Below are 70947 nucleotides of genomic sequence, written 5' to 3'. Positions count from 1 at the left end.
GAAGTTCCCTGACATACCCGTCTCCACTTGAGAGGAAGCACGAGCGTCCCGCACACATCCAGGGGAGCCCCGTTTCCGCCTCCTAGCTCGAGATGAGGGATCCTTTCACTGTTTCATGGGGAAAAAATTCCCGGCGTTCCCGTAGCATCTCAAGAGGAGGCGCTCTCCACAGGAAACGAGAGAGGAACTCCAGGGTCGTGCCACCATTCCAAGAGTCCCCCAGATGTGTCAGTCCATTCCAGAGGAACCTGTTTTTGCCTACACTGCCTTGACGTTCAAGCCGAGGATAGACTCCCACCACGTGTGCACGTGGCACAGCCCTGTAGGAAAGCCTCGTGGGAAAGCCTCGTGGGAAAGACTCGAGGGAAAACCATAGATCATTTGCTCCACGCGGCGGACTGCGTGACACTGCTGCTACCGCTCTGGAGGAAAGCACAAGTGCATGCCCGCATTCGAGACGAGGACTGACTCCCCTGGGGAGACTCCAGAAGTACCCCAAGATCCATGTCTGCACTGGAGAGGAATCCTCAGGTTCCGGCCCCGACTCCACACAAGGTCTTAGGCCCCGGCATCGACGGGAGAGGAATCCCGAGAGGCCCCCGAGGAACTCGCATGGGGACTGGTCTTTCCTGAGGCCACCAGAGCGGGTCCCTGAGGGCCCCGTCTTAAGTCGAGAGCACCTGCCGCAACTCGAGAAAATCCAGGAGGTTTTGCCCTCCAGGCGAGATGAGGCCCATTTCCGCTGAGGCTTCTCGAGGCTCATCACATCTAACCACTGGAACTTCCAAAGGGTCCTTCACACCCTTGCCGCAACTCAAGAAGTTCCCCGACATACCCGTCTCCACTCGAGAGGAAGCACGAGGGTCCCGCACACATCCTGGGGAGCCCCGTTTCCGCCTGCTAGCTCGAGATGAGGGATCCTTTCCCTGTTTCGTTTGGAAAGAATTCCCGGCGTTCCCGTCGCATCTCAAGAGGAGGCGCTCTCCACAGGAAAGTCGAGAGGAACTCCAGGGTCCTGACACCATTCCAATAGTCCCCCAGATGTGTCAGTCCATTCCAGAGGACCCTGTTTTCCCTGCACTGCCTTGACGTTCAAGCTGAGGATCGACTCCCACCACGTGTGGACGTGGCACAGCCCTGTGGGAAAGCCTCGTGGGAAAGCCTCGTGGGAAAGACTCGAGGGAAAACCATAGATCCTTTGCTCCACGCGGCGGACTGCGTGACACTGCTGCTACCGCTCTGGAGGAAAGCGCAAGTGCATGCCCACATTCGAGACGAGGACTGACTCCCCTGGGCAGACTCCAGAAGTACCCCAAGATCCATGTCAGCACAGGAGATGAATCCTGAGGTTCCGGCCCCGACTTCACACAAGGTCTTAGGCCCCGGCATCTACGGGAGAGGAATCCCGAGAGGCCCCCGAGGAACTCGCATGGGGAATGGCCTTTCCTGAGGTCACCAGAGCGGGTCCCTGAGGGCCCCGTCGAAAGTCGAGAGCACCTGCCGCAACTCGAGAAAATCCAGGAGGTTTTGCCCTCCAGGCGAGATGAGGCACATTTCCGCTGAGGCTTCTCGAGGCTAATCACATCTAACCACTGGAACTTCCAAAGGGTCCTTCAGACCCTTGCTGCAACTCAAGAAGTTCCCCGACATACCCGTCTCCACTCGAGAGGAAGCACGAGGGTCCCGCACACATCCAGGGGAGCCCCGTTTCCTCCTCCTAGCTCGAGATGAGGGATCCTTTCCCTGTTTCGTAGGGAAAGAATTCCCGGGGTTCCCGTCGCATCTCAAGGGAGGCGCTCTCCACAGGAAAGGCGAGAGGAACTCCAGGGTCGTGCCACCATTCCAAGAGGCCCCCAGATGAGTCAGTCCATTCCAGAGGAACCTGTTTTCCCTGCACTGCCTTGACGTTCAAGCCGAGGATCGACTCCCACCACGTGTGCACGTGGGACAGCCCTGTGGGAAAGCCTCATGGGAAAGACTCGAGGGAAAACCATAGATCCTTTGCTCCACGCGGCGGACTGCGTGACACTGCTGCTACCGCTTTGGAGGAAAGCGCAAGTGCATTCCCGCATTCCAGACAATGACTGACTCCCATGGGGAGACTCCAAGGTACCCCAAGATCCATGTCAGCACTGGAGAGGAATCCTAGGTTCCGAACCCGACTCCACACAAGGTCTTAGGCCCCGGCATCGACGGGAGAGGAATCCCGAGAGGCCCCCGAGGAATTCGCATGGGGACTGGCCTTTCCTGAGGCCACCAGAGCGGGTCCCTGAGGTCCCCGTCGTAAGTCGAGAGCACCTGCCGCAACTCGAGAAAATCCAGGAGGTTTTGCCCTCCAGGCTAGATGAGGCCCATTTCCGCAGAGGATTCTCGAGGCTAATCACATCTAACCACTGGAATTTCCAAAGGGTCCTTCACACCCTTGCTGCAACTCAAGAAGTTCCCCGACATACCCGTCTCCACTCGAGAGGAAGCACGAGGGTCCCGCACACATCCAGGGGAGCCCCGTTTCCGCCTCCAAGCTCGAGATGTGGGATCCTTTCCCTGTTTCATAGGGAAAGAATTCCCGGCGTTCCCGTCGCCTCTCAAGAGGAGGCGCTCTCAACAGGATAGGCGAGAGGAACTCCAGGGTCGTGCCACCATTCCAAGAGTCCCCCTGATGTGTCAGTCCATTCCAGAGGAACCTGTTTTCCCTGCACTGCCTTGACGTTGAAGCCGAGGATCGACTCCCACCACGTGTGCACGTGGGACAGTCCTGTGGGAAAGCCTGGTGGGAAAGCCTCGTGGGAAAGACTCGAGGGAAAACCATAGATCCTTTGCTCCACGCGGCGGACTGCGTGACACTGCTGCTACCGCTCTGGAGGAAAGCGCAAGTGCATGCCCTCATTCGAGATGAGGACTGACTCCCCTGGGGAGACTCCAGAAGTACCCCAAGATCCATGTCAGCACAGGAGAGGAATCCTCAGGTCCCGGCCCCGACTCCACACAAGGTCTTAGGCCCCGACATCAACGGGAGAGCAATCCCTAGAGGCCCCCGAGGAACTCGCCTGCGGACTGGACTTTCCTGAGGCCAGCAGAGTAGGTCCCTGAGGACCCGTCGTAAGTCGAGAGCACCTGCCGCAACTCGAGAAAATCCAGGAGGTTTTGCCCTCCAGGCGAGATGAGGCCCATTTCCGCTGAGGCTTCTCGAGGCTAATCACATCTAACCACTTGAACTTCCAAAGGGTCCTTCACAACCTTGCTGGAAATCAAGAAGTTCCCCGACTTACCCGTCTCCACTCGAGAGGAAGCACGAGGGTCCCGCACACATCCAGGGGAGCCCCGTTTCCGCCTCCTAGCTCGAGATGAGGGATCCTTTCCGTGTTTCCTAGGGAAACAATTCCCGGCGTTCCCGTGGCATCTCAAGAGGAGGCACTCTCAACAGGAAAGGTGAGAGGAACTCCAGGGTCGTGCCACCATTCCAAGAGACCCCCAGATGTGTCAGTCCATTTCAGAGGAATCTGTTTTCCCTGCACTGCCTGACGTTGAAGCCGAGGATCGACTCCCACCACGTGTGCACGTGGGACAGCCCTGTGGGAAAGCCTCGTGGGAAAGCCTCGTGGGAAGACTCGAGGGAAAACCATAGATCCTTTGCTCCACGCGGCGGACTGAGTGACACTGCTGCTACCGCTTTGGAGGAAAGCGCAAGTGCATGCCCGCATTCCAGACAAGGACTGACTCCCATGGGGAGACTCCAAGGTACCCCAAGATCCATGTCAGCACTGGAGAGGAATCCTAGGTTCCGAACCCGACTCCACACAAGGTCTTAGGCCCCGGCATCGACGGGAGAGGAATCCCGAGAGGCCCCCGAGGAACTCGCATGGGGACTGGCCTTTCCTGAGGCCACCAGAGCGGGTCCTTGTGGTCCCCGTCATAAGTCGAGAGCACCTGCCGCAACTCGAGAAAATCCAGGAGGTTTTGCCCTCCAGGCTAGATGAGGCCCATTTCCGCAGAGGATTCTCGAGGCTAATCACATCTAACCACTGGAATTTCCAAAGGGTCCTTCACACCCTTGCTGCAACTCAAGAAGTTCTCCGACATACCCGTCTCCACTCGAGAGGAAGCACGAGGGTCCCGCACACATCCAGGGGAGCCCCGTTTCTGCCTCCAAGCTCGAGATGTGGGATCCTTTCCCTGTTTCATAGGGAAAGAATTCCCGGCGTTCCCGTCGCCTCTCAAGAGGAGGCGCTCTCCACAGGATAGGCGAGAGGAACTCCAGGGTCGTGCCACCATTCCAAGAGTCCCCCTGATGTTTTAGTCCATTCCAGAGAAACCTGTTTTCCCTTCACTGCCTTGACGTTCAAGCCGAGGATCGACTCCCACCACGTGTGCACGTGGGACAGCCCTGTGGGAAAGCCTCGTGGGAAAGACTCGAGGGAAACCATAGATCCTTTGCTCCACGCGGCGGACTGCGTGACACTGCTGCTACCGCTCTGGAGGAAAGCACAAGTGCATGCCCGCATTCGAGACGAGGACTGACTCCCCTGGGGAGACTCCAGAAGTACCCCAAGATCCATGTCAGCACTTGAGAGGAATCCTCAGGTTCCGGCCCCAACTCCACACAAGGTCTTAGGCCCCGGCATCGAAGGGAGAGGAATCCCGAGAGGCCCCCGAGGAACTCACATGGGGACTGGCCTTTCCTGAGGCCACCAAAGCGGGTCCCTGAGGGCCCCGTCGTAAGTCGAGAGCACCTGCCGCAACTCGAGAAAATCCAGGAGGTTTTCCCTCCAGGCGAGATGAGGCCCATTTCCGCTGAGGCTTCTCGAGGCTAATCACATCTAACCACTTTAACTTCCAAAGGGTCCTTCACAACCTTGCTGCAACTCAAGAAGTTCCCCGACATACCCGTCTCCACTCAGAAGCACGAGGGTCCCACACACATCCAGGGGAGCCCCGTTTCCGCCTCCTAGCTCGAGATGAGGGATCCTTTCCCTGTTTCGTAGGGAAAGAATTCCCGGCGTTCCCGTCGCATCTCAAGAGGAGGCGCTCTCCACAGGAAAGGCGAGAGGAACTCCAGGGTCGTGCCACCATTCCAAGAGACCCCCAGATGTGTCAGTCCACTTCAGAGGAATCTGTTTTCCCAGTACTGCCTTGACGTTGAAGCCGAGGATCGACTCCCACCACGTGTGCACGTGGGACAGCCCTGTGGGAAAGCCTCGTGGTAAAGCCTCGTGGGAAGACTCGAGGGAAAACCATAGATCCTTTGCTCCACGCGGCGGACTGCGTGACACTGCTGCTACCGCTCTGGAGGAAAGCGCTAGTGCATGCCCGCATTCGAGACGAGGACTGACTCCCCTGGGGAGACTCCAGAAGTACCCCAAGATCCAAGTCAGCACAGGAGAGGAATACTCAGGTCCCGGCCCCTACTCCACACAAGGACTTAGGCCCCGGCATCGACGGGAGAGGAATCCCGAGAGGCCCCCGATGAACTCGCATGGTTACTGGCCTTGCCTGAGGCCACCAGAGCGGGTCCCTGAGTGCCCCGTCGTAATTCGAAAGCACCTGGCGCAACTCGAGAAAATCCAGGAGGTTTTACCCTCCAGGCGAGATGAGGCCCATTTACGCTGAGGCTTCTCGAGGCTAATCACATCTAAACACTGGAACTTCCAAAGGGTCCTTCACACCCTTGCTGCAACTCAAGAAGTTCCCCGACATACCCGTCTCCACTCAAGAGGAAGCACGAGGGTCCCGCACACATCCAGGGAGCCCCGTTTCCGCCTCCTCGCTCGAGATGAGGGATCTTTTCCCTGTTTCATAGGGAAAGAATTCCCGGCATTCCCGTCGCATCTCAAGAGGAGGCGATCTCCACAGGAAAGGCGAGAGGAACTCCAGGGTCGTGCCATCATACCAAGAGTCCACCAGATGTGTCAGTCCATTCCAGAGGAACCTGATATTGCCTGCACTGCCTTGACGTTCAAGCCGAGGATCAACTCCCACCACGTGTGCACGTGGGACAGCCCTGTGGGAAAGCCTCGTGGGAAAGCCTCGTGGGAAAGACTCGAGGGAAAAGCATAGATCCTTTGCTCCACGCGGCGGACTGCGTGACACTGCTGCTACCGCTCTGGAGGAAAGCGCAAGTGCATGCCCGCATTCGAGACGAGCACTGACTCCCCTGGGGAGTCTCCAGAAGTACCCCAAGATCCATGTCCGCACTGGAGAGGAATCCTCAGGTTCCGGCCCCGACTCCACACAAGGTCTTAGGCCCCGGCATCGACGGGAGAGGAATCCCGAGAGGCCCCCGAGGAACTCACATGGGGACTGGCCTTTCCTGAGGCCACCAAAGCGGGTCCCTGAGGGCCCCGTCTTAAGTCGAGAGCACCTGCCGCAACTCGAGAAAATCAAGGAGGTTTTGCCCTCCAGGCGAGATGAGGCCCATTTCCGCTGAGGCTTCTCGAGGCTAATCACATCTAACCACTTGAACTTCCAAAGGGTCCTTCACACCCTTGCTGCAACTCAAGAAGTTCCCAGACATACCCGTCTGCACTCGAGAGGAAGCACGAGGGTCCCGCACACATCCAGGGGAGCCCCGTTTCCTCCTCCTAGCTCGAGATGAGGGATCCTTTCCCTGTTTCGTAGGGAAAGAATTCCCGGCGTTCCCGTCGCATCTCAAGAGGAGGCGCTCTCCACAGGAAAGGCGAGAGGAACTCCAGGGTCGTGCCACCATTCCAAGAGGCCCCCAGATGTGTCAGTCCATTCCAGAGGAACCTGTTTTCCCTGCACTGCCTTGACGTTCAAGCCGAGGATCGACTCCCACCAAGTGTGCACGTGGGACAGCCCTGTGGGAAAGCCTCGTGGGAAAGACTCGAGGGAAAACCATAGATCCTTTGCTCCACGCGGCGGACTGCGTGACACTGCTGCTACCGCTCTGGAGGAAAGCGCAAGTGCATGCCCGCATTCCAGACAAGGACTGACTCCCATGGGGAGACTCCAAGGTACCCCAAGATCCATGTCAGCACTGGAGAGGAATCCTAGGTTCCGATTCCGACTCCACACAAGGTCTTAGGCCCCGGCATCGACGGGAGAGGAATCCCGAGAGGCCCCCGAGGAACTCGCATGGGGACTGGCCTTTCCTGAGGCCACCAGAGCGGGTCCCTGAGGTCCCCGTCATAAGTCGAGAGCACCTGCCGCAACTCCAGAAAATCCAGGAGGTTTTGCCCTTCAGGCGGGATGAGGCCCATTTCCACTCAGGCTTCTCGGGGCTAATCACATCTAACCACTGGAACTTCCAAAGGGTCCTTCACACCCTTGCTGCAACTCAAGAAGTTCCCCGACATACCCGTCTCCACTCTAGAGGAAGCACGAGAGTCCCGCACACATCCAGGGGAGCCCCGTTTCCGCCTCCTAGCTCGAGATGAGGGATCCTTTCACTGTTTCTTAGGGAAAGAACTCCCGGCGTTCCCGTCGCATCTCAAGAGGAGGCGCTCTCCACAGGAAAGGCGAGAGGAACTCCAGGGTCGTGCCACCATTCCAAGAGTCCACCAGATGTGTCAGTCCATTCCAGAGGAACCTGTTTTCCCTGCACTGCTTTGACGTTCAAACCGAGGATCGACTCCCACCACGTGTGCACGTGGGACAGCCCTGTGGGAAAGCCTCGTGGGAAAGACTCGAGGGAAAAGCATAGATCCTTTGCTCCACGCGGCGGACTGCGTGACACTGCTGCTACCGCTCTGGAGGAAAGCGCAAGTGCATGCCCGCATTCGAGACGAGGACTGATTCCCCTGGGGAGACTCCAGAAGTACCCCAAGATCCATGTCAGCTCTGGAGAGGAATCCTCAGTTTCCGGCCCCGACTCCACAAAAGGTCTTAGGCCCCCGGCATCGATGGGAGCGGAATCCCGAGAGGCCCCAAAGGAACTCGCATGGGGACTGGGCTTTCCTGAGGCCACCAGAGCGGGTCCCTGAGGTCCCCGTCGTAAGTCGAGAGCACCTGCCGCAACTCGAGAAAATCCAGGAGGTTTTGCCCTCCAGGCGAGATGATGCCCATTTCCGCTGAGGCTCTCGAGGCTAATCACATCTAACCACTGGAACTTCCAAAGGGTCCTTCACACCCTTGCTGCAAGTCAAGAAGTTCCCCGACATACCCGTCTCCACTCGAGAGGAAGCACGAGTCACCCTCACACATCCAGGGAAGCCCCGTTTCCGCCTCCTAGTTCGAGATGTGGGATCCTTTCCCTGTTTTGTATGGAAAGAATTCCCGGCGTCCCCGTCGCATCTCAAGAGGAGGCGCTCTCCACAGGAAAGGCGAGAGGAACTCCAGGGTCGTGCCACCATTCCAAGAGACCCCCAGATGTGTCAGTCCATTCCAGAGGAATCTGTTTTCCCTGCACTGCCTTGACGTTGAAGCCGAGGATGGACTCCCACCACGTGTGCACGTGGGACAGCCCTGTGGGAAAGCCTCGTGGGAAAGCCTCGTGGGAAGACTCGAGGGAAAACCATAGATCCTTTGATCCACCCGCGGACTGCGTGACACTGCTGCTACCGCTCTGGAGGAAAGCACAAGTGCATGCCCGCATTCGAGACGAGGACTGACTCCCCTGGGGAGACTCCAGAATTACCCCAAGGTCCATGTCAGCACAGGAGAGGAATCCTCAGGTCCCGGCCCCTACTCCACACAAGGTCTTAGGCACCGGCATCGACGGGAGAGCAATCCCGAGAGGCCCCCGAGGAACTCGCATGGGCACTGGGCTTTCCTGAGGCCACCAGAGCGGGTCCCTGAGGGCCCCGTCGTAATAAGAGAGCACCTGCCGCAACTCGAGAAATCCAGGAGGTTTTGCCATCCAGGCGAGATGAGGCCCATTTCCGCTGAGGCTTCTCGAGGCAAATCACATCTAACCACTGGAACTTCCAAAGGGTCTTTCACACCCTTGCTGCAACTCAAGAAGTTCCCCGACATACACGTCTCCACTCGAGAGGAAGCACGAGGGTCCCGCACACATCCTGGGGAGCCCCGTTTCCGCCTCCTAGCTCGAGATGAGGGATCCTTTCCCTGTTTCGTAGGGAAAGAATTCCCGGCGTTCCCGTCGCATCTCAAGAGGAGGCGCTCTCCACAGGAAAGGCGAGAGGAACTCCAGGGTCGTGCCACCATTCCAAGAGTCCCCCAGATGGGTCAGTCCATTCCAGAGGAACCTGTTTTCCCTGCACTGCCTTGACGTTCAAGCCGAGGATCGACTCCCACCACGTGTGCACGTGGGACAGCCCTGTGGGAAAGCCTCGTGGGAAAGCCTCCTGGGAAAGACTGGAGGGAAAACCATCGATCCTTTGCTCCACGCGTCGGACTGCGTGACACTGCTGCTACCAGTCTGGAGGAATGCGCAAGTGCATGTCCGCATTCGAGACGACGACTGACTCCCCTGGGGAGACTCCAGAAGTACCCCAAGATCCATGTCAGCTCTGGAGAGGAATCCTCAGGTTCCGGCCCCGACTCCACACAAGGACTTAGGCCCCGGCATCGACGGGAGAGGAATCCCGACAGGCCCCCGAGGAACTCGCATGGGGACTGGGCTTTCCTGAGGCCACCAGAGCGGGTCCCTGAGGTCCCCGTCGTAAGTCGAGAGCACCTGCCGCAACTCGAGAAAATCCAGGAGGTTTTGCCCTCCAGCGAGATGAGGCCCATTTCCGCTGAGGCTTCTCGAGACTAATCACATCTAACCTCTGGAACTTCCAAAGGGTCCTTCACACCCTTGCTGCAACTCAAGAAGTTCCCCGACATACCCGTCTCCACTCGAGAGGAAGCACGAGGGTCCCGCACACATCCAGGGGAGCCCCGTTTCCGCCTCCTAGCTCGAGATGAGGGATCTCTTCCCTGTTTCGTTAGGAAAGAATTCCCGGCGTTCCCGTCGCATCTCAAGAGGAGGAGCTCTCCACAGGAAAGGCGAGAGGAACTCCAGGGTCGTGCCACCATTCCAAGAGTCCCCCAGATGTGTCAGTCCATTCCAGAGGAACCTGTTTTCCCTGCACTGCCTTGACGTTCAAGCCGAGGATCGACTCCCACCACGTGTGCACGTGGCACACCCCTGTGGGAAAGCCTCGTGGGAAAGCCTTGTGGGAAAGACTCGAGGGAAAAACATAGATCCTTTGCTCCACGCGGCGGACTGCATGACACTGCTGCTACCGCTCTGGAGGAAAGCGCAAGTGCATGCCCGCATTCGAGACGAGGACTGACTCCCCGGGGGAGACTCCAGAATTACCTCAAGATCCATGTCAGCACTGGAGAGGAATCCTCAGGTTCCGACCCGACTCCACACAAGGTCTTAGGCCCCGGCATAGACGGGATAGGAGTCCCGAGAGGCCCCCGAGGAACTCGCATGGGGACTGGCCTTTCCTGAGGCCACCAGAGCGGATCCCTGAGGTCCACGTCGTAAATCGAGAGCACCTGCCGCAACTCCAGAAAATCCAGGAGGTTTTGCCCTCCAGGCGACATGAGGCCCATTTCCGCTGAGGCTTCTCGAGGCTCATCACATCTAACCACTGGAACTTCCAAAGGGTCCTTCACACCCTTGCTGCAACTCAAGAAGTTACCCGACATACCCTTCTCCACTCGAGAGGAAGCACGTGGGGTCCCGCACACATCCAGGGGAGCCCCGTTTCCGCCTCCTAGCTCGAGATGAGGGATCCTTTCCTGTTTCGTAGGGAAAGAGTTCCTGGGGTTCCTGTCGCATCTCAAGAGGAGGCGCTCTCCACAGGAAAGGCTAGAGGAACTCCAGGGTCGTGCCACCATTCCAAGAGTCCCCCAGATGTGTCAGTCCATTCCACAGGAACCTGTTTTCCCTGCACTGCCTTGACGTTCAAGCCGAGGATCGACTCCCACCACGTGTGCACGTGGGACAGCCCTGTGGGAAAGCCTCGTGGGAAAGCCTGGTGGGAAAGACTCGAGGGAAAAGCATAGATCCTTTGCTCCACGCGGCGGACTGCGTGACACTGCTGCTACCGCTCTGGAGGAAAGCGCAAGTGCATGCCCGCATTCGAGACGAGGACTGACTCCCCTGGGGAGACTCCAGAAGTACCCCAAGATCCATGTCAGCTCTGGAGAGGAATCCTCAGTTTCCGGCCCCGACTCCACAAAAGGTCTTAGGCCCCCGGCATCGATGGGAGCGGAATCCCGAGAGGCCCCAGAGGAACTCGCATGGGGACTGGGCATTCCTGAGGCCACCAGAGCGGGTCCCTGAGGTCCCCGTCGTAAGTCGAGAGCACCTGCCGCAACTCGAGAAAATCCAGGAGGTTTTGCCCTCCAGGCGACATGAGGCCCATTTCCGCTGAGGCTTCTCGAGGCTAATCACATCTAACCACTGGAACTTCCAAAGGGTCCTTCACACCCTTGCTGCAAGTCAAGAAGTTCCCTGACATACCCGTCTACACTCGAGAGGAAGCACGAGTCACCCGCACACATCCAGGGGAGCCCCGTTTCCGCCTCCGGATTCGAGATGAGGGATCCTTTCCCTGTTTCGTAGGGAAAGAATTCCCGGGGTTCCCGTCGCATCTCAAGAGGAGGCGCTCTCCACAGGAAAGGCGAGAGGAACTCCAGGGTCGTGCCACCATTCCAAGAGACCCCCAGATGTGTCAGTCCATTCCAGAGGAATCTGTTTTCCCTGCACTGCCTTGACGTTGAAGCCGAGGATGGACTCCCACCACGTGTGCACGTGGGACAGCCCTGTGGGAAAGCCTCGTGGGAAAGCCTCGTGGGAAGACTCGAGGGAAAACCATAGATCCTTTGATCCACCCGCGGACTGCGTGACACTGCTGCTACCGCTCTGGAGGAAAGCGCAAGTGCATGCCCGCATTCGAGACGAGGACTGACTCCCCTAGGGAGACTCCAGAAGTACCCCAAGGCCCATGTCAGCACAGGAGAGGAATCCTCAGGTCCCGGCCCCTACTCCACACAAGGTCTTAAAAACCGGCATCGACGGGAGAGCAATCCCGAGAGGCCCCCGAGGAACTCGCATGGGGACTGGCCTTTCCTGAGGCCACCAGAGCGGGTCCTGTGTTCCCCGTCGTAAGTCGAGAGCACCTGCCGCAACTCCAGAAAATCCAGGAGGTTTTGCCCTCCAGGCGAGATGAGGCCCATTTCCGCTGAGGCTTCTCGAGGCTAATCACATCTAACCACTGGAACTTCCAAAGGGTCCTTAACACCCTTGCTGGAACTCAAGAAGTTCCCCGACATACCCGTCGCCACTCGATAAGAAGCACACGGGTCACGCACATATCCAGGGGAGCCCCGATTCCGCCTCCTAGCTCGAGATGAGGGATCCTTTCCCTGTTTCTTAGGGAAAGAATTACCGGTGTTCCCGTCGCATCTCAAGAGGAGGCGCTCTCCCCAGGAAAGGCGAGAGGAACTCCAGGGTCTTGCCACCATTCCAAGAGTCCCCCAGATGTGTCAGTCCATTCCAGAGGAACCTGTTTTCCCTGCACTGCCTTGACGTTCAAGCCGAGGATCGACTCCCACCACGTGTGCACGTGGGACAGCCCTGTGGGAAAGCCTCGTGGGAAAGCCTCCTGGGAAAGACTCGAGGGAAAACCATAGATCCTTTGCTCCACGCGTCGGACTGCGTGACACTGCTGCTACAGGTCTGAAGGAATGCGCAAGTGCATGTCCGCATTCGAGACGAGGACTGACTCCCCTGGGGAGACTCCAGAAGTACCCCAAGATCCATGTCAGCTCTGGAGAGTAATCCTCAGGTTCCGGCCCCGACACCACACAAGGTCTTAGGCCCCGGCATCGACGGGAGAGGAATCCCGACAGGCCCCCGAGGAACTCGCATGGGGACTGGGCTTTCCTGAGGCCACCAGAGCGGGTCCCTGAGGTCCCCGTCGTAAGTCGAGAGCACCTGCCGCAACTCGAGAAAATCCAGGAGGTTTTGCCCTCCAGGCGAGATGAGGCCCATTTCCGCTGAGGCTTCTCGAGGCTAATCACATCTAACCTCTGGAACTTCCAAAGGGTCCTTCACACCCTTGCTGCAACTCAAGAAGTTCCCCTACAAACCCGTCTCCACTCGAGAGGAAGCACGAGGGTCCCGCACACATCCAGGGGAGCCCCGTTTCCGCCTCCAAGCTCGAGATGAGGGATCTCTTCCCTGTTTCGTTAGGAAAGAATTCCCGGCGTTCCCGTCGCATCTCAAGAGGAGGAGCTCTCCACAGGAAAGGCGAGAGGAACTCCAGGGTCGTGCCACCATTCCAAGAGTCCCCCAGATGGGTCAGTCCATTCCAGAGGAACCTGTTTTCCCTGCACTGCCTTGACGTTCAAGCCGAGGATCGACTCCCACCACGTGTGCACGTGGGACAGCCCTGTGGGAAAGCCTCGTGGGAAAGCCTCGTGGGAAACACTCGAGGGAAAACCATAGATCCTTTGATCCACGCGGCGGACTGCGTGACACTGCTGCTACCGCTCTGGAGGAAAGCGCAAGTGCATGCCCGCATTCGAGACGAGGACTGACTCCCCTGGGGAGACTCCAGAAGTACCCCAAGATCCATGTCAGCACAGGAGAGGAATCCTCAGGTTCCGACCCGACTCCACACAAGGTCTTAGGCCCCGGCATCGACGGGAGCGGAATCCCGAGAGGCCCCAGAGGAACTCGCATGGGGACTGGGCTTTCCTGAGGCCACCAGAGCGGGTCCCTGAGGTCCCCGTCGTAAGTCGAGAGCACCTGCCGCAACTCGAGAAAATCCAGGAGGTTTTGCCCTCCAGCGAGATGAGGCCCATTTCCGCTGAGGCTTCTCGAGACTAATCACATCTAACCTCTGGAACTTCCAAAGGGTCCTTCACACCCTTGCTGCAACTCAAGAAGTTCCCCGACATACCCGTCTCCACTCGAGAGGAAGCACGAGGGTCCCGCACACATCCAGGGGAGCCCCGTTTCCGCCTCCTAGCTCGAGATGAGGGATCTCTTCCCTGTTTCGTTAGGAAAGAATTCCCGGCGTTCCCGTCGCATCTCAAGAGGAGGAGCTCTCCACAGGAAAGGCGAGAGGAACTCCAGGGTCGTGCCACCATTCCAAGAGTCCCCCAGATGTGTCAGTCCATTCCAGAGGAACCTGTTTTCCCTGCACTGCCTTGACGTTCAAGCCGAGGATCGACTCCCACCACGTGTGCACGTGGCACACCCCTGTGGGAAAGCCTCGTGGGAAAGCCTTGTGGGAAAGACTCGAGGGAAAAACATAGATCCTTTGCTCCACGCGGCGGACTGCATGACACTGCTGCTACCGCTCTGGAGGAAAGCGCAAGTGCATGCCCGCATTCGAGACGAGGACTGACTCCCCGGGGGAGACTCCAGAATTACCTCAAGATCCATGTCAGCACTGGAGAGGAATCCTCAGGTTCCGACCCGACTCCACACAAGGTCTTAGGCCCCGGCATAGACGGGATAGGAGTCCCGAGAGGCCCCCGAGGAACTCGCATGGGGACTGGCCTTTCCTGAGGCCACCAGAGCGGATCCCTGAGGTCCACGTCGTAAATCGAGAGCACCTGCCGCAACTCCAGAAAATCCAGGAGGTTTTGCCCTCCAGGCGACATGAGGCCCATTTCCGCTGAGGCTTCTCGAGGCTCATCACATCTAACCACTGGAACTTCCAAAGGGTCCTTCACACCCTTGCTGCAACTCAAGAAGTTCCCCGACATACCCTTCTCCACTCGAGAGGAAGCACGTGGGGTCCCGCACACATCCAGGGGAGCCCCGTTTCCGCCTCCTAGCTCGAGATGAGGGATCCTTTCCTGTTTCGTAGGGAAAGAGTTCCTGGGGTTCCTGTCGCATCTCAAGAGGAGGCGCTCTCCACAGGAAAGGCTAGAGGAACTCCAGGGTCGTGCCACCATTCCAAGAGTCCCCCAGATGTGTCAGTCCATTCCACAGGAACCTGTTTTCCCTGCACTGCCTTGACGTTCAAGCCGAGGATCGACTCCCACCACGTGTGCACGTGGGACAGCCCTGTGGGAAAGCCTCGTGGGAAAGCCTGGTGGGAAAGACTCGAGGGAAAAGCATAGATCCTTTGCTCCACGCGGCGGACTGCGTGACACTGCTGCTACCGCTCTGGAGGAAAGCGCAAGTGCATGCCCGCATTCGAGACGAGGACTGACTCCCCTGGGGAGACTCCAGAAGTACCCCAAGATCCATGTCAGCTCTGGAGAGGAATCCTCAGTTTCCGGCCCCGACTCCACAAAAGGTCTTAGGCCCCCGGCATCGATGGGAGCGGAATCCCGAGAGGCCCCAGAGGAACTCGCATGGGGACTGGGCATTCCTGAGGCCACCAGAGCGGGTCCCTGAGGTCCCCGTCGTAAGTCGAGAGCACCTGCCGCAACTCGAGAAAATCCAGGAGGTTTTGCCCTCCAGGCGACATGAGGCCCATTTCCGCTGAGGCTTCTCGAGGCTAATCACATCTAACCACTGGAACTTCCAAAGGGTCCTTCACACCCTTGCTGCAAGTCAAGAAGTTCCCTGACATACCCGTCTACACTCGAGAGGAAGCACGAGTCACCCGCACACATCCAGGGGAGCCCCGTTTCCGCCTCCGGATTCGAGATGAGGGATCCTTTCCCTGTTTCGTAGGGAAAGAATTCCCGGGGTTCCCGTCGCATCTCAAGAGGAGGCGCTCTCCACAGGAAAGGCGAGAGGAACTCCAGGGTCGTGCCACCATTCCAAGAGACCCCCAGATGTGTCAGTCCATTCCAGAGGAATCTGTTTTCCCTGCACTGCCTTGACGTTGAAGCCGAGGATGGACTCCCACCACGTGTGCACGTGGGACAGCCCTGTGGGAAAGCCTCGTGGGAAAGCCTCGTGGGAAGACTCGAGGGAAAACCATAGATCCTTTGATCCACCCGCGGACTGCGTGACACTGCTGCTACCGCTCTGGAGGAAAGCGCAAGTGCATGCCCGCATTCGAGACGAGGACTGACTCCCCTAGGGAGACTCCAGAAGTACCCCAAGGCCCATGTCAGCACAGGAGAGGAATCCTCAGGTCCCGGCCCCTACTCCACACAAGGTCTTAAAAACCGGCATCGACGGGAGAGCAATCCCGAGAGGCCCCCGAGGAACTCGCATGGGGACTGGCCTTTCCTGAGGCCACCAGAGCGGGTCCTGTGTTCCCCGTCGTAAGTCGAGAGCACCTGCCGCAACTCCAGAAAATCCAGGAGGTTTTGCCCTCCAGGCGAGATGAGGCCCATTTCCGCTGAGGCTTCTCGAGGCTAATCACATCTAACCACTGGAACTTCCAAAGGGTCCTTAACACCCTTGCTGGAACTCAAGAATTGCCCGACATACCCGTCGCCACTCGATAAGAAGCACACGGGTCACGCACATATCCAGGGGAGCCCCGATTCCGCCTCCTAGCTCGAGATGAGGGATCCTTTCCCTGTTTCTTAGGGAAAGAATTACCGGTGTTCCCGTCGCATCTCAAGAGGAGGCGCTCTCCCCAGGAAAGGCGAGAGGAACTCCAGGGTCTTGCCACCATTCCAAGAGTCCCCCAGATGTGTCAGTCCATTCCAGAGGAACCTGTTTTCCCTGCACTGCCTTGACGTTCAAGCCGAGGATCGACTCCCACCACGTGTGCACGTGGGACAGCCCTGTGGGAAAGCCTCGTGGGAAAGCCTCCTGGGAAAGACTCGAGGGAAAACCATAGATCCTTTGCTCCACGCGTCGGACTGCGTGACACTGCTGCTACAGGTCTGAAGGAATGCGCAAGTGCATGTCCGCATTCGAGACGAGGACTGACTCCCCTGGGGAGACTCCAGAAGTACCCCAAGATCCATGTCAGCTCTGGAGAGTAATCCTCAGGTTCCGGCCCCGACACCACACAAGGTCTTAGGCCCCGGCATCGACGGGAGAGGAATCCCGACAGGCCCCCGAGGAACTCGCATGGGGACTGGGCTTTCCTGAGGCCACCAGAGCGGGTCCCTGAGGTCCCCGTCGTAAGTCGAGAGCACCTGCCGCAACTCGAGAAAATCCAGGAGGTTTTGCCCTCCAGGCGAGATGAGGCCCATTTCCGCTGAGGCTTCTCGAGGCTAATCACATCTAACCTCTGGAACTTCCAAAGGGTCCTTCACACCCTTGCTGCAACTCAAGAAGTTCCCCTACAAACCCGTCTCCACTCGAGAGGAAGCACGAGGGTCCCGCACACATCCAGGGGAGCCCCGTTTCCGCCTCCAAGCTCGAGATGAGGGATCTCTTCCCTGTTTCGTTAGGAAAGAATTCCCGGCGTTCCCGTCGCATCTCAAGAGGAGGAGCTCTCCACAGGAAAGGCGAGAGGAACTCCAGGGTCGTGCCACCATTCCAAGAGTCCCCCAGATGGGTCAGTCCATTCCAGAGGAACCTGTTTTCCCTGCACTGCCTTGACGTTCAAGCCGAGGATCGACTCCCACCACGTGTGCACGTGGGACAGCCCTGTGGGAAAGCCTCGTGGGAAAGCCTCGTGGGAAACACTCGAGGGAAAACCATAGATCCTTTGATCCACGCGGCGGACTGCGTGACACTGCTGCTACCGCTCTGGAGGAAAGCGCAAGTGCATGCCCGCATTCGAGACGAGGACTGACTCCCCTGGGGAGACTCCAGAAGTACCCCAAGATCCATGTCAGCACAGGAGAGGAATCCTCAGGTTCCGACCCGACTCCACACAAGGTCTTAGGCCCCGGCATCGACGGGAGAGGAATCCCGAGAGGCCCCCGAGGAACTCGCATGGGGACTGGCCTTTCCTGAGGCCACCAGAGCGGGTCCCTGAGGTCCCAGTCGTAAGTCGAGAGCACCTGCCGCACTCGAGAAAATCCAGGAGGTTTTGCCCTCCAGGCGACATGAGGCCCATTTCCGCTGAGGCTTCTCGAGGCTAATCACATCTAACCACTGGAACTTCCAAAGGGTCCTTCACACCCTTGCTGCAACTCAAGAAGTTCCCCGACATACCCGTCTCCACTCGAGAGGAAGCACGAGGGTCCCGCACACATCCAGGGGAGACCCGTTTCCGCCTCCTAGCTCGAGATGAGGGATCTTTTCCCTGTTTCGTTAGGAAAGAATTCCCGGCGTTCCCGTCGCATCTCAAGAGAAGGCGCTCTCCACAGGAAATGCGACAGGAACTCCAGGGTCGTGCCACCATTCAAAGAGACCCCCAGATATGTCACTCCATTCCAGAGGAACCTGTTTTCCCTGCACTGCCTTGACGTTCAAGCCGAGGATCGACTCCCAACACGTGTGCACGTGGGACAGCCCTGTGGGAAAGCCTCGTGGGATAGCCTCGTGGGAAAGACTCGAGGGAAAAGCATAGATCCTTTGATCCACGCGGCGGACTCCGTGACACTGCTGCTACCGCTCTGGAGGAAAGCGCAACTGCATGCCCGCATTCGAGACGAGGACTCGCTCTCCTGGGGAGACTCCAGAAGTACCCCAAGATCCATGTCAGCACAGGAGAGGAATCCTCAGGTTCCGGCCCCTACGCCACACAAGGTCTTAGGCCCCGGCATCGACGGGAGAGGAATCCCGAGAGGCCCCCGAGGAACTCGCATGGGGACTGGCCTTTCCTGAGGCCACCAGAGCGGGTCCCTGAGGTCCCCGTCAAAGTCGAGAGCACCTGCCGCACTCGAGAAAATCCAGGAGGTTTTGCCCTCCAGGCGACATGAGGCCCATTTCCGCTGAGGCTTCTCGAGGCTAATCACATCTAACCACTGGAACTTCCAAAGGGTCCTTCACACCCTTGCTGCAACTCAAGAAGTTCCCAGACATACCCGTCTCCACTCGAGAGGAAGCACGAGGCTCCCGCACACATCCAGGGGAGCCCCGTTTCCGCCTCCTAGCTCGAGATGAGGGATCCTTTCGCTGTTTCATAGGGAAAGAATTCCCGGCATTCCCGTCGCATCTCAAGAGGAAGCGATCTCCACAGGAAAGGCGAGAGGAACTCCATGGTCGTGCCACCATTCCAAGAGTCCCCCAGATGGGTCAGTCCATTCCAGAGGAACCTGTTTTCCCTGCACTGCCTTGACGTTCAAGCCGAGGATGGACTCCCACCACGTGTGCACGTGGGACAGCCCTGTGGGAAAGCCTCGTGGGAAAACCTCGTGGGAAAGACTCGAGGGAAAACCATAGATCCTTTGCTCCACGCGGCGGACTGTGTGACACTGCTGCTACCGCTCTGGAGGAAAGTGCAAGTGCATGCCCGCATTCGAGACGAGGACTGACTCCCCTGGGGAGACTCCAGAAGTACCCCAAGATCCATGTCAACAGTGGAGAGGAATCCTCAGGTTCCGGCCCCGACTCCACACAAGGTCTTAGGCCCTGGCATCGACGGGAGAGGAATCCCGAGAGGCCCCCGAGGAACTCGCATGGGGACTGGCCTTTCCTGAGGCCAACAGAGCGGGTCCCTGAGGGCCCCGTCGCAAGTCGAGAGCACCTGCCGCAACTCGAGAAAATCCAGGAGGTTTTGCCCTCCAGGCGACATGAGGCCCATTTCCGCTGAGGCTTCTCGAGGCTAATTACATCTAACCACTGGAACTTCCAAAGGGTCCTTCACACCCTTGCTGCAACTCAAGAAGTTCCCAGACATACCCGTCTCCACTCGAGAGGAAGCACGAGGGTCCCGCACACATCCAGGGGAGCCCCGTTTCCGCCTCCTAGCTCGAGATGAGGGATCCTTTCCCTGTTTCGTAGGGAAAGAATTCCCGGCGTTCCCGTCGCATCTCAAGAGGAGGCGCTCTCCACAGGAAAGGCGAGAGGAACTCCAGGGTCGTGCCACCATTCCAAGAGTCCCCCAGATGTGTCAGTCCATTCCAGAGGAACCTGTTTTCCCTGAACTGCCTTGACGTTCAAGACGAGGATCAACTCCCACCAGGTGTGCACGTGGGAAAGCCCTGTGGGAAAGCCTGGAGGGAAAGACTCGAGGGAAAACCATAGATCCTTTACTCCACGCGGCGGACTGCGTGACACTGCTGCTACCGCTGTGGAGGAAAGCGCAAGTGCATGCCCGCATTCGAGACCAGCACTGACTCCCATGGGGAGACTCCAAGGTACCACAAGATCCATGTCAGCACTGGAGAGGAATCCTAGGTTCCGAACCCGACTCCACACAAGGTCTTAGGCACCGGCATCGACGGGAGAGAAATCCCGAGAGGCCCCCGAGGAATTCGCATGGGGACTGGGCTTTCCTGAGGCCACCAGAGCGGGTCCCTGAGGGCCCCGTCGTAAGTCGAGAGCACCTGCCGCAACTCGAGAAAATCCTGGAGGTTTTGCCCTCTAGGCGAGATGAGGCCCGTTTCCGCTGAGGCTTCTCGAGGCTAATCACATCTAACCACTGGAACTCACAAAGGGTCCTTCACACCCTTGCTGTAACTCAAGAAGTTCCACAACATACCCGTCTCCACTGGAGAGGAAGAACGTGGGGTCCCGCACACATCCAGGGGAGCCCCGTTTCTGCCCCCTATCTCGAGATGAGGGATCCTTTCCCTGTTTCTTAGGGAAAGAATTCCCGGCGTTCCCGTCGCATCTCAAGAGGAGGCGCTCTCCACAGGAAACTCGAGAGGAACTCAAAGGTCGTGCCACCGTTCCAAGAGACCCCCAGATGTGTCAGTCCATTCCAGAGGAATCTGTGTTCCCTGCACTGCCTTGACGTTCAAGCCGAGGATCGACTCCCACCACGTGTGCACGTGGGACAGCCCTGTGGGAAAGCCTCTTGGGAAAGCGTCGTGGGAAGACTCGAGGAAAACCATAGATCCTTTGCTCCACGCGGAGGACTGGGTGACACTGCTGCTACCGCTCTGGAGGAAAGCGCAAGTGCATGCCCGCATTCGAGACGAGGACTGACTCCCCTGGGGAGCCTCCAGAAGTAACCCAAGATCCATGTCAGCACAGGAGAGGAATCCTCAGGTCCCGGCCCCTACTCCACACAAGATCTTAGGCACTGGCATCGACGGGAGAGCAATCCCGAGAGGCCCCCGAGGAACTCGCATGGGGACTGGCCTTTCCTGAGGCCACCAGAGCGGGTCCCTGAGGTCCCCGTCGTAAGTCGAGAGCACCTGCCGCAACTTGAGAAAATCCAGGAGGTTTTGCCCTCCAGGAGAGATGAGGCCCATTTCCGCTGAGGTTTCTCGAGGCTAATCACATCTAACCACTGGAACTTCCAAAGGGTTCTTCACACCCTTGCTGCAACTCAAGACGTTCCCCGACATACCCGTCTCCACTCGAGAGGAAGCACGAGGGTCCCGCACACATCCAGGGGAGCCCCGATTCCGCCTTCTAGCTCGAGATGAGGGATCCTTTCCCTGTTTCGTAGGGAAAGAATTCCCGGCGTTCCCGTCGCATCTCAAGAGGAGGCGCTCTCCACAGGAAACGCGAGAGGAACTCCAGGGTCGTGCCACCATTCCAAGAGTCCCCCAGATGTGTCAGTCCATTCCAGAGGAACCTGTTTTCCCTGCACTGTCTTGACGTTCAAGCCGAGGATCGACTCCCACCACGTGTGCACGTGGCACAGCCCTGTGGGAAAGCCTCGTGGGAAAGCCTTGTGGGAAAGACTCGAGGGAAAACCATAGATCCTTTGCTCCACGCGGCGGACTGCATGACACTGCTGCTACCGCTCTGGAGGAAAGCGCAAGTGCATGCCCGCATTCGAGACGAGGACTGACTCCCCTGGGGAGACTCCAGAATTACCTCAAGATCCATGTCAGCACTGGAGAGGAATCCTCAGGTTCCGGCCCCGACTCCACACAAGGTCTTAGGCCCCGGCATCGACGGGATAGGAGTCCCGAGAGGCGCCTGAGGAACTCGCATGGGGACTGGCCTTTCCTGAGGAAACCAGAGCGGGTCCCTGAGGTCCCCGTCGTAAGTCGAGAGCACCTGCCGCAACTCGAGAAAATCCAGGAGGTTTTGCCCTCCAGGCGAGATGAGGCCCATTTCCGCTGAGGCTTCTCGAGGCTCAACACATCTAACCACTGGAACTTCCAAAGGGTCCTTCACACCCTTGCTGCAACTCAAGAAGTTCCCCGACATACCCTCTCCACTCGAGAGGAAGCACGTGGGGTCCCGCACACATCCAGGGGAGCCCCGTTTCTGCCTCCTAGCTCGAGATGAGGGATCCTTTCTTGTTTCGTAGGGAAAGAGTTCCGACGTTCTCGTCGCATCTCAAGAGGAGGCGCTCTCCACAGGAAAGGCGAGAGGAACTCCAGGGTCGTGCCACCATTCCAAGAGTCCCCCAGATGTGTCAGTCCATTCCAGAGGAACCTGTTTTCCCTGCACTGCCTTGACGTTCAAGCCGAGGATCGACTCCCACCACGTGTGCACGTGGGACAGCCCTGTGGGAAGCCTCGTGGGAAAGCCTTGTGGGAAAGACTCGAGGGAAAACCATAGATCCTTTGATCCACGCGGCGGACTCCGTGACACTGCTGCTACCGCTCTGGAGGAAAGCGCAAGTGCATGCCCGCATTCGAGACGAGGACTGACTCCCCTGGGGAGACTCCAGAAGTACCCCAAGATCCATGTCAGCACTGGAGAGGAATCCTCAGGCTCCGGCCTCGACTCCACCCAAGGTCTTAGGCCCTGGCATCGACGGGAGAGGAATCCGGAGAGGCCACCGAGGAACTCGCATGGGGACTGGCCTTTCCTGAGGCCACCAGAGCGGGTCCCTGAGGTCCCCGTCGTAAGTTGAGAGCACCTGCCGCAACTCGAGAAAATCCAGGAGGTTTTGCCCTCCAGGCGAGATGAGGCCCATTTCCGCTGAGGCTTCTCGAGGCTAATCACATCTAACCACTGGAACTTCCAAAGGGTCCTTCACACCCTTGCTGCAACTCAAGAAGTTCCCCGACATACCCGTCTCCACTCGAGAGGAAGCACGAGTCTCCCGCACACATCCAGGGGAGCCCCGTTTCCGCCTCCTAGCTCGAGATGAGGGATTCTTTCCCTGTTTCGTAGGGAAAGAATTCCCGGCGTTCCCGTCGCATCTCAAGAGGAGGCGCTCTCCACAGGAAAGGCGAGAGGAACTCCAGGGTCGTGCCACCATTCCAAGAGTCCCCCAGATGTGTCAGTCCATTCCAGAGGAACCTGTTTTCCCTGCACTGCCTTGACGTTGAAGCCGAGGATGGACTCCCACCACGTGTGCACGTGGGACAGCCCTGTGGGAAAGCCTCGTGGGAAAGCCTCGTGGGAAGACTCGAGGGAAAACCATAGATCCTTTGCTCCACGCGGCGGATTGCGTGACACTGCTGCTACCGCTCTGGAGGAAAGCGCAAGTGCATGCCCGCATTCGAGACGAGGACTGACTCCCCTGGGGAGACTCCAGAAGTACCCCAAGATCCATGTCAGCACTGGAGAGGAATCCTCAGGTCCCTGCCCCTACTCCACACAAGGTCTTAGGCCCCGGCATCGACGGGAGAGGAATCCCGAGAGGCCCCCGAGGAACTCGCATGGGGACTGGCCTTTCCTGAGGCCACCAGAGCGGGTCCCTGAGGGCCCCGTCATAAGTCGAGAGCACCTGCCGCAACTCGAGAAAATCCAGGAGGTTTTGCCCTCCAGGCGAGATGAGGCCCATTTCCGCTGAGGCTTCTCGAGGCTAATCACATCTAACCACTGGAACTTCCAAAGGGTCCTTCACACCCTTGCTGCAACTCAAGAAGTTCCCCGACATACACGTCTCCACTCGAGAGGAAGCACGAGGCTCCCGCACACATCCAGGGGAGCCCCGTTTCTGCCTCCTAGCCCGAGATGAGGGATCCTTTCGCTGTTTCATAGGGAAAGAATACCCGGCATTCCCGTCGCATCTCAAGAGGAAGCGATCTCCACAGGAAAGGCGAGAGGAACTCCATGGTCGTGCCACCATTCCAAGAGTCCCCCAGATGGGTCAGTCCATTCCAGAGGAACCAGTTTTCCCTCCACTGCCTTGACGTTCAAGCCGAGGATCGACTCCCACCACGTGTGCACGTGGGACAGCCCTGTGGGAAAGCCTCGTGGGAAAGCCTCGTGGGAAAGACTCGAGGGAAAACCATAGATCCTTTGCTCCACGCGGCGGACTGTGTGACACTGCTGCTACCGCTCTGGAGGAAAGCACAAGTGCATGCCCGCATTCGAGACGAGGACTGACTCCCCTGGGGAGACTCCAGAAGTACCCCAAGATCCATGTCAGCACTGGAGAGGAATCCTCAGTTTCCGGCCCCGACTCCACACAAGGTCTTAGGCCCCGGCATCGACGGGAGAGGAATCCCGAGAGGCCCCCGAGGAACTCGCATGGGGACTGGCCTTTCCTGAGGCCACCAGAGCGGGTCCCTGAGGGCCCCGTCGTAAGTCGAGAGCACCTGCCGCAACTCGAGAAAATCCAGGAGGTTTTGCCCTCCAGGCGACATGAGGCCCATTTCCGCTGAGGCTTCTCGAGGCTAATCACATCTAACCACTGGAACTTCCAAAGGGTCCTTCACACCCTTGCTGCAAATGAAGAAGTTCCTAGACATACCCGTCTCCACTCGAGAGGAAGCACGAGGGTCCCGCACACATCCAGGGGAGCCCCGTTTCCGCCACCTAGCTCGAGATGAGGGATCCTTTCCCTGTTTCGTAGGGAAAGAATTCCCGGCGTTCCCGTCGCATCTCAAGAGGAGGCGCTCTCCACAGGAAAGGCGAGAGGAACTCCAGGGTCGTGCCACCATTCCAAGAGTCCCCCAGATGTGTCAGTCCATTCCAGAGGAACCTGCTTTCCCTGAACTGCCTTGACGTTCAAGACGAGGATCAACTCCCACCACGTGTGCACGTGGGAAAGCCCTGTGGGAAAGCCTGGAGTTAAAGACTCGAGGGAAAACCATAGATCCTTTACTCCACGCGGCGGACTGCGTGACACTGCTGCTACCGCTCTGGAGGAAAGCGCAAGTGCATGCCCGCATTCGAGACGAGGACTGACTCCCCTGGGGAGACTCCAGAAGTACCCCAAGATCCATGTCAGCACTGGAGAGGAATCCTCAGGTCCCTGCCCCTACTCCACACAAGGTCTTAGGCCCCGGCATCGACGGGAGAGGAATCCCGAGAGGCCCCCGAGGAACTCGCATGGGGACTGGCCTTTCCTGAGGCCACCAGAGCGGGTCCCTGAGGGCCCCGTCATAAGTCGAGAGCACCTGCCGCAACTCGAGAAAATCCAGGAGGTTTTGCCCTCCAGGCGAGATGAGGCCCATTTCCGCTGAGGCTTCTCGAGGCTAATCACATCTAACCACTGGAACTTCCAAAGGGTCCTTCACACCCTTGCTGCAACTCAAGAAGTTCCCCGACATACCCGTCTCCACTCGAGAGGAAGCACGAGTCTCCCGCACACATCCAGGGGAGCCCCGTTTCCGCCACCTAGCTCGAGATGAGGGATCCTCTCCCTGTTTCGTAGGGAAAGAATTCCCGGCGTTCCCGTCGCATCTCAAGAGGAGGCGCTCTCCACAGGAAAGGCGAGAGGAACTCCAGGGTCGTGCCACCATTCCAAGAGTCCCCCAGATGTGTCAGTCCATTCCAGAGGAACCTGTTTTCCCTGCACTGCCTTGACGTTGAAGCCGAGGATGGACTCCCACCACGTGTGCACGTGGGACAGCCCTGTGGGAAAGCCTCGTGGGAAAGCCTCGTGGGAAGACTCGAGGGAAAACCATAGATCCTTTGCTCCACGCGGCGGATTGCGTGACACTGCTGCTACCGCTCTGGAGGAAAGCGCAAGTGCATGCCCGCATTCGAGACGAGGACTGACTCCCCTGGGGAGACTCCAGAAGTACCCCAAGATCCATGTCAGCACTGGAGAGGAAACCTCAGGTCCCTGCCCCTACTCCACACAAGGTCTTAGGCCCCGGCATCGACGGGAGAGGAATCCCGAGAGGCCCCCGAGGAACTCGCATGGGGACTGGCCTTTCCTGAGGCCACCAGAGCGGGTCCCTGAGGGCCCCGTCATAAGTCGAGAGCACCTGCCGCAACTCGAGAAAATCCAGGAGGTTTTGCCCTCCAGGCGAGATGAGGCCCATTTCCGCTGAGGCTTCTCGAGGCTAATCACATCTAACCACTGGAACTTCCAAAGGGTCCTTCACACCCTTGCTGCAACTCAAGAAGTTCCCCGACATACACGTCTCCACTCGAGAGGAAGCACGAGGCTCCCGCACACATCCAGGGGAGCCCCGTTTCTGCCTCCTAGCCCGAGATGAGGGATCCTTTCGCTGTTTCATAGGGAAAGAATACCCGGCATTCCCGTCGCATCTCAAGAGGAAGCGATCTCCACAGGAAAGGCGAGAGGAACTCCATGGTCGTGCCACCATTCCAAGAGTCCCCCAGATGGGTCAGTCCATTCCAGAGGAACCAGTTTTCCCTCCACTGCCTTGACGTTCAAGCCGAGGATCGACTCCCACCACGTGTGCACGTGGGACAGCCCTGTGGGAAAGCCTCGTGGGAAAGCCTCGTGGGAAAGACTCGAGGGAAAACCATAGATCCTTTGCTCCACGCGGCGGACTGTGTGACACTGCTGCTACCGCTCTGGAGGAAAGCACAAGTGCATGCCCGCATTCGAGACGAGGACTGACTCCCCTGGGGAGACTCCAGAAGTACCCCAAGATCCATGTCAGCACTGGAGAGGAATCCTCAGTTTCCGGCCCCGACTCCACACAAGGTCTTAGGCCCCGGCATCGACGGGAGAGGAATCCCGAGAGGCCCCCGAGGAACTCGCATGGGGACTGGCCTTTCCTGAGGCCACCAGAGCGGGTCCCTGAGGGCCCCGTCGTAAGTCGAGAGCACCTGCCGCAACTCGAGAAAATCCAGGAGGTTTTGCCCTCCAGGCGACATGAGGCCCATTTCCGCTGAGGCTTCTCGAGGCTAATCACATCTAACCACTGGAACTTCCAAAGGGTCCTTCACACCCTTGCTGCAAATGAAGAAGTTCCTAGACATACCCGTCTCCACTCGAGAGGAAGCACGAGGGTCCCGCACACATCCAGGGGAGCCCCGTTTCCGCCACCTAGCTCGAGATGAGGGATCCTCTCCCTGTTTCGTAGGGAAAGAATTCCCGGCGTTCCCGTCTCATCTCAAGAGGAGGCGCTCTCCACAGGAAAGGCGAGAGGAACTCCAGGGTCGTGCCACCATTCCAAGAGTCCCCCAGATGTGTCAGTCCATTCCAGAGGAACCTGCTTTCCCTGAACTGCCTTGACGTTCAAGACGAGGATCAACTCCCACCACGTGTGCACGTGGGAAAGCCCTGTGGGAAAGCCTGGAGTTAAAGACTCGAGGGAAAACCATAGATCCTTTACTCCACGCGGCGGACTGCGTGACACTGCTGCTACCGCTCTGGAGGAAAGCGCAAGTTCATGCCCGCATTCGAGACAAGCACTGACTCCCATGGGGAGACTCCAAGGTACCCCAAGATCCATGTCAGCACTGGAGAGGAATCCTAGGTTCCGAACCCGACTCCACCCAAGGTCTTAGGCACCGGCATCGATGGGAGAGGAATCCCAAGAGGCCCCCGAGAAATTCGCATGGGGACTGGGCTTTCCTGAGGCCACCAGAGCGGGTCCCTGAGGGCCCCGTCGTAAGTCGAGAGCACCTGCCGCAACTCGAGAAAATCCTGGAGGTTTTGCCCTCTAGGCGAGATGAGGCCCGTTTCCGCTGAGGCTTCTCGAGGCTAATCACATCTAACCACTGGAACTCACAAAGGGTCCTTCACACCCTTGCTGTAACTCAAGAAGTTCCCCGACATACCCGTCTCCACTGGAGAGGAAGAACGTGGGGTCCGGCACACATCCAGGGGAGCCCCGTTTCTGCCCCCTATCTCGAGATGAGGGATCCTTTCCCTGTTTCTTAGGGAAAGAATTCCCGGCGTTCCCGTCGCATCTCAAGAGGAGGCGCTCTCCACAGGAAAGTCGAGAGGAACTCCAAGGTCGTGCCACCGTTCCAAGAGACCCCCAGTGGTGTCAGTCCATTCCAGAGGAATCTGTGTTCCCTGCACTGCCTTGACGTTGAAGCCGAGGATCGACTCCCACCACGTGTGCACGTGGGACATCCCTGTGGGAATGCCTCGTGGGAAAGACTCGAGGGAAAACCATAGATCCTTTGATCCACGCGGCGGACTGCGTGACACTGCTGCTACCGCTCTGGAGGAAATCGCAAGTGCATGCTCGCATTCGAGACGAGCACTGACTCCCCTGGGGAGACTCCAGAAGTACCCCAAGATCCATGTCAGCACTGGAGAGGAATCCTCAGGTCCGTGCCCCGACTCCACACAAGGTCTTAGGCCCCAGCATCGACGGGAGAGGAATCCCGACAGGCCCCCGAGGAACTCGCATGGGGACTGGCCTTTCCTGAGGCCACCAGAGCGGGTCCCTGAGGTCCCCGTCGTAAGTCGAGAGCACCTGCTGCAATCGAGAAAATCCAGGAGGTTTCGCCCTCCAGGCGAGATGAGGCCCATTTCCGCTGAGGCTTCTCGAGGCTAATCACATCTAACCACTGGAACTTCCAAAGGGTCCTTCACACCCTTGCTGCAACTCAAGAAGTTCCCCGACATACCCGTCTCCACTCGAGAGGAAGCACGAGGGTCCCGCACACATCCAGGGGAGCCCCGTTTCCGCCTCCAAGCTCGAGATGAGGGATCCTTTCCCTGTTTCGTAGGGAAAGAATTCCCGGCGTTCCCGTCGCATCTCAAGAGGAGGCGCTCTCCACAGGAAAGGCGAGAGGAACTCCAGGGTCGTGCCACCATTCCAAGAGTCCCCCAGGTGTGTCAGTCCATTCCAGAGGAAACTGTTTTCCCTGCACTGCCTCGACGTTCAAGCCGAGGATCGACTCCCAACACGTGTGCACGTGGGACAGCCCTGTGGGAAAGCCTGGTGGGAAAGCCTCGTGGGAAAGACTCGAGGGAAAACCATAGATCCTTTGATCCACGCGGCGGACTGCGTGACAGTGCTGCTACCGCTCTGGAGGAAAGCTCAAGTGCATGCCCGCATTCGAGACGACGACTGACTCCCCTGGGGAGACTCCAGAAGTACCCCAAGATCCATGTCAGAACTGGAGAGGAATCCTCAGGTTCCGGCCTCTAAGCCACACAAGGTCTTAGGCCTCGGCATCGACGGGAGAGGAATCCCGAGAGGCCCCCGAGGAACTCGCATGGGGACTGGCCTTTCCTGAGGCCACCAGAGCGGGTCCCTGAGGGCCCCGTCGTAAATCGAGAGCAAATGCCGCAACTCGAGAAAATCCAGGAGGTTTTGCCCTCCAGGCGAGATGAGGCCCATTTCCGCTGAGGCTTCTCCAGGCTAATCACATCTAACCACTGGAACTTCCAAAGGGTCCTTCACACCCTTGCTGCAACTCAAGAAGTTCCCCGACATACCCGTCTCCACTAGAGAGGAAGCACGAGGGTCCCGCACACATCCAGGGGAGCCCCGTTTCCGCCTCCTAGCTCGAGATGGGGGATCCTTTCACTGTTCCGTAGGGAAAGAATTCCCGGCGTTCCCGTCGCATCTCAAGAGGAGGCGCTCTCCACAGGAAAGGTGAGAGGAACTCCAGGGTCGTGCCACCATTCCAAGAGTAACCCAGATGTGTCAGTCCATTCCAGAGGAACCTGTTTTCCCTGCACTGCCTCGACGTTCAAGCCGAGGATCGACTCCCAACACGTGTGCACGTGGGACAGCCCTGTGGGAAAGCCTCGTCGGAAAGCCTCGTGGGAAAAACTCGAGGGAAAGACATAGATCCTTTGACCCACGCGGCGGACTGCGTGACACTGCTGCTACCGCTCTGGAGGAAAGCGCAAGTGCATGCCCGCATTCTAGACGAGCACTGACTCCCCTGGGGAGACTCCAGAAGTACCCCAAGATCCATGTCAACACTGGAGAGGAATCCTCAGGTTCCGGCCCCGACTCCACACAAGGTCTAAGGCCCCGGCATCGACGGCAGAGGAACCCCGAGAGGCCCCCGAGGAACTCGCATGGGGACTGGCCTTTCCTGAGGCCACCAGAGCGGGTCCCTGAGGTCCCCGTCGTAAGTCGAGAGCACCTGCCGCAACTCGAGAAAATCCAGGAGGTTTTGCCCTCCAGGCGAGATGAGGCCCATTTCCGCTGAGGCTTCTCGAGGCTAATCACATCTAACCACTGGAACTTCCAAAGGGTCCTTCACACCCTTGCTGCAACTCAAGAAGTTCCCCGACATACCCGTCTCCACTCGAGAGGAAGCACGTGGGGTAACGCACACATCCAGGGGAGCCCCGTTTCCGCCTCCTAGCTCGAGATGAGGGATCCTTTCCCTGTTTCGTAGGGAAAGAATTCCCGGCGTTCCCGTCACATCTCAAGAGGAGGCGCTCTCCACAGGTAAGGCGAGAGGAACTCCAGGGCCGTGCCACCATTCCAAGAGACCCCAGATGTGTCAGTCCATTCCAGAGGAACCTGTTTTCCCTGCACTGCCTCGACGTTCAAGCCGAGGATCGACTCCCACCACGTGTGCGCGTGGGACCGCCCTGTGGGAAAGCCTCGTGGGAAAGCCTCGTGGGAAAGACTCGAGGGAAAACCATAGATCCTTTGATCCAGGCGGCGGACTGCGTGACACTGCTGCTACCTCTATGGAGGAAAGCGCAAGTGCATGCCCACATTCGAGACGAGGACTGACTCCCCTGGAGAGACTCCAGAAGTACCCCAAGATCCATGTCAGCACTGGAGAGGAATCCTCAGGTTCCGGCCCCGACTCCACACAAGGTCTTAGGCCCCGGCATCGACGGGAGAAGAATCCCGAGAGGCCCCGGAGGAACTCGCATGTGGACTGGCCTTTCCTGAGGCCACCAGAGCGGGTCCCTGACGTCCCCGTCGTAAGTCGAGAGCACCTGCCGCAACTCGAGAAAATCCAGGAGGTTTTGCCCTCCAGGCGAGATGAGGCCCATTTCCGCTGAGTCTTCTCGAGGCTAATCACATCTAACCACTGGAACTTCCAAAGGGTCCTTCACACCCTTGCTGCAACTCAAGAAATTCCCCGACATACCCGTCTCCACTCGAGAGGAAGCACGAGGGTCCCGCACACACCCAGGGGAGCCCCGTTTCCGCCTCCTAGCTCGATATGAGAGATCCTTTCACTGTTTCGTAGGGAAAGAATTCCCGGCGTTCCCGTCGCATCTCAAGAGGAGGCGCTCTCGACAGGAAAGGCGAGAGGAACTCCAGGGTCGTGCCACCATTCCAAGAGTCCCCAATGTGTCAGTCCATTCCAGAGGAACCTGTTTTCCCTGCACTGCCTTGACGTTCAAGCCGAGGATCGACTCCCACCACGTGTGCACGTGGGACAGCCCTGTGGGAAAGCCTCGTCGGAAAGCCTAGTGGGAAAGACTCGAGGGAAAAATATAGATCCTTTGATCCACGCGGCGGACTGCGTGACACTGCTGCTACCGCTCTGGAGGAAAGCGCAAGTGCATGCCCGCATTCGAGACGAGGACTGACTCCCCTGGGGAGACTCCAGAAGTACCCCAAGATCCATGTCAGCACTGGAGAGGAATCCTCAGGTTCCGGCCCCGACTCCACACAAGGTCTTAGGCCCGGGCATCGACGGGAGAGGAATCCCGAGAGGCCCCCGAGGAACTCGCATGTGGACTGGCCTTTCCTGAGGCCACCATAGCGGGTCCCTGAGGTCCCCGTCGTACGTCGAGAGCACCTGCCGCAACTCGAGAAAATCCAGGAGGTTTTGCCCTCCAGGCGAGATGAGGCCCATTTCCGCTGAGGCTTCTCGAGGCTAATCACATCTAACCACTGGAACTTCCAAAGGGTCCTTCACACCCTTGCTGCAACTCAAGAAGTTCCCCGACATACCCGTCTCCACTTAGAGGAAGCACGAGGGTCCCGCACACATCCAGGGGAGCCCCGTTTCTGCCTCCTAGCTCGAGATGAGGGATCCTTTCCCTGTTTCGTAGGGAAACAATTCCCGGCGTTCCCGTCGCATCTCAAGAGGAGGCGCTCTCCACAGGAAAGGCGAGAGGAACTCCAGGGTCGTGCCACCATTCCAAGAGTCCCCCAGATGTGTCAGTCCATTCCAGAGGAACCTGTTTTCCCTGCACTGCCTTGACGTTCAAGCCGAGGATCGACTCCCACCATGTGTGCACGTGGGACCGCCCTGTGGTAAAGCCTCGTCGGAAAGCCTCGTGGGAAAGACTCGAGGGAAAACCATAGATCCTTTGATCCACGCGGCGGACTGCGTGACACTGCTGCTACCGCTCTGGAGGAAAGCGCAAGTGCATGCCCGCATTCGAGACGAGCACTGACTCCCCTGGGGAGACTCCAGAAGTACCCCAAGATCCATGTCAGCACTGGAGAGGAATCCTCAGGTTTCTGCCCCGAAGCCACACAAGGTCTTAGGCCCCGGCATCGACGGGAGAGGAATCCCGAGAGGCCCCCGAGGAACTCGCATGGGGACTGGCCTTTCCTGAGGCCACCAGAGCGGGTCCCTGCGGTCCCCGTCGTAAGTCGAGAGCATCTGCCACAACTCGAGAAAATCCAGGAGCTTTTGCCCTCCAGGCGAGATGAGGCCCATTTCCGCTGAGGCTTCTCGAGGCTAATCACATCTAACCACTGGAACTTCCAAAGGGTCCTTCACACCCTTGCTGCAACTCAAGAAGTTTCCCGACATACCCGTCTCCACTCGAGAGGAAGCACGAGGGTCCCGCACACATCCAGGGTAGCCCCGTTTCCGACTCCTAGCTCGAGATGAGGGATCATTTCCCTGTTTCGTAGGGAAAGAATTCCCGGCGTTCCCGTCGCATCTCAAGAGGAGGCGCTCTCCACAGGAAAGGCGAGAGGAACTCCAAGGTCGTGCCACCATTCCAAGAGTCCCCCAGATGTGTCAGTCCATTCCAGAGGAACCTGTTTTCCCTGCACTGCCTTCATGTTCAAGCCGAGGATCGACTCCCAACACGTGTGCAAGTGGGACAGCCCTGTGGTAAAGCCTCGTGGGAAAGCCTCGTGGGAAAGACTCGAGGGAAAACCATAGATCCTTTGATCCACGCGGCGGACTGCGTGACACTGCTGCTACCGCTCTGGAGGAAAGCGCAAGTGCATGCCCGCATTCGAGACGAGGACTGACTCCCCTGGGGAGACTCCAGAAGTACCCCAAGATACATGTCAGCACTGGAGAGGAATCCTCAGGTTCCGGCCCCGACTCCACACAAGGTCTTAGGCCCCGGCATCGACGGGAGAGGAATCCCGAAAGGCCCACGAGGAACTCGCATGTGGACTGGCCTTTCCTGAGGCCACCATAGCGGGTCCCTGAGGTCCCCGTCGTAAGTCGAGAGCACCTGCCGCAACTCGAGAAAATCCAGGAGGTTTTGCCCTCCAGGCGAGATGAGGCCCATTTCCGCTGAGGCTTCTCGAGGCTAATCACATCTAACCACTGGAACTTCCAAAGGGTCCTTCACACCCTTGCTGCAACTCAAGAAGTTCCCCGCCATACCCGTCTCCACTCGAGAGGAAGCACGAGGGTCCCGCACACATCCAGTGGAGCCCCGTTTCCGCCTCCTAGCTCGAGATGAGGTATCTTTTCCCTGTTTCGTAGGGAAAGAATTCCCGGCGTTCCCGTCGCATCTCAAGAGGAGGCACTCTACACAGGAAAGGCGAGAGGAACTCCAGGGTCGTGCCACCATTCCAAGAGTCCCCCAGATGTGTCAGTCCTTTCCAGAGGAACCTGTTTTCCCTGCACTGCCTCGACGTTCAAACCGAGGATCGACTCTCACCACGTGTGCACGTGGGACAGCCCTGTGGGAAAGCCTCGTGGGAAAGCCTCGTGGGAAAAACTCGAGGGAAAGACATAGATCCTTTGATCCACGCGGCGGAATGCGTGACACTGCTGCTACCTCTCTGGAGGAAAGCGAAAGTGCATGCCCGCATTCGAGACGAGGACTGACTCCCCTGGGGAGACTCCAGAAGTACCCCAAGATCCATGTCAGCACTGGAGAGGAATCCTCAGGTTCCGGCGCCGACTCCACACAAGGTCTTAGGCCCCGGCATCGACGGGAGAAGAATCCCGAGAGGCCCCCGAGGAACTCGCATGGGGACTGGCCTTTCCTGAGGCCACCAAAGCGGGTCCCTGAGGTCCCCGTCGTAAGTCGAGAGCACCTGCCGCAACTCGAGAAAATCCAGGAGGTTTTGCCCTCCAGGCGAGATGAGGCCCATTTCCGCTGAGGCTTCTCGAGGCTAATCACATCTAATCACTGGAACTTCCAAAGGGTCCTTCACACCCTTGCTGCAACTCAAGAAGTTCCCCGACATACCCGTCTCCACTTAGAGGAAGCACGAGGGTCCCGCACACATCCAGGGGAGCCCCGTTTCTGCCTCCTAGCTCGAGATGAGGGATCCTTTCCCTGTTTCGTAGGGAAACAATTCCCGGCGATCCCGTCGCATCTCAAGAGGAGGCGCTCTCCACAGGAAAGGCGAGAGGAACTCCAGGGTCGTGCCACCATTCCAAGAGTCCCCCAGATGTGTCAGTCCATTCCAGAGGAACCTGTTTTCCCTGCACTGCCTTGACGTTCAAGCCGAGGATCGACTCCCACCATGTGTGCACGTGGGACCGCCCTGTGGTAAAGCCTCGTCGGAAAGCCTCGTGGGAAAGACTCGAGGGAAAACCATAGATCCTTTGATCCACGCGGCGGACTGCGTGACACTGCTGCTACCGCTCTGGAGGAAAGCGCAAGTGCATGCCCCCATTCGAGACGAGCACTGACTCCCCTGGGGAGACTCCAGAAGTACCCCAAGATCCATGTCAGCACTGGAGAGGAATCCTCAGGTTTCTGCCCCGAAGCCACACAAGGTCTTAGGCCCCGGCATCGACGGGAGAGGAATCCCGAGAGGCCCCCGAGGAACTCGCATGGGGACTGGCCTTTCCTGAGGCCACCAGAGCGGGTCCCTGCGGTCCCCGTCGTAAGTCGAGAGCATCTGCCGCAACTCGAGAAAATCCAGGAGGTTTTGCCCTCCAGGCGAGATGAGGCCCATTTCCGCTGAGGCTTCTCGAGGCTAATCACATCTAACCACTGGAACTTCCAAAGGGTCCTTCACACCCTTGCTGCAACTCAAGAAGTTTCCCGACATACCCGTCTCCACTCGAGAGGAAGCACGAGGGTCCCGCACACATCCAGGGGAGCCCCGTTTCCGACTCCTAGCTCGAGATGAGGGATCCTTTCCCTGTTTCGTAGGGAAAGAATTCCCGGCGTTCCCGTCGCATCTCAAGAGGAGGCGCTCTCCACAGGAAAGGCGAGAGGAACTCCAAGGTCGTGCCACCATTCCAAGAGTCCCCCAGATGTGTCAGTCCATTCCAGAGGAACCTGTTTTCCCTGCACTGCCTTCATGTTCAAGCCGAGGATCGACTCCCAACACGTGTGCACGTGGGACAGCCCTGTGGTAAAGCCTCGTGGGAAAGCCTCGTGGGAAAGACTCGAGGGAAAACCATAGATCCTTTGATCCACGCGGCGGACTGCGTGACACTGCTGCTACCGCTCTGGAGGAAAGCGCAAGTGCATGCCCGCATTCGAGACGAGGACTGACTCCCCTGGGGAGACTCCAGAAGTACCCCAAGATACATGTCAGCACTGGAGAGGAATCCTCAGGTTCCGGCCCCGACTCCACACAAGGTCTTAGGCCCCGGCATCGACGGGAGAGGAATCCCGAGAGGCCCCCGAGGAACTCGCATGGGGACTGGCCTTTCCTGAGGCCACCAGAGCGGGTCCCTGAGGTCCCCGTCGTAAGTCGAGAGTACCTGCCGCAACTCGAGAAAATCCAGGAGGTTTTGCCCTCCAGGCGAGATGAGCCCATTTCCGCTGAAGCTTCTCGAGGCTAATCACATCTAACACCTGGAACTTCCAAAGGGTCCTTCACACCCTTGCTGCAACTCAAGAAGTTCCCCGACATACCCGTCTCCACTTAGAGGAAGCACGATGGTCCCGCACACATCCAGGGGAGCCCCGTTTCCGCCTCCTAACTCGAGATGAGGGATCCTTTCCCTGTTTTTTGGCGAAGGAATTCCCGGCGTTCCCGTCGCATCTCAAGAGGAGGCGCTCTCCACAGGAAAGGTGAGAGGAACTCCAGGGTCGTGCCACCATTCCAAGAGTAACCCAGATGTGTCAGTCCATTCCAGAGGAACCTGTTTTCCCTGCACTGCCTCGACGTTCAAGCCGAGGATCGACTCCCAACACGTGTGCACGTGGGACAGCCCTGTGGGAAAGCCTCGTCGGAAAGCCTCGTGGGAAAAACTCGAGGGAAAGACATAGATCCTTTGACCCACGCGGCGGACTGCGTGACACTGCTGCTACCGCTCTGGAGGAAAGCGCAAGTGCATGCCCGCATTCTAGACGAGCACTGACTCCCCTGGGGAGACTCCAGAAGTACCCCAAGATCCATGTCAACACTGGAGAGGAATCCTCAGGTTCCGGCCCCGACTCCACACAAGGTCTAAGGCCCCGGCATCGACGGCAGAGGAACCCCGAGAGGCCCCCGAGGAACTCGCATGGGGACTGGCCTTTCCTGAGGCCACCAGAGCGGGTCCCTGAGGTCCCCGTCGTAAGTCGAGAGCACCTGCCGCAACTCGAGAAAATCCAGGAGGTTTTGCCCTCCAGGCGAGATGAGGCCCATTTCCGCTGAGGCTTCTCGAGGCTAATCACATCTAACCACTGGAACATCCAAAGTGTCCTTCACACCCTTGCTGCAACTCAAGAAGTTCCCCGACATACCCGTCTCCACTCGAGAGGAAGCACGTGGGGTACCGCACACATCCAGGGGAGCCCCGTTTCCGCCTCCTAGCTCGAGATGAGGGATCCTTTCCCTGTTTCGTAGGGAAAGAATTCACGGCGTTCCCGTCACATCTCAAGAGGAGGCGCTCTCCACAGGTAAGGCGAGAGGAACTCCAGGGCCGTGCCACCATTCCAAGAGACCCCAGATGTGTCAGTCCATTCCAGAGGAACCTGTTTTCCCTGCACTGCCTCGACGTTCAAGCCGAGGATCGACTCCCACCACGTGTGCACGTGGGACCGCCCTGTGGGAAAGCCTCGTCGGAAAGCCTCGTGGGAAAGACTCGAGGGAAAAACATAGATCCTTTGATCCACGCGGCGGACTGCTTGACACTGCTGCTACCTCTCTGGAGGAAAGAGAAAGTGCATGCCCGCATTCGAGACGAGGACTGACTCCCCTGGGGAGACTCCAGAAGTACCCCAAGATCCATGTCAGCACTGGAGAGGAATCCTCAGGTTCCGGCCCCGACTCCACACAAGGTCTTAGGCCCCGGCATCGACGGGAGAAGAATCCCGAGAGGCCCCGGAGGAACTCGCATGGGGACTGGCCTTTCCTGAGGCCACCAGAGCGGGTCCCTGACGTCCCTGTCGTAAGTCGAGAGCACCTGCCGCAACTCGAGAAAATCCAGGAGGTTTTGCCCTCCAGGCGAGATGAGGCCCATTTCCGCTGAGGCTTCTCGAGGCTAATCACATCTAACCACTGGAACTTCCAAAGGGTCCTTCACACCCTTGCTGCAACTCAAGAAATTCCCCGACATACCCGTCTCCACTCGAGAGGAAGCACGAGGGTCCCGCACACACCCAGGGGAGCCCCGTTTCCGCCTCCTAGCTCGAGATGTGGGATCCTTTCACTGTTTCGTAGGGAAAGAATTCCCGGCGTTCCCGTCGCATCTCAAGAGGAGGCGCTCTCCACAGGAAAGGCGAGAGGAACTCCAGGGTCGTGCCACCATTCCAAGAGTCCCCAATGTGTCAGTCCATTCCAGAGGAACCTGTTTTCCCTGCACTGCCTTGACGTTCAAGCCGAGGATCGACTCCCACCACGTGTGCACGTGGGACAGCCCTGTGGGAAAGCCTCGTCGGAAAGCCTAGTGGGAAAGACTCGAGGGAAAAATATAGATCCTTTGATCCACGGGGCGGACTGCGTGACAATGCTGCTACCGCTCTGGAGGAAAGCGCAAGTGCATGCCCGCATTCGAGACGAGGACTGACTCCCCTGGGGAGACTCCAGAAGTACCCCAAGATCCATGTCAGCACTGGAGAGGAATCGTCAGGTTCCGGCCCCGACTCCACACAAGGTCTGAGGCCCGGGCATCGACGGGAGAGGAATCCCGAGAGGCCCCCGTGGAACTCGCATGTGGACTGGCCTTTCCTGAGGCCACCATAGCGGGTCCCTGAGGTCCCCGTGGTTCGTCGAGAGCACCTGCCGCAACTCGAGAAAATCCAGGAGGTTTTGCCCTCCAGGCGAGATGAGGCCCATTTCCGCTGAGGCTTCTCGAGGCTAATCACATCTAACCACTGGAACTTCCAAAGGGTCCTTCACACCCTTGCTGCAACTCAAGAAGTTCCCCGGCATACCCGTCTCCACTTAGAGGAAGCACGAGGGTCCCGCACACATCCAGGGGTGCCCCGTTTCTGCCTCCTAGCTCGAGATGAGGGATCCTTTCCCTGTTTCGTAGGGAAACAATTCCCGGCGTTCCCGTCGCATCTCAAGAGGAGGCGCTCTCCACAGGAAAGGCGAGAGGAACTCCAGGGTCGTGCCACCATTCCAAGAGTCCCCCAGATGTGTCAGTCCATTCCAGAGGAACCTGTTTTCCTTGCACTGCCTTGAGGTTCAAGCCGAGGATCGACTCCCACCATGTGTGCACGTGGGACCGCCCTGTGGGAAAGCCTCGTCGGAAAGCCTCGTGGGAAAGACTCGAGGGAAAACCATAGATCCTTTGATCCACGCGGCGGACTGCGTGACACTGCTGCTACCGCTCTGGAGGAAAGCGCAAGTGCCTGCCCGCATTCGAGACGAGCACTGACTCCCCTGGGGAGACTCCAGAAGTACCCCAAGATCCATGTCAGCACTGGAGAGGAATCCTCAGGTTTCTGCCCCGAAGCCACAGAAGGTCTTAGGCCGCGGCATCGACGGGAGAGGAATCCCGAGAGGCCCCCGAGGAACTCGCATGGGGACTGGCCTTTCCTGAGGCCACCAGAGCGGGTCCCTGAGGGCCCCGTCGTAAGTCGAGAGCACCTGCCGCAACTCGAGAAAATCCAGGAGGTTTTGCCCTCCAGGCGAGATGAGGCCCATTTCCGCTGAGGCTTCTCGAGGCTAATCACATCTAACCACTGGTACTTCCAAAGGGTCCTTCACACCCTTGCTGCAACTCAAGAAGTTCCCCGACATACCCGTCTCCACTCGAGAGGAAGCACGAGGGTCCCGCCCACACCCAGGGGAGCCCCGTTTCCGCCTCCTAGCTCGAGATGAGGGATCCTTTCCCTGTTTCGTAGGGAAAGAATTCCCGGCGTTCCCGTCGCATCTCAAGAGGAGGCGCTCTCCACAGGAAAGGCGAGAGGAACTCCAAGGTCGTGCCACCATTCCAAGAGTCCCCCAGATGTGTCAGTCCATTCCAGAGGAACCTGTTTTCCCTGCACTGCCTTGACGTTCAAGCCGAGGATCGACTCCCACCACGTGTGCACGTGGGACAGCCCTGTGGGAAAGCCTCGTCGGAAAGCCTAGTGGGAAAGACTCGAGGGAAAAATATAGATCCTTTGATCCACGGGGCGGACTGCGTGACAATGCTGCTACCGCTCTGGAGGAAAGCGCAAGTGCCTGCCCGCATTCGAGACGAGCACTGACTCCCCTGGGGAGACTCCAGAAGTACCCCAAGATCCATGTCAGCACTGGAGAGGAATCCTCAGGTTTCTGCCCCGAAGCCACACAAGGTCTTAGGCCCCGAAATCGACAGGAGAGGAATCCCGAGAGGCCCCTGAGGAACTCACATGGGGACTGGCCTTTCCTGAGGCCACCAGAGCGGGTCCCTGAGGTCCCCGTCGTAAGTCGAGAGCACCTGCCGCAACTCGAGAAAATCCAGGAGGTTTTGCCCTCCAGGCGAGATGAGGCCCATTTCCGCTGAGGCTTCTCGAGGCTAATCACATCTAACCACTGGAACTTCCAAAGGGTCCTTCACACCCTTGCTGCAACTCAAGAAGTTCCCCGACATACCCGTCTCCACTCGAGAGGAAGCACGAGGGTCTCGCAGACATCCAGGGGAGCCCCGTTTCCGCCTCCTAGCTCGAGATGAGGGATCCTTTCCCTGTTTCGTAGGGAAAGAATTCCCGGCGTTCCCGTCGCATCTCAAGAGGAGGCGCTCTCCACAGGAAAGGCGAGAGGAACTCCAGGGTCGTGCAACCATTTCAAGAGTCCCCCAGATGTGTCAGTCCATTCCAGAGGAACCTGCTTTCCCTGCACTGCTTTCATGTTCAAGCCGAGGATCGACTCCCACCACGTGTGCACGTGGGACCGCCCTGTGTGAAAGCCTCGTCGGAAAGCCTCGTGGGAAAGACTCGAGGGAAAACCATAGATCCTTTGATCCACGCGGCGGACTGCGTGACACTGCTGCTACCGCTCTGGAGGAAAGCGCAAGTGCATGCCCGCATTCGAGACGAGCACTGACTCCCCTGGGGAGACTCCAGAAGTACCCCAAGATCCATGTCAGCACTGGAGAGGAATCCTCAGGTTCCGGCCCCGACTCCACACAAGGTCTTAGGCCCCGGCATCGACGGGAGAGGAATCCCGACAGGCCCCCGAGGAACTCGCATGGGGACTGGCCTTTCCTGAGGCCACCAGAGCGGGTCCCTGACGTCCCCGTCGTAAGTCGAGAGCACCTGCCGCAACTCGAGAAAATCCAGGAGGTTTTGCCCTCCAGGCGAGATGAGGCCCATTTCCGCTGAGTCTTCTCGAGGCTAATCACATCTAACCACTGGAACTTCCAAAGGGTCCTTCACACCCTTGCTGCAACTCAAGAAATTCCCCGACATACCCGTCTCCACTCGAGAGGAAGCACGAGGGTCCCGCACACACCCAGGGGAGCCCCGTTTCCGCCTCCTAGCTCGAGATGAGAGATCCTTTCACTGTTTCGTAGGGAAAGAATTCCCGGCGTTCCCGTCGCATCTCAAGAGGAGGCGCTCTCGACAGGAAAGGCGAGAGGAACTCCAGGGTCGTGCCACCATTCCAAGAGTCCCCAATGTGTCAGTCCATTCCAGAGGAACCTGTTTTCCCTGCACTGCCTTGACGTTCAAGCCGAGGATCGACTCCCACCACGTGTGCACGTGGGACAGCCCTGTGGGAAAGCCTCGTCGGAAAGCCTAGTGGGAAAGACTCGAGGGAAAAATATAGATCCTTTGATCCACGCGGCGGACTGCGTGACACTGCTGCTACCGCTCTGGAGGAAAGCGCAAGTGCATGCCCGCATTCGAGACGAGGACTGACTCCCCTGGGGAGACTCCAGAAGTACCCCAAGATCCATGTCAGCACTGGAGAGGAATCCTCAGGTTCCGGCCCCGACTCCACACAAGGTCTTAGGCCCGGGCATCGACGGGAGAGGAATCCCGAGAGGCCCCCGAGGAACTCGCATGTGGACTGGCCTTTCCTGAGGCCACCATAGCGGGTCCCTGAGGTCCCCGTCGTACGTCGAGAGCACCTGCCGCAACTCGAGAAAATCCAGGAGGTTTTGCCCTCCAGGCGAGATGAGGCCCATTTCCGCTGAGGCTTCTCGAGGCTAATCACATCTAACCACTGGAACTTCCAAAGGGTCCTTCACACCCTTGCTGCAACTCAAGAAGTTCCCCGACATACCCGTCTCCACTTAGAGGAAGCACGAGGGTCCCGCACACATCCAGGGGAGCCCCGTTTCTGCCTCCTAGCTCGAGATGAGGGATCCTTTCCCTGTTTCGTAGGGAAACAATTCCCGGCGTTCCCGTCGCATCTCAAGAGGAGGCGCTCTCCACAGGAAAGGCGAGAGGAACTCCAGGGTCGTGCCACCATTCCAAGAGTCCCCCAGATGTGTCAGTCCATTCCAGAGGAACCTGTTTTCCCTGCACTGCCTTGACGTTCAAGCCGAGGATCGACTCCCACCATGTGTGCACGTGGGACCGCCCTGTGGTAAAGCCTCGTCGGAAAGCCTCGTGGGAAAGACTCGAGGGAAAACCATAGATCCTTTGATCCACGCGGCGGACTGCGTGACACTGCTGCTACCGCTCTGGAGGAAAGCGCAAGTGCATGCCCGCATTCGAGACGAGCACTGACTCCCCTGGGGAGACTCCAGAAGTACCCCAAGATCCATGTCAGCACTGGAGAGGAATCCTCAGGTTTCTGCCCCGAAGCCACACAAGGTCTTAGGCCCCGGCATCGACGGGAGAGGAATCCCGAGAGGCCCCCGAGGAACTCGCATGGGGACTGGCCTTTCCTGAGGCCACCAGAGCGGGTCCCTGCGGTCCCCGTCGTAAGTCGAGAGCATCTGCCACAACTCGAGAAAATCCAGGAGCTTTTGCCCTCCAGGCGAGATGAGGCCCATTTCCGCTGAGGCTTCTCGAGGCTAATCACATCTAACCACTGGAACTTCCAAAGGGTCCTTCACACCCTTGCTGCAACTCAAGAAGTTTCCCGACATACCCGTCTCCACTCGAGAGGAAGCACGAGGGTCCCGCACACATCCAGGGTAGCCCCGTTTCCGACTCCTAGCTCGAGATGAGGGATCATTTCCCTGTTTCGTAGGGAAAGAATTCCCGGCGTTCCCGTCGCATCTCAAGAGGAGGCGCTCTCCACAGGAAAGGCGAGAGGAACTCCAAGGTCGTGCCACCATTCCAAGAGTCCCCCAGATGTGTCAGTCCATTCCAGAGGAACCTGTTTTCCCTGCACTGCCTTCATGTTCAAGCCGAGGATCGACTCCCAACACGTGTGCAAGTGGGACAGCCCTGTGGTAAAGCCTCGTGGGAAAGCCTCGTGGGAAAGACTCGAGGGAAAACCATAGATCCTTTGATCCACGCGGCGGACTGCGTGACACTGCTGCTACCGCTCTGGAGGAAAGCGCAAGTGCATGCCCGCATTCGAGACGAGGACTGACTCCCCTGGGGAGACTCCAGAAGTACCCCAAGATACATGTCAGCACTGGAGAGGAATCCTCAGGTTCCGGCCCCGACTCCACACAAGGTCTTAGGCCCCGGCATCGACGGGAGAGGAATCCCGAAAGGCCCACGAGGAACTCGCATGTGGACTGGCCTTTCCTGAGGCCACCATAGCGGGTCCCTGAGGTCCCCGTCGTAAGTCGAGAGCACCTGCCGCAACTCGAGAAAATCCAGGAGGTTTTGCCCTCCAGGCGAGATGAGGCCCATTTCCGCTGAGGCTTCTCGAGGCTAATCACATCTAACCACTGGAACTTCCAAAGGGTCCTTCACACCCTTGCTGCAACTCAAGAAGTTCCCCGCCATACCCGTCTCCACTCGAGAGGAAGCACGAGGGTCCCGCACACATCCAGTGGAGCCCCGTTTCCGCCTCCTAGCTCGAGATGAGGTATCTTTTCCCTGTTTCGTAGGGAAAGAATTCCCGGCGTTCCCGTCGCATCTCAAGAGGAGGCACTCTACACAGGAAAGGCGAGAGGAACTCCAGGGTCGTGCCACCATTCCAAGAGTCCCCCAGATGTGTCAGTCCTTTCCAGAGGAACCTGTTTTCCCTGCACTGCCTCGACGTTCAAACCGAGGATCGACTCTCACCACGTGTGCACGTGGGACAGCCCTGTGGGAAAGCCTCGTGGGAAAGCCTCGTGGGAAAAACTCGAGGGAAAGACATAGATCCTTTGATCCACGCGGCGGAATGCGTGACACTGCTGCTACCTCTCTGGAGGAAAGCGAAAGTGCATGCCCGCATTCGAGACGAGGACTGACTCCCCTGGGGAGACTCCAGAAGTACCCCAAGATCCATGTCAGCACTGGAGAGGAATCCTCAGGTTCCGGCCCCGACTCCACACAAGGTCTTAGGCCCCGGCATCGACGGGAGAAGAATCCCGAGAGGCCCCCGAGGAACTCGCATGGGGACTGGCCTTTCCTGAGGCCACCAAAGCGGGTCCCTGAGGTCCCCGTCGTAAGTCGAGAGCACCTGCCGCAACTCGAGAAAATCCAGGAGGTTTTGCCCTCCAGGCGAGATGAGGCCCATTTCCGCTGAGGCTTCTCGAGGCTAATCACATCTAATCACTGGAACTTCCAAAGGGTCCTTCACACCCTTGCTGCAACTCAAGAAGTTCCCCGACATACCCGTCTCCACTTAGAGGAAGCACGAGGGTCCCGCACACATCCAGGGGAGCCCCGTTTCTGCCTCCTAGCTCGAGATGAGGGATCCTTTCCCTGTTTCGTAGGGAAACAATTCCCGGCGATCCCGTCGCATCTCAAGAGGAGGCGCTCTCCACAGGAAAGGCGAGAGGAACTCCAGGGTCGTGCCACCATTCCAAGAGTCCCCCAGATGTGTCAGTCCATTCCAGAGGAACCTGTTTTCCCTGCACTGCCTTGACGTTCAAGCCGAGGATCGACTCCCACCATGTGTGCACGTGGGACCGCCCTGTGGTAAAGCCTCGTCGGAAAGCCTCGTGGGAAAGACTCGAGGGAAAACCATAGATCCTTTGATCCACGCGGCGGACTGCGTGACACTGCTGCTACCGCTCTGGAGGAAAGCGCAAGTGCATGCCCCCATTCGAGACGAGCACTGACTCCCCTGGGGAGACTCCAGAAGTACCCCAAGATCCATGTCAGCACTGGAGAGGAATCCTCAGGTTTCTGCCCCGAAGCCACACAAGGTCTTAGGCCCCGGCATCGACGGGAGAGGAATCCCGAGAGGCCCCCGAGGAACTCGCATGGGGACTGGCCTTTCCTGAGGCCACCAGAGCGGGTCCCTGCGGTCCCCGTCGTAAGTCGAGAGCATCTGCCGCAACTCGAGAAAATCCAGGAGGTTTTGCCCTCCAGGCGAGATGAGGCCCATTTCCGCTGAGGCTTCTCGAGGCTAATCACATCTAACCACTGGAACTTCCAAAGGGTCCTTCACACCCTTGCTGCAACTCAAGAAGTTTCCCGACATACCCGTCTCCACTCGAGAGGAAGCACGAGGGTCCCGCACACATCCAGGGGAGCCCCGTTTCCGACTCCTAGCTCGAGATGAGGGATCCTTTCCCTGTTTCGTAGGGAAAGAATTCCCGGCGTTCCCGTCGCATCTCAAGAGGAGGCGCTCTCCACAGGAAAGGCGAGAGGAACTCCAAGGTCGTGCCACCATTCCAAGAGTCCCCCAGATGTGTCAGTCCATTCCAGAGGAACCTGTTTTCCCTGCACTGCCTTCATGTTCAAGCCGAGGATCGACTCCCAACACGTGTGCACGTGGGACAGCCCTGTGGTAAAGCCTCGTGGGAAAGCCTCGTGGGAAAGACTCGAGGGAAAACCATAGATCCTTTGATCCACGCGGCGGACTGCGTGACACTGCTGCTACCGCTCTGGAGGAAAGCGCAAGTGCATGCCCGCATTCGAGACGAGGACTGACTCCCCTGGGGAGACTCCAGAAGTACCCCAAGATACATGTCAGCACTGGAGAGGAATCCTCAGGTTCCGGCCCCGACTCCACACAAGGTCTTAGGCCCCGGCATCGACGGGAGAGGAATCCCGAGAGGCCCCCGAGGAACTCGCATGGGGACTGGCCTTTCCTGAGGCCACCAGAGCGGGTCCCTGAGGTCCCCGTCGTAAGTCGAGAGTACCTGCCGCAACTCGAGAAAATCCAGGAGGTTTTGCCCTCCAGGCGAGATGAGCCCATTTCCGCTGAAGCTTCTCGAGGCTAATCACATCTAACACCTGGAACTTCCAAAGGGTCCTTCACACCCTTGCTGCAACTCAAGAAGTTCCCCGACATACCCGTCTCCACTTAGAGGAAGCACGATGGTCCCGCACACATCCAGGGGAGCCCCGTTTCCGCCTCCTAACTCGAGATGAGGGATCCTTTCCCTGTTTTTTGGCGAAGGAATTCCCGGCGTTCCCGTCGCATCTCAAGAGGAGGCGCTCTCCACAGGAAAGGTGAGAGGAACTCCAGGGTCGTGCCACCATTCCAAGAGTAACCCAGATGTGTCAGTCCATTCCAGAGGAACCTGTTTTCCCTGCACTGCCTCGACGTTCAAGCCGAGGATCGACTCCCAACACGTGTGCACGTGGGACAGCCCTGTGGGAAAGCCTCGTCGGAAAGCCTCGTGGGAAAAACTCGAGGGAAAGACATAGATCCTTTGACCCACGCGGCGGACTGCGTGACACTGCTGCTACCGCTCTGGAGGAAAGCGCAAGTGCATGCCCGCATTCTAGACGAGCACTGACTCCCCTGGGGAGACTCCAGAAGTACCCCAAGATCCATGTCAACACTGGAGAGGAATCCTCAGGTTCCGGCCCCGACTCCACACAAGGTCTAAGGCCCCGGCATCGACGGCAGAGGAACCCCGAGAGGCCCCCGAGGAACTCGCATGGGGACTGGCCTTTCCTGAGGCCACCAGAGCGGGTCCCTGAGGTCCCCGTCGTAAGTCGAGAGCACCTGCCGCAACTCGAGAAAATCCAGGAGGTTTTGCCCTCCAGGCGAGATGAGGCCCATTTCCGCTGAGGCTTCTCGAGGCTAATCACATCTAACCACTGGAACATCCAAAGTGTCCTTCACACCCTTGCTGCAACTCAAGAAGTTCCCCGACATACCCGTCTCCACTCGAGAGGAAGCACGTGGGGTACCGCACACATCCAGGGGAGCCCCGTTTCCGCCTCCTAGCTCGAGATGAGGGATCCTTTCCCTGTTTCGTAGGGAAAGAATTCACGGCGTTCCCGTCACATCTCAAGAGGAGGCGCTCTCCACAGGTAAGGCGAGAGGAACTCCAGGGCCGTGCCACCATTCCAAGAGACCCCAGATGTGTCAGTCCATTCCAGAGGAACCTGTTTTCCCTGCACTGCCTCGACGTTCAAGCCGAGGATCGACTCCCACCACGTGTGCACGTGGGACCGCCCTGTGGGAAAGCCTCGTGGGAAAGCCTCGTGGGAAAGACTCGAGGGAAAAACATAGATCCTTTGATCCACGCGGCGGACTGCTTGACACTGCTGCTACCTCTCTGGAGGAAAGAGAAAGTGCATGCCCGCATTCGAGACGAGGACTGACTCCCCTGGGGAGACTCCAGAAGTACCCCAAGATCCATGTCAGCACTGGAGAGGAATCCTCAGGTTCCGGCCCCGACTCCACACAAGGTCTTAGGCCCCGGCATCGACGGGAGAAGAATCCCGAGAGGCCCCGGAGGAACTCGCATGGGGACTGGCCTTTCCTGAGGCCACCAGAGCGGGTCCCTGACGTCCCTGTCGTAAGTCGAGAGCACCTGCCGCAACTCGAGAAAATCCAGGAGGTTTTGCCCTCCAGGCGAGATGAGGCCCATTTCCGCTGAGGCTTCTCGAGGCTAATCACATCTAACCACTGGAACTTCCAAAGGGTCCTTCACACCCTTGCTGCAACTCAAGAAATTCCCCGACATACCCGTCTCCACTCGAGAGGAAGCACGAGGGTCCCGCACACACCCAGGGGAGCCCCGTTTCCGCCTCCTAGCTCGAGATGTGGGATCCTTTCACTGTTTCGTAGGGAAAGAATTCCCGGCGTTCCCGTCGCATCTCAAGAGGAGGCGCTCTCCACAGGAAAGGCGAGAGGAACTCCAGGGTCGTGCCACCATTCCAAGAGTCCCCAATGTGTCAGTCCATTCCAGAGGAACCTGTTTTCCCTGCACTGCCTTGACGTTCAAGCCGAGGATCGACTCCCACCACGTGTGCACGTGGGACAGCCCTGTGGGAAAGCCTCGTCGGAAAGCCTAGTGGGAAAGACTCGAGGGAAAAATATAGATCCTTTGATCCACGGGGCGGACTGCGTGACAATGCTGCTACCGCTCTGGAGGAAAGCGCAAGTGCATGCCCGCATTCGAGACGAGGACTGACTCCCCTGGGGAGACTCCAGAAGTACCCCAAGATCCATGTCAGCACTGGAGAGGAATCCTCAGGTTCCGGCCCCGACTCCACACAAGGTCTGAGGCCCGGGCATCGACGGGAGAGGAATCCCGAGAGGCCCCCGTGGAACTCGCATGTGGACTGGCCTTTCCTGAGGCCACCATAGCGGGTCCCTGAGGTCCCCGTGGTTCGTCGAGAGCACCTGCCGCAACTCGAGAAAATCCAGGAGGTTTTGCCCTCCAGGCGAGATGAGGCCCATTTCCGCTGAGGCTTCTCGAGGCTAATCACATCTAACCACTGGAACTTCCAAAGGGTCCTTCACACCCTTGCTGCAACTCAAGAAGTTCCCCGGCATACCCGTCTCCACTTAGAGGAAGCACGAGGGTCCCGCACACATCCAGGGGTGCCCCGTTTCTGCCTCCTAGCTCGAGATGAGGGATCCTTTCCCTGTTTCGTAGGGAAACAATTCCCGGCGTTCCCGTCGCATCTCAAGAGGAGGCGCTCTCCACAGGAAAGGCGAGAGGAACTCCAGGGTCGTGCCACCATTCCAAGAGTCCCCCAGATGTGTCAGTCCATTCCAGAGGAACCTGTTTTCCTTGCACTGCCTTGAGGTTCAAGCCGAGGATCGACTCCCACCATGTGTGCACGTGGGACCGCCCTGTGGGAAAGCCTCGTCGGAAAGCCTCGTGGGAAAGACTCGAGGGAAAACCATAGATCCTTTGATCCACGCGGCGGACTGCGTGACACTGCTGCTACCGCTCTGGAGGAAAGCGCAAGTGCCTGCCCGCATTCGAGACGAGCACTGACTCCCCTGGGGAGACTCCAGAAGTACCCCAAGATCCATGTCAGCACTGGAGAGGAATCCTCAGGTTTCTGCCCCGAAGCCACAGAAGGTCTTAGGCCGCGGCATCGACGGGAGAGGAATCCCGAGAGGCCCCCGAGGAACTCGCATGGGGACTGGCCTTTCCTGAGGCCACCAGAGCGGGTCCCTGAGGGCCCCGTCGTAAGTCGAGAGCACCTGCCGCAACTCGAGAAAATCCAGGAGGTTTTGCCCTCCAGGCGAGATGAGGCCCATTTCCGCTGAGGCTTCTCGAGGCTAATCACATCTAACCACTGGTACTTCCAAAGGGTCCTTCACACCCTTGCTGCAACTCAAGAAGTTCCCCGACATACCCGTCTCCACTCGAGAGGAAGCACGAGGGTCCCGCCCACACCCAGGGGAGCCCCGTTTCCGCCTCCTAGCTCGAGATGAGGGATCCTTTCCCTGTTTCGTAGGGAAAGAATTCCCGGCGTTCCCGTCGCATCTCAAGAGGAGGCGCTCTCCACAGGAAAGGCGAGAGGAACTCCAAGGTCGTGCCACCATTCCAAGAGTCCCCCAGATGTGTCAGTCCATTCCAGAGGAACCTGTTTTCCCTGCACTGCCTTGACGTTCAAGCCGAGGATCGACTCCCACCACGTGTGCACGTGGGACAGCCCTGTGGGAAAGCCTCGTCGGAAAGCCTAGTGGGAAAGACTCGAGGGAAAAATATAGATCCTTTGATCCACGGGGCGGACTGCGTGACAATGCTGCTACCGCTCTGGAGGAAAGCGCAAGTGCCTGCCCGCATTCGAGACGAGCACTGACTCCCCTGGGGAGACTCCAGAAGTACCCCAAGATCCATGTCAGCACTGGAGAGGAATCCTCAGGTTTCTGCCCCGAAGCCACACAAGGTCTTAGGCCCCGAAATCGACAGGAGAGGAATCCCGAGAGGCCCCTGAGGAACTCGCATGGGGACTGGCCTTTCCTGAGGCCACCAGAGCGGGTCCCTGAGGTCCCCGTCGTAAGTCGAGAGCACCTGCCGCAACTCGAGAAAATCCAGGAGGTTTTGCCCTCCAGGCGAGATGAGGCCCATTTCCGCTGAGGCTTCTCGAGGCTAATCACATCTAACCACTGGAACTTCCAAAGGGTCCTTCACACCCTTGCTGCAACTCAAGAAGTTCCCCGACATACCCGTCTCCACTCGAGAGGAAGCACGAGGGTCTCGCAGACATCCAGGGGAGCCCCGTTTCCGCCTCCTAGCTCGAGATGAGGGATCCTTTCCCTGTTTCGTAGGGAAAGAATTCCCGGCGTTCCCGTCGCATCTCAAGAGGAGGCGCTCTCCACAGGAAAGGCGAGAGGAACTCCAGGGTCGTGCAACCATTTCAAGAGTCCCCCAGATGTGTCAGTCCATTCCAGAGGAACCTGCTTTCCCTGCACTGCTTTCATGTTCAAGCCGAGGATCGACTCCCACCACGTGTGCACGTGGGACCGCCCTGTGTGAAAGCCTCGTCGGAAAGCCTCGTGGGAAAGACTCGAGGGAAAACCATAGATCCTTTGATCCACGCGGCGGACTGCGTGACACTGCTGCTACCGCTCTGGAGGAAAGCGCAAGTGCATGCCCGCATTCGAGACGAGCACTGACTCCCCTGGGGAGACTCCAGAAGTACCCCAAGATCCATGTCAGCACTGGAGAGGAATCCTCAGGTTCCGGCCCCGACTCCACACAAGGTCTTAGGCCCCGGCATCGACGGGAGAGGAATCCCGACAGGCCCCCGAGGAACTCGCATGGGGACTGGCCTTTCCTGAGGCCACCAGAGCGGGTCCCTGAGGTCCCCGGCGTAAGTCGAAAGCACCTGCCGCAACTCGAGAAAATCCAGGAGGTTTTGCCCTCCAGGCGAGATGAGGCCCATTTCCGCTGAGGCTTCTCGAGGCTAATCACATCTAACCACTGGAACTTCCAAAGGGTCCTTCACACCCTTGCTGCAACTCAAGAAGTTCCCCGACATACCCGTCTCCACTCGAGAGGAAGCCCGAGGGTCCCGCACACATCCAGGGGAGCCCCGTTTCCGACTCCTAGCTCGAGATGAGGGATCCTTTCCCTGTTTCCTAGGGAAGAATTCCCGGCGTTCCCGTCGCATGTCAAGAGGAGGCGCTCTCCACAGGAAAGGCGAGAGGAACTCCAGGGTCGTGCCACCATTCCACGAGTCCCCCAGATGTGTCAGTCCATTCCAGAGGAAACTGTTTTCCCTGCACTGCCTCGACGTTCAAGCCGAGGATCGACTCCCAACACGTGTGCACGTGGGACATCCCTGTGGGAAAGCCTGGTGGGAAAGCCTCGTGGGAAAGACTCGAGGGAAAACCATAGATCCTTTGTTCCACGCGGCAGACTGTGTGACACTGCTGCTACCGCTCTGGAGGAAAGCGCAAGTGCATGCCCGCATTCGAGACGAGGACTGCCTCCCCTGGGGAGACTCCAGAAGTACCCCAAGATCCATGTCAGCACTGAAGAGGAATCCTCAGGTTCCGGCCCCGACTCCACACAAGGTCTTAGGCCCCGGCATCGACGGGAGAGGAATCCCGAGAGGCCCCCGAGGAACTCGCATGGGGACTGGCCTTTACTGCGGCCACCAGAGCGGGTCCCTGAGGTCCCCGTCGTAAGTCGAGAGCACCTGCCGCAACTTGAGAAAATCCAGGAGGTTTGGCCCTCCAGGCGAGATGAGGCCCATTTCCGCTGAGGCTTCTCGAGGCTAATCACATCTAACCACTGGAACTTCCAAAGGGTCCTTCACACCCTTGCTGCAACTCAAGAAGTTTCCCGACATACCCGTCTCCACTCGAGAGGAAGCACAAGGGTCCCGCACACATCCAGGGTAGCCCCGTTTCCGACTCCTAGCTCGAGATGAGGGATCCTTTCCCTGTTTCGTAGGGAAAGAATTCCCGGCGTTCGCGTCGCATCTCAAGAGGAGGCGCTCTCCACAGGAAAGGCGAGAGGAACTCCAGGGTCGTGCCACCATTCCAAGAGTCCCCCAGATGTGTCAGTCCATTCCAGAGGAACCTGTTTTCCCTGCACTGCCTTGACGTTCAAGCCGAGGATCGACTCCCACCACGTGTGCACGTGGGACCGCCCTGTGGGAAAGCCTCGTCGGAAAGCCTCGTGGGAAAGACTCGAGTGAAAACCATAGATCCTTTGATCCAGGCGGCGGACTGCGTGACACTGCTGCTACCTCTCTGGAGGAAAGCGCAAGTGCATGCCCACATTCGAGACGAGGACTGACTCCCCTGGAGAGACTCCAGAAGTACCCCAAGATCCATGTCAGCACTGGAGAGGAATCCTCAGGTTCCGGCCCCGACTCCACACAAGGTCTTAGGCCCCGGCATCGACGGGAGAAGAATCCCGAGAGGCCCCGGAGGAACTCGCATGGGGACTGGCCTTTCCTGAGGCCACCAGAGCGGGTCCCTGACGTCCCCGTCGTAAGTCGAGAGCACCTGCCGCAACTCGAGAAAATCCAGGAGGTTTTGCCCTCCAGGCGAGATGAGGCCCATTTCCGCTGAGGCTTCTCGAGGCTAATCATATCTAACCACTGGAACTTCCAAAGGGTCCTTCACACCCTTGCTGCAACTCAAGAAATTCGCCGACATACCCGTCTCCACTCGAGAGGAAGCACGAGGGTCCCGCACACACCCAGGGGAGCCCCGTTTCCGCCTCCTAGCTCGAGATGAGGGATCCTTTCACTGTTTCGTAGGGAAAGAATTCCCGGCGTTCCCGTCGCATCTCAAGAGGAGGCGCTCTCCACAGGAAAGGCGAAAGGAACTCCAGGGTCGTGCCACCATTCCAAGAGTCCCCCAGATGTGTCAGTCCATTCCGGAGGAACCTATTTTCCCTGCACTGCCTTGACGTTCAAGCCGAGGATCGACTCCCACCATGTGTGCACGTGGGACAGCCCTGTGGGAAAGCCTCGTCGGAAAGCCTCGTGGGAAAGACTCGAGGGAAAACCATAGTTCCTTTGTTCCACGCGGCGGACTGCGTGACACTGCTGCTACCGCTCTGGAGGAAAGCGCAAGTGCATGCCCGCATTCGAGACGAGCACTGACTCCCCTGGGGAGACTCCAGAAATACCCCAAGATCCATGTCAGCACTGGAGAGGAATCCTCAGGTTCCGGCCCCTTCTCCACACAAGGTCTTAGGCCCCGGCATCGACGGGAGAGGAATCCCGAGAGGCCCCCGAGGAACTCGCATGGGGACTGGCCTTTCCTGAGGCCACCAGAGCGGGACCCTGAGGTCCCCGTCGTAAGTCGAGAGTACCTGCCGCAACTCGAGAAAATCCAGGAGGTTTTGCCCTCCAGGCGAGATGAGCCCATTTCCGCTGAAGCTTCTCGAGGCTAATCACATCTAACACCTGGAACTTCCAAAGGGTCCTTCACACCCTTGCTGCAACTCAAGAAGTTCCCCGACATACCCGTCTCCACTTAGAGGAAGCACGATGGTCCCGCACACATCCAGGGGAGCCCCGTTTCCGCCTCGTAGCTCGAGATGAGGGATCCTTTCCCTGTTTTTTGGCGAAGGAATTCCCGGCGTTCCCGTCGCATCTCAAGAGGAGGCGCTCTCCACAGGAAAGGTGAGAGGAACTCCAGGGTCGTGCCACCATTCCAAGAGTAACCCAGAAGTGTCAGTCCATTCCAGAGGAACCTGTTTTCCCTGCACTGCCTCGACGTTCAAGCCGAGGATCGACTCCCAACACGTGTGCACGTGGGACAGCCCTGTGGGAAAGCCTCGTCGGAAAGCCTCGTGGGAAAAACTCGAGGGAAAGACATAGATCCTTTGACCCACGCGGCGGACTGCGTGACACTGCTGCTACTGCTCTGGAGGAAAGCGCAAGTGCATGCCCGCATTCTAGACGAGCACTGACTCCCCTGGGGAGACTCCAGAAGTACCCCAAGATCCATGTCAACACTGGAGAGGAATCCTCAGGTTCCGGCCCCGACTCCACACAAGGTCTAAGGCCCCGGCATCGACGGCAGAGGAACCCCGAGAGGCCCCCGGAGGAACTCGCATGGGGACTGGCCTTTCCTGAGGCCACCAGAGCGGGTCCCTGAGGTCCCCGTCGTAAGTCGAGAGCACCTGCCGCAACTCGAGAAAATCCAGGAGGTTTTGCCCTCCAGGCGAGATGAGGCCCATTTCCGCTGAGGCTTCTCGAGGCTAATCACATCTAACCACTGGAACTTCCAAAGGGTCCTTCACACCCTTGCTGCAACTCAAGAAGTTCCCCGACATACCCGTCTCCACTTAGAGGAAGCACGAGGGTCCCGCACACATCCAGGGGAGCCCCGTTTCTGCCTCCTAGCTCGAGATGAGGGATCCTTTCCCTGTTTCGTAGGGAAACAATTCCCGGCGTTCCCGTCGCATCTCAAGAGGAGGCGCTCTCCACAGGAAAGGCGAGAGGAACTCCAGGGTCGTGCCACCATTCCAAGAGTCCCCCAGATGTGTCAGTCCATTCCAGAGGAACCTGTTTTCCCTGCACTGCCTTGACGTTCAAGCCGAGGATCGACTCCCACCATGTGTGCACGTGGGACCGCCCTGTGGGAAAGCCTCGTCGGAAAGCCTCGTGGGAAAGACTCGAGGGAAAACCATAGATCCTTTGATCCACGCGGCGGACTGCGTGACACTGCTGCTACCGCTCTGGAGGAAAGCGCAAGTGCATGCCCGCATTCGAGACGAGCACTGACTCCCCTGTGGAGACTCCAGAAGTACCCCAAGATCCATGTCAGCACTGGAGAGGAATCCTCAGGTTTCTGCCCCGAAGCCACACAAGGTCTTAGGCCCCGGCATCGACGGGAGAGGAATCCCGAGAGGCCCCCGAGGAACTCGCATGGGGACTGGCCTTTCCTGAGGCCACCAGAGCGGGTCCCTGAGGGCCCCGTCGTAAGTCGAGAGCACCTGCCGCAACTCGAGAAAATCCAGGAGGTTTTGCCCTCCAGGCGAGATGAGGCCCATTTCCGCTGAGGCTTCTCGAGGCTAATCACATCTAACCACTGGAACTTCCAAAAGGTCCTTCACACCGTTGCTGCAACCCAAGAAGTTCCCCGACATACCCGTCTCCACTCGAGAGGAAGCACGAGGGTCCCGCACACATCCAGGGGAGCCCCGTTTCCGCCTCCTAGCTCGAGATGAGGGATCCTTTCCCTGTTTCGTAGGGAAAGAATTCCCGGCGTTCCCGTCGCATCTCAAGAGGAGGCGCTCTCCACAGGAAAGGCGAGAGGAACTCCAGGGTCGTGCCACCATTCCAAGAGTCCCCCAGATGTGTCAGTCCATTCCAGAGGAACCTGTTTTCCCTGCACTGCCTTGACGTTCAAGCCGAGGATCGACTCCCACCACGTGTGCACGTGGGACAGCCCTGTGGGAAAGCCTGGTGGGAAAGCCTCGTGGGAAAGACTCGAGGGAAAACCATAGATCCTTTGATCCACGCGGCGGACTGCGTGACACTGCTGCTACCGCTCTGGAGGAAAGCGCAAGTGCATGCCCGCATTCGAGACGAGGACTGACTCCCCTGGGGAGACTCCAGAAGTACCCCAAGATCCATGTCAGCACTGGAGAGGAATCCTCAGGTTCCGGCCCCGACTCCACACAAGGTCTTAGGCCCCGAAATCGACAGGAGAGGAATCCCGAGAGGCCCCTGAGGAACTCGCATGGGGACTGGCCTTTCCTGAGGCCACCAGAGCGGGTCCCTGAGGTCCCCGTCGTAAGTCGAGAGCACCTGCCGCAACTCGAGAAAATCCAGGAGGTTTTGCCCTCCAGGCGAGATGAGGCCCATTTCCGCTTAGGCTTCTCGAGGCTAATCACATCTAACCACTGGAACTTCCAAAGGGTCCTTCACACCCTTGCTGCAACTCAAGAAGTTCCCCGACATACCCGTCTCCACTCGAGAGGAAGCACGAGGGTCTCGCAGACATCCAGGGGAGCCCCGTTTCCGCCTCCTAGCTCGAGATGAGGGATCCTTTCCCTGTTTCGTAGGGAAAGAATTCCCGGCGTTCCCGTCGCATCTCAAGAGGAGGCGCTCTCCACAGGAAAGGCGAGAGGAACTCCAGGGTCGTGCAACCATTCCAAGAGTCCCCCAGATGTGTCAGTCCATTCCAGAGGAACCTGCTTTCCCTGCACTGCTTTCATGTTCAAGCCGAGGATCGACTCCCACCACGTGTGCACGTGGGACCGCCCTGTGTGAAAGCCTCGTCGGAAAGCCTCGTGGGAAAGACTCGAGGGAAAACCATAGATCCTTTGATCCACGCGGCGGACTGCGTGACACTGCTGCTACCGCTCTGGAGGAAAGCGCAAGTGCATGCCCGCATTCGAGACGAGCACTGACTCCCCTGGGGAGACTCCAGAAGTACCCCAAGATCCATGTCAGCACTGGAGAGGAATCCTCAGGTTCCGGCCCCGACTCCACACAAGGTCTTAGGCCCCGGCATCGACGGGAGAGGAATCCCGACAGGCCCCCGAGGAACTCGCATGGGGACAGGCCTTTCCTGAGGCCACCAGAGCGGGTCCCTGAGGTCCCCGGCGTAAGTCGAAAGCACCTGCCGCAACTCGAGAAAATCCAGGAGGTTTTGCCCTCCAGGCGAGATGAGGCCCATTTCCGCTGAGGCTTCTCGAGGCTAATCACATCTAACCACTGGAACTTCCAAAGGGTCCTTCACACCCTTGCTGCAACTCAAGAAGTTCCCCGACATACCCGTCTCCACTCGAGAGGAAGCACGAGGGTCCCGCACACATCCAGGGGAGCCCCGTTTCCGACTCCTAGCTCGAGATGAGGGATCCTTTCCCTGTTTCCTAGGGAAGAATTCCCGGCGTTCCCGTCGCATCTCAAGAGGAGGCGCTCTCCACAGGAAAGGCGAGAGGAACTCCAGGGTCGTGCCACCATTCCACGAGTCCCCCAGATGTGTCAGTCCATTCCAGAGGAACCTGTTTTCCCTGCACTGCCTCGACGTTTAAGCCGAGGATCGACTCCCAACACGTGTGCACTTGGGACATCCCTGTGGGAAAGCCTGGTGGGAAAGCCTCGTGGGAAAGACTCGAGGGAAAACCATAGATCCTTTGATCCACGCGGCAGACTGTGTGACACTGCTGCTACCGCTCTGGAGGAAAGCGCAAGTGCATGCCCGCATTCGAGAGGAGGACTGCCTCCCCTGGGGAGACTCCAGAAGTACCCCAAGATCCACGTCAGCACTGAAGAGGAATCCTCAGGTTCCGGCCCCGACTCCACACAAGGTCTTAGGCCCCGGCATCGACGGGAGAGGAATCCCGAGAGGCCCCCGAGGAACTCGCATGGGGTCTGGCCTTTCCTGAGGCCACCAGAGCGGGACCCTGAGGTCCCCGTCGTAAGTCGAGAGTACCTGCCGCAACTCGAGAAAATCCAGGAGGTTTTGCCCTCCAGGCGAGATGAGCCCATTTCCGCTGAAGCTTCTCGAGGCTAATCACATCTAACACCTGGAACTTCCAAAGGGTCCTTCACACCCTTGCTGCAACTCAAGAAGTTCCCCGACATACCCGTCTCCACTTAGAGGAAGCACGATGGTCCCGCACACATCCAGGGGAGCCCCGTTTCCGCCTCGTAGCTCGAGATGAGGGATCCTTTCCCTGTTTTTTGGCGAAGGAATTCCCGGCGTTCCCGTCGCATCTCAAGAGGAGGCGCTCTCCACAGGAAAGGTGAGAGGAACTCCAGGGTCGTGCCACCATTCCAAGAGTAACCCAGAAGTGTCAGTCCATTCCAGAGGAACCTGTTTTCCCTGCACTGCCTCGACGTTCAAGCCGAGGATCGACTCCCAACACGTGTGCACGTGGGACAGCCCTGTGGGAAAGCCTCGTCGGAAAGCCTCGTGGGAAAAACTCGAGGGAAAGACATAGATCCTTTGACCCACGCGGCGGACTGCGTGACACTGCTGCTACCGCTCTGGAGGAAAGCGCAAGTGCATGCCCGCATTCTAGACGAGCACTGACTCCCCTGGGGAGACTCCAGAAGTACCCCAAGATCCATGTCAACACTGGAGAGGAATCCTCAGGTTCCGGCCCCGACTCCACACAAGGTCTAAGGCCCCGGCATCGACGGCAGAGGAACCCCGAGAGGCCCCCGGAGGAACTCGCATGGGGACTGGCCTTTCCTGAGGCCACCAGAGCGGGTCCCTGAGGTCATCGTCGTAAGTCGAGAGCACCTGCCGCAACTCGAGAAAATCCAGGAGGTTTTGCCCTCCAGGCGAGATGAGGCCCATTTCCGCTGAGGCTTCTCGAGGCTAATCACATCTAACCACTGGAACTTCCAAAGGGTCCTTCACACCCTTGCTGCAACTCAAGAAGTTCCCCGACATACCCGTCTCCACTTAGAGGAAGCACGAGGGTCCCGCACACATCCAGGGGAGCCCCGTTTCTGCCTCCTAGCTCGAGATGAGGGATCCTTTCCCTGTTTCGTAGGGAAACAATTCCCGGCGTTCCCGTCGCATCTCAAGAGGAGGCGCTCTCCACAGGAAAGGCGAGAGGAACTCCAGGGTCGTGCCACCATTCCAAGAGTCCCCCAGATGTGTCAGTCCATTCCAGAGGAACCTGTTTTCCCTGCACTGCCTTGACGTTCAAGCCGAGGATCGACTCCCACCATGTGTGCACGTGGGACCGCCCTGTGGGAAAGCCTCGTCGGAAAGCCTCGTGGGAAAGACTCGAGGGAAAACCATAGATCCTTTGATCCACGCGGCGGACTGCGTGACACTGCTGCTACCGCTCTGGAGGAAAGCGCAAGTGCATGCCCGCATTCGAGACGAGCACTGACTCCCCTGGGGAGACTCCAGAAGTACCCCAAGATCCATGTCAGCACTGGAGAGGAATCCTCAGGTTTCTGCCCCGAAGCCACAGAAGGTCTTAGGCCCCGGCATCGACGGGAGAGGAATCCCGAGAGGCCCCCGAGGAACTCGCATGGGGACTGGCCTTTCCTGAGGCCACCAGAGCGGGTCCCTGAGGGCCCCGTCGTAAGTCGAGAGCACCTGCCGCAACTCGAGAAAATCCAGGAGGTTTTGCCCTCCAGGCGAGATGAGGCCCATTTCCGCTGAGGCTTCTCGAGGCTAATCACATCTAACCACTGGAACTTCCAAAAGGTCCTTCACACCGTTGCTGCAACCCAAGAAGTTCCCCGACATACCCGTCTCCACTCGAGAGGAAGCACGAGGGTCCCGCACACATCCAGGGGAGCCCCGTTTCCGCCTCCTAGCTCGAGATGAGGGATCCTTTCCCTGTTTCGTAGGGAAAGAATTCCCGGCGTTCCCGTCGCATCTCAAGAGGAGGCGCTCTCCACAGGAAAGGCGAGAGGAACTCCAGGGTCGTGCCACCATTCCAAGAGTCCCCCAGATGTGTCAGTCCATTCCAGAGGAACCTGTTTTCCCTGCACTGCCTTGACGTTCAAGCCGAGGATCGACTCCCACCACGTGTGCACGTGGGACAGGCCTGTGGGAAAGCCTGGTGGGAAAGCCTCGTGGGAAAGACTCGAGGGAAAACCATAGATCCTTTGATCCACGCGGCGGACTGCGTGACACTGCTGCTACCGCTCTGGAGGAAAGCGCAAGTGCATGCCCGCATTCGAGACGAGGACTGACTCCCCTGGGGAGACTCCAGAAGTACCCCAAGATCCATGTCAGCACTGGAGAGGAATCCTCAGGTTCCGGCCCCGACTCCACACAAGGTCTTAGGCCCCGAAATCGACAGGAGAGGAATCCCGAGAGGCCCCTGAGGAACTCGCATGGGGACTGGCCTTTCCTGAGGCCACCAGTGCGGGTCCCTGAGGTCCCCGTCGTAAGTCGAGAGCACCTGCCGCAACTCGAGAAAATCCAGGAGGTTTTGCCCTCCAGGCGAGATGAGGCCCATTTCCGCTTAGGCTTCTCGAGGCTAATCACATCTAACCACTGGAACTTCCAAAGGGTCCTTCACACCCTTGCTGCAACTCAAGAAGTTCCCCGACATACCCGTCTCCACTCGAGAGGAAGCACGAGGGTCTCGCAGACATCCAGGGGAGCCCCGTTTCCGCCTCCTAGCTCGAGATGAGGGATCCTTTCCCTGTTTCGTAGGGAAAGAATTCCCGGCGTTCCCGTCGCATCTCAAGAGGAGGCGCTCTCCACAGGAAAGGCGAGAGGAACTCCAGGGTCGTGCAACCATTCCAAGAGTCCCCCAGATGTGTCAGTCCATTCCAGAGGAACCTGCTTTCCCTGCACTGCTTTTATGTTCAAGCCGAGGATCGACTCCCACCACGTGTGCACGTGGGACCGCCCTGTGTGAAAGCCTCGTCGGAAAGCCTCGTGGGAAAGACTCGAGGGAAAACCATAGATCCTTTGATCCACGCGGCGGACTGCGTGACACTGCTGCTACCGCTCTGGAGGAAAGCGCAAGTGCATGCCCGCATTCGAGACGAGCACTGACTTCCCTGGGGAGACTCCAGAAGTACCCCAAGATCCATGTCAGCACTGGAGAGGAATCCTCAGGTTCCGGCCCCGACTCCACACAAGGTCTTAGGCCCCGGCATCGACGGGAGAGGAATCCCGACAGGCCCCCGAGGAACTCGCATGGGGACAGGCCTTTCCTGAGGCCACCAGAGCGGGTCCCTGAGGTCCCCGGCGTAAGTCGAAAGCACCTGCCGCAACTCGAGAAAATCCAGGAGGTTTTGCCCTCCAGGCGAGATGAGGCCCATTTCCGCTGAGGCTTCTCGAGGCTAATCACATCTAACCACTGGAACTTCCAAAGGGTCCTTCACACCCTTGCTGCAACTCAAGAAGTTCCCCGACATACCCGTCTCCACTCGAGAGGAAGCACGAGGGTCCCGCACACATCCAGGGGAGCCCCGTTTCCGACTCCTAGCTCGAGATGAGGGATCCTTTCCCTGTTTCCTAGGGAAGAATTCCCGGCGTTCCCGTCGCACCTCAAGAGGAGGCGCTCTCCACAGGAAAGGCGAGAGGAACTCCAGGGTCGTGCCACCATTCCACGAGTCCCCCAGATGTGTCAGTCCATTCCAGAGGAACCTGTTTTCCCTGCACTGCCTCGACGTTCAAGCCGAGGATCGACTCCCAACACGTGTGCACTTGGGACATCCCTGTGGGAAAGCCTGGTGGGAAAGCCTCGTGGGAAAGACTCGAGGGAAAACCATAGATCCTTTGATCCACGCGGCAGACTGTGTGACACTGCTGCTACCGCTCTGGAGGAAAGCGCAAGTGCATGCCCGCATTCGAGAGGAGGACTGCCTCCCCTGGGGAGACTCCAGAAGTACCCCAAGATCCACGTCAGCACTGAAGAGGAATCCTCAGGTTCCGGCCCCGACTCCACACAAGGTCTTAGGCCCCGGCATCGACGGGAGAGGAATCCCGAGAGGCCCCCAAGGAACTCGCATGGGGACTGGCCTTTCCTGCGGCCACCAGAGCGGGTCCCTGAGGTCCCCGTCGTAAGTCGAGAGCACCTGCCGCAACTCGAGAAAATCCAGGAGGTTTTGCCCTCCAGGCGAGATGATGCCCATTTCCGATGAGGCTTCTCGAGGCTAATCACATCTAACCACTGGAACTTCCAAAGGGTCCTTCACACCCTTGCTACAACTCAAGAAGTTCCCCGCCATACCCGTCTCCACTTAGAGGAAGCACGAGGGTCCCGCACACATCCAGGGGAGCCCCGTTTCTGCCTCCTAGCTCGAGATGAGGGATCCTTTCCCTGTTTCGTATGGAAACAATTCCCGGCGTTCCCGTCGCATCTCAAGAGGAGGCGCTCTCCAAAGGAAAGGCGAGAGGAACTCCAGGGTCGTGCCACCATTCCAAGAGTCCCCCAGATGTGTCAGTCCATTCCAGAGGAACCTGTTTTCCCTGCACTGCCTTGACGTTCAAGCCGAGGATCGACTCCCACCATGTGTGCACGTGGGACCGCCCTGTGGGAAAGCCTCGTCGGAAAGCCTCGTGGGAAAGACTCGAGGGAAAACCATAGATCCTTTGATCCACGCGGCGGACTGCGTGACACTGCTGCTACCGCTCTGGAGGAAAGCGCAAGTGCATGCCCGCATTCGAGACGAGCACTGACTCCCCTGGGGAGACTCCAGAAGTACCCCAAGATCCATGTCAGCACTGGAGAGGAATCCTCAGGTTTCTGCCCCGAAGCCACAGAAGGTCTTAGGCCCCGGCATCGACGGGAGAGGAATCCCGAGAGGCCCCCGAGGAACTCGCATGGGGACTGGCCTTTCCTGAGGCCACCAGAGCGGGTCCCTGAGGGCCCTGTCGTAAGTCGAGAGCACCTGCCGCAACTCGAGAAAATCCAGGAGGTTTTGCCCTCCAGGCGAGATGAGGCCCATTTCCGCTGAGGCTTCTCGAGGCTAATCACATCTAACCACTGGAACTTCCAAAGGGTCCTTCACACCCTTGCTGCAACTCAAGAAGTTCCCCGACATACCCGTCTCCACTCGAGAGGAAGCACGAGGGTCCCGCACACACCCAGGGGAGCCCCGTTTCCGCCTCCTAGCTCGAGATGAGGGATCCTTTCCCTGTTTCGTAGGGAAAGAATTCCCGGCGTTCCCGTCGCATCTCAAGAGGAGGCGCTCTCCACAGGAAAGGCGAGAGGAACTCCAGGGTCGTGCCACCATTCCAAGAGTCCCCCAGATGTGTCAGTCCATTCCAGAGGAACCTGTTTTCCCTGCACTGCCTTGACGTTCAAGCCGAGGATCGACTCCCACCACGTGTGCACGTGGGACAGCCCTGTGGGAAAGCCTGGTGGGAAAGCCTCGTGGGAAAGACTCGAGGGAAAACCATAGATCCTTTGATCCACGCGGCGGACTGCGTGACACTGCTGCTACCGCTCTGGAGGAAAGCGCAAGTGCATGCCCGCATTCGAGACGAGGACTGACTCCCCTGAGGAGACTCCAGAAGTACCCCAAGATCCATGTCAGCACTGGAGAGGAATCCTCAGGTTCCGGCCCCGACTCCACACAAGGTCTTAGGCCCCGAAATCGACAGGAGAGGAATCCCGAGAGGCCCCTGAGGAACTCGCATGGGGACTGGCCTTTCCTGAGGCCACCAGAGCGGGTCCCTGAGGTCCCCGTCGTAAGTCGAGAGCACCTGCCGCAACTCGAGAAAATCCAGGAGGTTTTGCCCTCCAGGCGAGATGAGGCCCATTTCCGCTGAGGCTTCTCGAGGCTAATCACATCTAACCACTGGAACTTCCAAAGGGTCCTTCACACCCTTGCTGCAACTCAAGAAGTTCCCCGACATACCCGTCTCCACTCGAGAGGAAGCACGAGGGTCTCGCAGACATCCAGGGGAGCCCCGTTTCCGCCTCCTAGCTCGAGATGAGGGATCCTTTCCCTGTTTCGTAGGGAAAGAATTCCCGGCGTTCCCGTCGCATCTCAAGAGGAGGCGCTCTCCACAGGAAAGGCGAGAGGAACTCCAGGGTCGTGCAACCATTCCAAGAGTCCCCCAGATGTGTCAGTCCATTCCATAGGAACCTGCTTTCCCTGCACTGCTTTCATGTTCAAGCCGAGGATCGACTCCCACCACGTGTGCACGTGGGACCGCCCTGTGTGAAAGCCTCGTCGGAAAGCCTCGTGGGAAAGACTCGAGGGAAAACCATAGATCCTTTGATCCACGCGGCGGACTGCGTGACACTGCTGCTACCGCTCTGGAGGAAAGCGCAAGTGCATGCCCGCATTCGAGACGAGCACTGACTCCCCTGGGGAGACTCCAGAAGTACCCCAAGATCCATGTCAGCACTGGAGAGGAATCCTCAGGTTCCGGCCCCTACTCCACACAAGGTCTTAGGCCCCGGCATCGACGGGAGAGGAATCCCGAGAGGCCCCCGAGGAACTCGCATGGGGACTGGCCTTTCCTGAGGCCACCAGAGCGGGTCCCTGAGGTCCCCGTCGTAAGTCGAGAGTACCTGCCGCAACTCGAGAAAATCCAGGAGGTTTTGCCCTCCAGGCGAGATGAGGCCCATTTCCGCTGAGGCTTCTCGAGGCTAATCACATCTAACCACTGGAACTTCCAAAGGGTCCTTCACACCCTTGCTGCAACTCAAGAAGTTCCCCGACATACCCGTCTCCACTCGAGAGGAAGCACGAGGGTCCCGCACACATCCAGGGGAGCCCCGTTTCCGACTCCTAGCTCGAGATGAGGGATCCTTTCCCTGTTTCCTAGGGAAGAATTCCCGGCGTTCCCATCGCATGTCAAGAGGAGGCGCTCTCCACAGGAAAGGCGAGAGGAACTCCAGGGTCGTGCCACCATTCCACGAGTCCCCCAGATGTGTCAGTCCATTCCAGAGGAACCTGTTTTCCCTGCACTGCCTCGACGTTCAAGCCGAGGATCGACTCCCAACACGTGTGCACGTGGGACATCCCTGTGGGAAAGCCTGGTGGGAAAGCCTCGTGGGAAAGACTCGAGGGAAAACCATAGATCCTTTGATCCACGCGGCAGACTGTGTGACACTGCTGCTACCGCTCTGGAGGAAAGCGCAAGTGCATGCCCGCATTCGAGACGAGGACTGCCTCCCCTGGGGAGACTCCAAAGTACCCCAAGATCCATGTCAGCACTGAAGAGGAATCCTCAGGTTCCGGCCCCGACTCCACACAAGGTCTTAGGCCCCGGCATCGACGGGAGAGGAATCCCGAGAGGCCCCCGAGGAACTCGCATGGGGACTGGCCTTTCCTGCGGCCACCAGAGCGGGTCCCTGAGGTCCCCGTCGTAAGTCGAGAGCACCTGCCGCAACTTGAGAAAATCCAGGAGGTTTGGCCCTCCAGGCGAGATGAGGCCCATTTCCGCTGAGGCTTCTCGAGGCTAATCACATCTAACCACTGGAACTTCCAAAGGGTCCTTCACACCCTTGCTGCAACTCAAGAAGTTTCCCGACATACCCGTCTCCACTCGAGAGGAAGCACGAGGGTCCCGCACACATCCAGGGTAGCCCCGTTTCCGACTCCTAGCTCGAGATGAGGGATCCTTTCCCTGTTTCGTAGGGAAAGAATTCCCGGCGTTCGCGTCGCATCTCAAGAGGAGGCGCTCTCCACAGGAAAGGCGAGAGGAACTCCAGGGTCGTGCCACCATTCCAAGAGTCCCCCAGATGTGTCAGTCCATTCCAGAGGAACCTGTTTTCCCTGCACTGCCTTGACGTTCAAGCCGAGGATCGACTCCCACCACGTGTGCACGTGGGACCGCCCTGTGGGAAAGCCTCGTCGGAAAGCCTCGTGGGAAAGACTCGAGTGAAAACCATAGATCCTTTGATCCAGGCGGCGGACTGCGTGACACTGCTGCTACCTCTCTGGAGGAAAGCGCAAGTGCATGCCCACATTCGAGACGAGGACTGACTCCCCTGGAGAGACTCCAGAAGTACCCCAAGATCCATGTCAGCACTGGAGAGGAATCCTCAGGTTCCGGCCCCGACTCCACACAAGGTCTTAGGCCCCGGCATCGACGGGAGAAGAATCCCGAGAGGCCCCGGAGGAACTCGCATGGGGACTGGCCTTTCCTGAGGCCACCAGAGCGGGTCCCTGACGTCCCCGTCGTAAGTCGAGAGCACCTGCCGCAACTCGAGAAAATCCAGGAGGTTTTGCCCTCCAGGCGAGATGAGGCCCATTTCCGCTGAGGCTTCTCGAGGCTAATCATATCTAACCACTGGAACTTCCAAAGGGTCCTTCACACTCTTGCTGCAACTCAAGAAATTCCCCGACATACCCGTCTCCACTCGAGAGGAAGCACGAGGGTCCCGCACACACCCAGGGGAGCCCCGTTTCCGCCTCCTAGCTCGAGATGAGGGATCCTTTCACTGTTTCGTAGGGAAAGAATTCCCGGCGTTCCCGTCGCATCTCAAGAGGAGGCGCTCTCCACAGGAAAGGCGAAAGGAACTCCAGGGTCGTGCCACCATTCCAAGAGTCCCCCAGATGTGTCAGTCCATTCCGGAGGAACCTATTTTCCCTGCACTGCCTTGACGTTCAAGCCGAGGATCGACTCCCACCATGTGTGCACGTGGGACAGCCCTGTGGGAAAGCCTCGTGGGAAAGCCTCGTGGGAAAGACTCGAGGGAAAACCATAGATCCTTTGATCCACGCGGCGGACTGCGTGACACTGCTGCTACCGCTCTGGAGTAAATCGCAAGTGCATGCCCGCATTGGAGACGAGCACTGACTCCCCTGGGGAGACTCCAGAATTACCCCAAGATCCATGTCAGCACTGGAGAGGAATCCTCACGTTCCGGCCCCGACGCCACATAAGGTCTTAGGCCCATGCATCGACGGGAGAGGAATCCCGAGAGGCCCCCGAGGAACTCGCATGGGGACTGGCCTTTCCTGAGTCCACCAGAGCGGGTCCCTGAGGTCCCCGTCGTAAGTCGAGAGCACCTGCCGCAACTCGAGAAAATCCAGGAGGTTTTGCCCTCCAAGCGAGATGAGGCCCATTTCCGCTGAGGCTTCTCGAGGCTAATCACATCTAACCACTGGAACTTCCAAAGGGTCCTTCACACCCTTGCTGCAACTCAAGAAGTTCCCCGACATACACGTCTCCACTCGAGAGGAAGCACGAGGGTCCCGCACACATCCAGGGGAGCCCCGTTTCCGCCTCCTAGCTCGAGATGTGGGATCCTTTCCCTGTTTCGTAGCGAAAGAATTCCCGGCGTTCCCGTCGCATCTCAAGAGGAGGCGCTCTCCACAGGAAAGGCGAGAGGAACTCCAGGGTCGTGCCACCATTCCAAGAGTCCCCCAGATGTGTCAGTCCATTCCAGAGGAACCTGTTTTCCCTGCACTGCCTCGACGTTCAAGCCGAGGATCGACTCCCAACACGTGTGCACGTGGGACAGCCCTGTGGGAAAGCCTGGTGGGAAAGCCTCGTGGGAAAGACTCGAGGGAAAACCATAGATCCTTTGATCCACGCGGCAGACTGCGTGACACTGCTGCTACCGCTCTGGAGGAAAGCGCAAATGCATGCCCGCATTCGAGACGAGCACTGACTCCCCTGGGGAGACTCCAGAAGTACCCCAAGATCCATGTCAGCACTGGAGAGGAATCCTCAGGTTCCGGCCCCGACTCCACACAAGGTCTTAGGCCCCGGCATCGACGGGAGAGGAATCCCGAGAGGCCCCCGAGGAACTCGCATGGGGACTGGCCTTTCCTGAGGCCACCAGAGCGGGTCCCTGAGGTCCCCGTCGTAAGTCGAGAGCACCTACCGCAACTCGAGAAAATCCAGGAGGTTTTGCCCTCCAGGCGAGATGAGGCCCATTTCCGCTGAGGCTTCTTGAGGCTAATCACATCTAACCACTGGAACTTCCAAAGAGTCCGTCACACCCTTGCTGCAACTCAAGAAGTTCCCCGACATACCCGTCTCCACTCGAGAGGAAGCACGAGGGTCCCGTACACATCCAAGGGAGCCCCGTTTCCGCCTCCTAGCTCGAGATGAGGGATCCTTTCCCTGTTTCGTAGGGAAAGAATTCCCGGCGTTCCCGTCGCATCTCAAGAGGAGGCGCTCTCCACAGGAAAGGCGAGAGGAACTCCAGGGTCGTGCCACCATTCCAAGAGTCCCCCAGATGTGTCAGTCCATTCCAGAGGAACCTGTTTTCCCTGCACTGCCTTGACATTCAAGCCGAGGATCGACTCCCACAACGTGTGCACGTGGGACCGCCCTGTGGGAAATCCTCGTCGGAAAGCCTCGTGGGAAAGACTCGAGGGAAAACCATAGTTCCTTTGGTCCACGCGGCGGACTGTGTGACACTGCTGCTACCGCTCTGGAGGAAAGCGCAAGTGCATGCCCGCATTCGAGACGAGCACTGACTCCCCTGGGGAGACTCCAGAAGTACCCCAAGATCCATGTCAGCACTGGAGAGGAATCCTCAGGTTCCGGCCCCTTCTCCACACAAGGTCTTATGCCCCGGCGTCGACGGGAGAGGAATCCCGAGAGGCCCCCGAGGAACTCGCATGGGGACTGGCCTTTCCTGAGGCCACCAGAGCGGGTCCCTGAGGTCCCCGTCGTAAGTCGAGAGTACCTGCCGCAACTCGAGAAAATCCAGGAGGTTTTGCCCTCCAGGCGAGATGAGCCCATTTCCGCTGAAGCTTCTCGAGGCTAATCACATCTAACACCTGGAACTTCCAAAGGGTCCTTCACACCCTTGCTGCAACTCAAGAAGTTCCCCGACATACCCGTCTCCACTTAGAGGAAGCACGAGGGTCCCGCACACATCCAGGGGAGCCCCGTTTCCGCCTCGTAGCTCGAGATGAGGGATCCTTTCCCTGTTTTTTGGCGAAGGAATTCCCGGCGTTCCCGTCGCATCTCAAGAGGAGGCGCTCTCCACAGGAAAGGTGAGAGGAACTCCAGGGTCGTGCCACCATTCCAAGAGTAACCCAGATGTGTCAGTCCATTCCAGAGGAACCTGTTTTCCCTGCACTGCCTCGACGTTCAAGCCGAGGATCGACTCCCAACACGTGTGCACGTGGGACAGCCCTGTGGGAAAGCCTCGTCGGAAAGCCTCGTGGGAAAGACTCGAGGGAAAGACATAGATCCTTTGACCCACGCGGAGGACTGCGTGACACTGCTGCTACCGCTCTGGAGGAAAGCGCAAGTGCATGCCCGCATTCTAGACGAGCACTGACTCCCCTGGGGAGACTCCAGAAGTACCCCAAGATCCATGTCAACACTGGAGAGGAATCCTCAGGTTCCGGCCCCGACTCCACACAAGGTCTTAGGCCCCGGCATCGACGGGAGAGGAATCCCGAGAGGCCCCCGAGGAACTCGCATGGGGACTGGCCTTTCCTGCGGCCACCAGAGCGGGTCCCTGAGGTCCCCGTCGTAAGTCGAGAGCACCTGCCGCAACTCGAGAAAATCCAGGAGGTTTTGCCCTCCAGGCGAGATGAGGCCCATTTCCGCTGAGGCTTCTCGAGGCTAATCACATCTAACCACTGGAACTTCCAAAGGGTCCTTCACACCCTTGCTGCAACTCAAGAAGTTCCCCGACATACCCGTCTCCACTTAGAGGAAGCACGAGGGTCCCGCACACATCCAGGGGAGCCCCGTTTCTGCCTCCTAGCTCGAGATGAGGGATCCTTTCCCTGTTTCGTAGGGAAACAATTCCCGGCGTTCCCGTCGCATCTCAAGAGGAGGCGCTCTCCACAGGAAAGGCGAGAGGAACTCCAGGGTCGTGCCACCATTCCAAGAGTCCCCCAGATGTGTCAGTCCATTCCAGAGGAACCTGTTTTCCCTGCACTGCCTTGACGTTCAAGCCGAGGATCGACTCCCACCATGTGTGCACGTGGGACCGCCCTGTGGGAAAGCCTCGTGGGAAAGCCTCGTGGGAAAGACTCGAGGGAAAACCATAGATCGTTTGATCCACGCGGCGGACTGCGTGACACTGCTGCTACCGCTCTGGAGGAAAGCGCAAGTGCATGCCCGCATTCGAGACGAGGACTGACTCCCCTGGGGAGACTCCAGAAGTACCCCAAGATCCATGTCAGCACTGGAGAGGAATCCTCAGGTTTCTGCCCCGAAGCCACACAAGGTCTTAGGCCCCGGCATCGACGGGAGAGGAATCCCGAGAGGCCCCCGAGGAACTCGCATGGGGACTGGCCTTTCCTGAGGCCACCAGAGCGGGTCCCTGCGGTCCCCGTCGTAAGTCGAGAGCATCTGCCGCAACTCGAGAAAATCCAGGAGGTTTTGCCCTCCAGGCGAGATGAGGCCCATTTCCGCTTAGGCTTCTCGAGGCTAATCACATCTAACCACTGGAACTTCCAAAAGGTCCTTCACACCGTTGCTGCAACCCAAGAAGTTCCCCGACATACCCGTCTCCACTCGAGAGGAAGCACGAGGGTCCCGCACACATCCAGGGGAGCCCCGTTTCCGCCTCCTAGCTCGAGATGAGGGATCCTTTCCCTGTTTCGTAGGGAAAGAATTCCCGGCGTTCCCGTCGCATCTCAAGAGGAGGCGCTCTCCACAGGAAAGGCGAGAGGAACTCCAGGGTCGTGCCACCATTCCAAGAGTCCCCCAGATGTGTCAGTCCATTCCAGAGGAACCTGTTTTCCCTGCACTGCCTTGACGTTCAAGCCGAGGATCGACTCCCACCACGTGTGCACGTGGGACAGCCCTGTGGGAAAGCCTGGTGGGAAAGCCTCGTGGGAAAGACTCGAGGGAAAACCATAGATCCTTTGATCCACGCGGCGGACTGCGTGACACTGCTGCTACCGCTCTGGAGGAAAGCGCAAGTGCATGCCCGCATTCGAGACGAGGACTGACTCCCCTGAGGAGACTCCAGAAGTACCCCAAGATCCATGTCAGCACTGGAGAGGAATCCTCAGGTTCCGGCCCCGACTCCACACAAGGTCTTAGGCCCCGAAATCGACAGGAGAGGAATCCCGAGAGGCCCCTGAGGAACTCGCATGGGGACTGGCCTTTCCTGAGGCCACCAGAGCGGGTCCCTGAGGTCCCCGTCGTAAGTCGAGAGCACCTGCCGCAACTCGAGAAAATCCAGGAGGTTTTGCCCTCCAGGCGAGATGAGGCCCATTTCCGCTGAGGCTTCTCGAGGCTAATCACATCTAACCACTGGAACTTCCAAAGGGTCCTTCACACCCTTGCTGCAACTCAAGAAGTTCCCCGACATACCCGTCTCCACTCGAGAGGAAGCACGAGGGTCCCGCACACATCCAGGGGAGCCCCGTTTCCGCCTCCTAGCTCGAGATGAGGGATCCTTTCCCTGTTTCCTAGGGAAGAATTCCCGGCGTTCCCGTCGCATCTCAAGAGGAGGCGCTCTCCACAGGAAAGGCGAGAGGAACTCCAGGGTCGTGCCACCATTCCAAGAGTCCCCCAGATGTGTCAGTCCATTCCAGAGGAACCTGTTTTCCCTGCACTGCCTCGACGTTCAAGCCGAGGATCGACTCCCAACACGTGTGCACGTGGGACAGCCCTGTGGGAAAGCCTGGTGGGAAAGCCTCGTGGGAAAGACTCGAGGGAAAACCATAGATCCTTTGATCCACGCGGCGGACTGCGTGACACTGCTGCTACCGCTCTGGAGGAAAGCGCAAATGCATGCCCGCATTCGAGACGAGCACTGACTCCCCTGGGGAGACTCCAGAAGTACCCCAAGATCCATGTCAGCACTGGAGAGGAATCCTCAGGTTCCGGCCCCGACTCCACACAAGGTCTTAGGCCCCGGCATCGACAGGAGAGGAATCCCGAGAGGCCCCCGAGGAACTCGCATGGGGACTGGCCTTTCCTGAGGCCACCAGAGCGGGTCCCTGAGGTCCCCGTCGTAAGTCGAGAGCACCTACCGCAACTCGAGAAAATCCAGGAGGTTTTGCCCTCCAGGCGAGATGAGGCCCATTTCCGCTGAGGCTTCTTGAGGCTAATCACATCTAACCACTGGAACTTCCAAAGAGTCCGTCACACCCTTGCTGCAACTCAAGAAGTTCCCCGACATACCCGTCTCCACTCGAGAGGAAGCACGAGGGT

The sequence above is a fragment of the Ovis canadensis genome, chromosome 17, assembly GCF_042477335.2.
Source record: "Ovis canadensis isolate MfBH-ARS-UI-01 breed Bighorn chromosome 17, ARS-UI_OviCan_v2, whole genome shotgun sequence".
Classification (NCBI taxonomy): Eukaryota; Metazoa; Chordata; class Mammalia; order Artiodactyla; family Bovidae; genus Ovis; species Ovis canadensis.
This window is presented reverse-complemented; position numbering follows the sequence as displayed.